The sequence below is a fragment of the Citrus clementina genome, unplaced genomic scaffold (assembly GCF_000493195.1).
Source record: "Citrus clementina cultivar Clemenules unplaced genomic scaffold, Citrus_clementina_v1.0 scaffold_6, whole genome shotgun sequence".
Taxonomy (NCBI): Eukaryota; Viridiplantae; Streptophyta; class Magnoliopsida; order Sapindales; family Rutaceae; genus Citrus; species Citrus x clementina.
Genome location: NW_006262139.1, coordinates 11,937,798 through 12,009,886, shown reverse-complemented (window position 1 = coordinate 12,009,886; position 72,089 = coordinate 11,937,798). Strand labels below are relative to the sequence as shown.

At 33.2% G+C, this 72,089-nt stretch overlaps 5 protein-coding genes across 14 annotated transcripts in view; 2 read left to right on the top strand and 3 right to left on the bottom strand.

The window, feature by feature from the left end:
• The first annotated feature begins 21,914 nt into the window (after window positions 1-21,914).
• LOC18038232 (disease resistance protein At4g27190) lies at window positions 21,915-29,780 on the top strand. Of its 3 annotated transcripts, none has more exons than XM_006428861.2 (8): window positions 21,915-22,129; window positions 22,434-25,096; window positions 25,194-25,267; window positions 25,563-26,036; window positions 26,566-26,925; window positions 27,655-28,146; window positions 28,278-28,793; window positions 29,131-29,780. In XM_006428861.2, exons 2-8 carry the CDS (start codon window positions 22,459-22,461, stop codon window positions 29,761-29,763), a joined length of 5,187 nt encoding a protein of 1,728 aa, XP_006428924.2. In that variant the 5' UTR covers window positions 21,915-22,129; window positions 22,434-22,458; the 3' UTR covers window positions 29,764-29,780. The 3 variants fall into 3 exon arrangements, with proteins under 3 accessions (XP_006428924.2, XP_024037804.1, XP_024037805.1); XM_024182036.1 differs by having other exon boundaries at window positions 22,402-25,096; XM_024182037.1 differs by lacking the exons at window positions 21,915-22,129; window positions 26,566-26,925; window positions 27,655-28,146 and having other exon boundaries at window positions 22,376-25,096.
• A 3,216-nt stretch (window positions 29,781-32,996) lies between these two features.
• On the top strand, window positions 32,997-42,985 carry LOC18038231 (ecotropic viral integration site 5 protein homolog). Of its 2 annotated transcripts, XM_024181615.1 has the most exons (19): window positions 33,166-33,185; window positions 33,559-33,727; window positions 33,896-33,965; window positions 34,271-35,137; window positions 35,225-35,371; window positions 35,496-35,609; window positions 36,792-36,850; window positions 37,087-37,153; window positions 37,271-37,322; window positions 37,426-37,518; window positions 37,675-37,758; window positions 37,851-38,269; window positions 38,851-38,912; window positions 39,528-39,597; window positions 40,438-40,518; window positions 40,626-40,727; window positions 41,358-41,482; window positions 42,340-42,421; window positions 42,692-42,985. In XM_024181615.1, the coding sequence occupies exons 2-19, from the start codon at window positions 33,681-33,683 to the stop codon at window positions 42,740-42,742; spliced, it is 2,592 nt and encodes an 863-aa protein (XP_024037383.1). In that variant the 5' UTR covers window positions 33,166-33,185; window positions 33,559-33,680; the 3' UTR covers window positions 42,743-42,985. The 2 variants fall into 2 exon arrangements, with proteins under 2 accessions (XP_024037382.1, XP_024037383.1); XM_024181614.1 differs by lacking the exon at window positions 33,559-33,727 and having other exon boundaries at window positions 32,997-33,185.
• Window positions 42,986-43,431: 446 nt separating this feature from the next.
• LOC18038011 (probable serine/threonine-protein kinase PBL7) lies at window positions 43,432-46,135 on the bottom strand. Its single transcript, XM_006428857.2, has 6 exons — window positions 46,063-46,135; window positions 45,812-45,950; window positions 44,967-45,157; window positions 44,630-44,819; window positions 44,143-44,534; window positions 43,432-44,029 (listed from the first exon to the last, which is right to left on the bottom strand). Exons 2-6 carry the CDS (start codon window positions 45,912-45,914, stop codon window positions 43,706-43,708), a joined length of 1,200 nt encoding a protein of 399 aa, XP_006428920.1. The 5' UTR covers window positions 45,915-45,950; window positions 46,063-46,135; the 3' UTR covers window positions 43,432-43,705.
• A 3,999-nt stretch (window positions 46,136-50,134) lies between these two features.
• Window positions 50,135-55,993, bottom strand: LOC18038669 (WRKY transcription factor 44). 6 transcript variants are annotated; one of them, XR_002904932.1, is made up of 7 exons: window positions 55,774-55,993; window positions 55,578-55,662; window positions 53,580-54,160; window positions 52,591-53,315; window positions 51,913-52,068; window positions 51,108-51,444; window positions 50,135-50,612 (listed from the first exon to the last, which is right to left on the bottom strand). XR_002904932.1 is itself a non-coding variant. In XM_024182364.1 (6 exons), the coding sequence occupies exons 3-6, from the start codon at window positions 53,916-53,918 to the stop codon at window positions 51,258-51,260; spliced, it is 1,407 nt and encodes a 468-aa protein (XP_024038132.1). In that variant the 5' UTR covers window positions 53,919-54,160; window positions 55,578-55,662; window positions 55,759-55,993; the 3' UTR covers window positions 50,996-51,257. The 6 variants fall into 6 exon arrangements, 4 of the variants coding, with proteins under 4 accessions (XP_024038132.1, XP_006428919.1, XP_024038134.1 ...); XR_002904931.1 differs by having other exon boundaries at window positions 50,592-50,625; XM_024182364.1 differs by lacking the exon at window positions 50,135-50,612 and having other exon boundaries at window positions 50,996-51,444; window positions 55,759-55,993.
• A 13,154-nt stretch (window positions 55,994-69,147) lies between these two features.
• LOC18039991 (two-component response regulator-like APRR7) overlaps window positions 69,148-72,089 on the bottom strand; it is an 8,351-nt gene continuing 5,409 nt past the window's right edge. For both annotated transcript variants that reach the window (XM_006428854.2, XM_024181651.1), the window contains exons 6-9: window positions 71,656-71,839; window positions 71,063-71,516; window positions 70,135-70,933; window positions 69,148-69,579 (exon numbers count right to left, since the gene is read on the bottom strand). In XM_006428854.2, coding sequence (XP_006428917.2) covers window positions 69,469-69,579; window positions 70,135-70,933; window positions 71,063-71,516; window positions 71,656-71,839 — 1,548 coding nt within the window. In that variant the 3' untranslated portion in view covers window positions 69,148-69,468. The remainder of the gene's footprint in view (window positions 69,580-70,134; window positions 70,934-71,062; window positions 71,517-71,655; window positions 71,840-72,089) is intronic.

Genomic DNA, 72,089 nt, shown 5'->3' with positions numbered 1-72,089 from the left:
GCATAATTGCACACAATTATCAATTTTCGGGGACCACAAAAAAAAAAAAAAAAAAAAGAGAAGAGTTAAAACTATTATCACCCTTCAAAATTCTCTTAATACCTCCCTTTTCTTTCTAATCTCAGTTTTTTATTAATTAAGCCACGTCAAGTGCTTGTGCAAAAATTGAAAGGCCTAGCTCCCTTGCTTATACGTATAGTCTCCAAAATCTTGTAGTCGATGGAATCAGTGTTGTGAATCCTAGAATTATGAGGGCTTATGGTTTTATCAAGTAATTAATTAGAGTCTTTGGAAATGGAAGATGTAATACTCTGCTACATGTAATTACTTGGTAATTATTAGTTGGATGTTTTGGTGACGGAAGATGTTGTACTCTGCTACATGTAATAATAATATATTCATTTTGGGTTAATAACTCATTGGTTGCAGATTTGGAAACAATTCTAATTTGAAATATATAAGCGAAGCAAATACCAAAGTGAAGATCACATGGAGTAAGAGAGCAATGGTTAATATTAGTTTAAAATGGTGCGAGTTCATGATTGAGGACAAAGATGGTAGGCAGAGGACGTCAACCTATCAGTTTAGCAGATTGTATTTGGAATTTTGAGGGGAAAAAAGTCACACTTGTGCAAGTGAAAGAAATTGACAAGGTTATAGAAAAAAGAGAAAAAAAATTGAAAAGCGAAAGGAAAAATATAGATTGAGTTAATTCTATTTATATTTGTTTTTAAATGTGATTGTAATAGAATAGAAATTTTAAAAGATCAATGAAGAGGTGCCAGCAGTCTGATTAAAAAAAATGGAAATTGATTTCATTTTACTACACAATTTGCACTTGCATCATTCATTGCATGCAAAGATGCATTTATACTTGGCACCTACCAAAACATAAGTTCCTTTGATTATTTAACAAAAAAAAATGATCTGATTTGATCACTCATCCAACAGGTAAAAAAAATTAAAACAATATAAAAAGTAAATAAATGTAATGGCTAGATTTACAGTCTCGCACGAAGCTCAGCTAAATTGTGACCGTTAAATGAAATATTAAAGTCATAAAAATTTAGATTTATAAAATCATGATATTTATAGTTTTGTTTATTAACCCTTATTCATTAGATAAATTATAAAAATAAAACAATTACAATTTTCTTTTAAACTAAGCACTTAAATGAATTTTAAAAATCTAACCTAATAAAAATATATTAAAATATTCAATTTCAAGTTATTTGTAAAATAATAAAATCTTAAATTTATTTTTATTTGTTATTAATAAATTTTATTTTTGTATATTTTGGCCCGCGGATCACCTACTAGCCCATTAGTTAAAACGTACTTATTGTGAGGTTTTCATGTGTTGTGCTATGGTCTCTCTGTTTGTGCCGTGCTTTTAAGACTCATATGCCTAAACCTCTCGACCTAGCTTAGATCGCATGTGTGTCATGTTGTGCCACATCTCTTACCAAAATATGCTCCTATCGTGTCATATTGTACAGACACATGTTGTGCCTGGTGGCCATCTTAATTTTAATATTTGGTCATTTTCTCATAAATATTTTTCTTTACCAAACTACCCTTATTTTCTATTGTGTAACTAAGATTGATTTATTGCCCTTTAGAAATATTTAAAATATTTAATTCATAATATTACGGCATTGAATTATAATTTATAGTGAAGAAATTTATGTTAGGTTAGGAATTTATTTGGTAAATAAAATAAAAGCACTAATTTCTAGGTAAAAGTTTAAAAGATTTAAGTGAACATTACTAATCGTTTGTCAAAATTATTATTTAAAATTTATATTTACAATATATTATTAATTTTTGTTTCATAGTTATAACTTTTTTTCATAATACTTTTAACTTAAACGTTACAGCACCTCAATCCTAAATAAGACCTAAAGGCTCTTTTGGGATTGCTTTTGGGAGATTCGAAGGTAATTTTGAAAAGATAAAAGTTAATTTTAGTAGTTGGTAAATTTTTTCAAAAAACATTTTTGGCAAAAGTGCCTTATTTTATGACGGTTTTAAAAAGTAGAGAAAGAGTAGCTTTTCAAAATTAGTTTTTATATAGTATAAAAATTTGAAGTTATCCTTATTAATTAGGAAATGAAATCATTAAATATAAAGAGATTATTTTTAATACCAATTATATTGGGATAAAAAAATTAATAATATAAAGTACTTATTTTAGTTATCAATTGTTATATATATAGAGCAAAAAATATTTTATACACATGTTTATAAATGTGTAAATAAATTTGATTCAATATTATGTTTTAATTCAGTCATTTATATTCTTATAGTAGTTTAACAATAAGATTTACTAAATACATACAATTATTTATAGAATTGAATTTTACCAAACATTTAATTAATTCTCTTTACAACTAATTATTTCTATAACATAACTAACAGTAATTATTTTAAAAATTACAGTGTTACCAAATTGGCCCAACGAACAAGAATAGGCATTACTTGTGTTGAAAAGAAAAGACTTGGAGCATGCTTCAAATGTTGTTGTACGAGTGTCAATGTAGGAAACATAGACTTATTAGGGCCATAGTGTAAAACCGGAAAAAGGTCAGGATGTAAATACATATGATTGTAACTACTGCATTTTGGGAGGAGAAGTCTGTTGGGAGTCACTCACACTGACAAACCACTTGGGTTTGTTAGGCTGTTTGTTACACGATCTTTAAGGGTTATTTCTCGGCAAATAGTGTGGATCTAAGAGCGTGTAGCGTATCAACGAAAAACTTATAATATCTATCTTGTATCTTGATTCATCTTTCTAATAAGAAAAGGCGTGAAACTCTATTCTACCACTTGAAAAAGCTGGCTAGTGTCTGTTTATAGTGCTCTGTTTTTTTTTTTTTAGATTTATTCATCTACTGGTTTGATTTTATTTTTTCATTGTTTCATATTTTTTTTCAAGGGATTTGTCCACGACATACCCCAAAAATAGGGTATTTATCTAAATACACTCACATACTCAAAATTCCTAATATATGCCTTTTATTATGTGTAGTTACGAAATTGCCCTAATTAAAAACCTAAATAATCTCAACCACTCACAACCAGTCACGTAACACAACCCCCAATTTTCTCTTACGACCAGCGTACACAACACCCATTTTTGCCTAATTCAAATCTTCCTTAAGATTGAATCCAGTCGATGCAAGTAAAAAGGAGTGAAGAGTTATTTGCCAGGCTCGATTGCAGTCCCTCTGGTGCGCTATTAGATGAGGCTAACGCCAATGACGTTTTGCTGCTGTTACTTCACGTCTTTGTTGCCGTTTCCAGCACCATAAATTTGATGCCTTGAATTAAAATTGGACGAAAGAAAAGTGATTTACCACTCAAAACTTGACTGTAACTCCTTGTTGAGTATGATTCTATCAGAATATATGCTTTGATCATTTGTGTGATTCAAACAAGTAACATTAGAATCTATCTTGAATGACCTGGAAAATTTGGTACAAAAGCTCAAGTATTAGAGTTGTGCTTATATGGAGATATGAGTTACAGTTTTAATGAAAAAAAAAACTGCATTACACATATTTCCTTTCTTATTTTCAACGATTAAAAGATGTCATTTAGGAAACTTGTACGAGATAATTTGATTTTGGACTATCGACATTATATTTACTTAGAAGTGGAAAGAGTGGTTGGATAAATTTATTTTTCAGTAATAGTTGCTCAAGAAGCAAGGGGATTAGTGATTGATGGAGATTTCATGTAAAATTGTAAGGCCATTTGATTGCTGCAGGCATTTTAAATTTTTTGTCTTTATGATTTTCTTATTCAGCACTTTGATTTGACACATGTTTTTGTTGTTTTTAATTTTCAATACATGTGATTTAGTACCATATGATTGAGCCAATTGAATAAAGTAATGAATGGTTACAAAATGGCCAACGATTTTAGCTGCACTGATGTGAAAATATATGGTTTATCTAGTATGCAACTTCATGTCACTACGAGTTACTAAAACTCGTGTATGCAGTGAATAATTGCATTTTGACTGAACCAATGAACCATTATACATACTGAAACTTTTTAACCTAACAATGTTGTTGTACTTGTTTGTATTGCTACCCACCTATGGATTTGTTTTATTATTATCATTATAACTATTATTTTTTTCTTCAGTTTTTGTTTTGGTAACTGAATTTTTGTGATAATTTGGATGTAAGTTGCTGGACAGAGTAGTAGACATTTCTTATTCAGCACTTTGAATACCCACACCTTGATCTGCATTCAATCATCAATAAGCACAAGACAACTTTGAATTCACTCACTCTGAGGTGAGTAAAATGAGAATTTTATTTTATGTTGTACTTCTTGGCTCACTATAATAATTTGAATGAGTATAATTATTCTATGGAAAAGGAAATTGTACATTGGTGGATGATTAGTATAGTTACACGAATCATTTATAGTTCATGTACTCAATTATGGTTGTGTAATGGATATTTTACACGAATGTACACGACTACAGTCGTGCAATGGATACTTTACTCGACTATAATCGTGTAATGGATAAGTTACTGAACTGTAGTGGTGTAATGGATACTTTACTAGACTGTAGTCATGTAAGAGATACTTTACTGGATTGTTGTCGTGTAATGGATACTTAGTATTATTGGTTTGGTTTTTATTGTTAAATAATATTTTGAGTCATGCTGATCCTATAGATACTAGTTGTGAGAAAGTCATGTTGTCTTATATATGGAAAATTTTTAAGTTGCAAAAAAGTTCTCATATCTATTACTTCTATACTGCGTGATCATCTCAACAATTGATAATAAATTACAGTAATGATAATAAATTTGAAGTATTATTTTTATTACAAAATGAAATTGATGATCTAGATACACCTTATAAGTTTAGACTATGTGCTAACTCATGGAACTTCTAAGAAAGATATGGTTTTCGTTATGGCGACAATTTAATTAGAATTCATTATTTTGCATTTTCTCCCAAGGTAAAGAATTATTTATGTTGTGTATACTTGGCTATGGTTGTGTAATGAATTCCAGACTCAAATGCAGTCATGTAAAGAATTCTTTACCCGACTTCTACCCGACTGTAGTCGTGTAAAGAATTCTTTACTTGACAGCAGTTGTGTAACGAATTCTTTACTCGACTGCAGTTGTGTGAAGAATACTTTGTTCGACAGTAGTCGTGTATGAACATCTTACTCCACTATATTCGTATAATTAGTTCTTTACTTGACTGCAGTTTGTAAAGAATTCTTCACTTGACATGCGTCAGGTATAAACACTTTATTTTCAATGTTGCAAAGAATCATCTATATAGTTGACTGTAGTTCAATGAATACTTTACTCGACTGTAGTTGTGCATTGAATGATTTACTCGACTGATATATCTTGTAATTTTTATGATTGGTCTAAAATATATTATTATTCAACTTTTCAATCATTTTATATTATAATTTAAATTTTTTGTATTTATGAAGATGGAACCAAAAATCAAGGAATCTAAATACTTCAAAGAAAATATTTCAAACCGATCATCACTAGATGCAATGGAGGACATTAAAAATAGACTCTCTAAGGAGCAGAAAAATATTTTCAGGGGTTTCTGTTTCGGTCATTTTTTGGATGTGAAAGAGTTGAAGTTTTCTGCTCAGTCACTCCACAGCATATTATTGAGAGAAGTGAAATCATATGAGAAGGCAATGTGGTTTAAGATCGAATGTTAAAATATTCAATTTTCATTGGAAGAGTTTTCTTTAGTGACAGGCTTAGATTGCAGTCCATCCTATGAGCCCAATACTGAAAATAATGACAATGATTACAGAATAATTGATGAGTTCCTAGATGGAAATTGTGCAATCACAATAAAAGAACTTCGTGAAAAGTTCATGCAAGCTGATTCAGATGATGACATGAAAATGGTCAAGTTGGTCATGTTATATTTATTGAGTCGGTGTTACTTGGAAAGGAAAATAGAAATCATATAAATGAAACTAATATACTCCTTTTGGACAATTTTGCCGAATTTAATGAATTTCTCTGGGGACGCATTTCTTTCAAGATGACCATTGATAATTTGAGAAAAGGCATCGTAGACCGTGTAGAGAAGCATAAAAAGAAGTCAACTGCGGATTCTAAATACAAAGGAGCAACGTATAGTGTCCATGGCTTCCCTCATGCCTTTTTTGTAACAAAACTAAACTAATTTATATATCCCTTATTGAGTTGTTGAATAAGTGCTCATTGTTTATTTTTATTTCAATAATTTTTTGCCTAAAAAATTTCTTGTTCCCAAATTGAGAATATTTAAGTAATTTTTCATAGGCTGCTTCAATAAGCCACTCATTTAAGTAATAGATTTGTAAATGATTTTTAGTTGTGTGATACCAATTTTCACCTATTGCTTAAATAATATGTGCTTAATAATTGCTGTTGTAATATATTGTGTTGAATTAATAAGAATTCTTCCCCAATTTCAATCCATGATCTTGACTTTAAAATTTTCATATTATACTGGTGACAGTTGTCAACATCATCTTTCTATTTATAATTGACCATCTTTTTTTTGTTGAAAATAAATTGTGTCATTGATTATACAGGTGTGAGCATATGAAGTTGTTTTTGTCATTAGTGATAAATGTGCAAAGCATTATGGTGATTTATTTTCTAAGATTTTGAGATGGAAATCGACAACACCTAAAGATTTTGAAGGGATTCAAAAGAAGATATTGAATAAAAAAAACTCCATGATGGTTTTCATAGAAATGTTACATGCTTCCGGAGATGTCGAGGCAAATAAGCATTACATTAGGTGTTTTAGTGAAGATGAGTGGCTTAAAGAAATCGGTGAAGAGAATGATAATGGTATTGAGTCAGATAGTCACCAGAGGCAAATCCTTCACATATTGATAATGAATCACATTATAGTGAGTTAAATAGTTTTGATGGTTCTCCTGATGATAGTGAATCAGATGGTGTACCCACCTCCAGTTCTCCACGAACATTGCCTCCATAACATTTAAATGAATCAACATCAATAGCAGCTGAGGTCACAAAAAAAAGGGTAAGTCACTGTTGTATTAAATTGTGCTCTAAATTGTTAAAGTGCTCTAAATTGTTTACCTATGTATGCATATCTGTTATTTTGTGAATAAGTAGAAAAATATTGAGATATTAACTTATTTATTATCCAATAAATTCATTACATTTGCAAATAGGTTGCAGCCTATTTATGAGCATTGACTTTAGAACTTTTGATTTGATTGCTTTGTTTTTGTAAAATTTGTTTCATTTTCTATTGAGGCAAATTATTTTAGTTTATGGTTATTTTTATTTTTATTCTAAGTTCTCAAGCAACGTATATTTGCTTCAATATTTTTGCTACACTACTTCATTTTCTACTGAGACAAAGAATCATTTATGGTTTATATACTCGACTATGGTCATGTAATGGAGACCTTACACGACTGTACATGACTACAGTCGGGTAATGAATACTTCACTCAACTGTGATCGTGTAATAGATACATTACACGACTGTACACGACTACAGCGGGTAATGGATACTTCACTCGACTGTAGTCGTGTAATGAGTACTTTACTAGACTGTAGTATGTCACTGTTGTATTAAATATTTTAATTCATAAGTACTTTTCCGATTCTACATGCAAATCTAATATTTCAAAATTTTTTGTATATACAAGGGTGGTCCATCTCGACATAGCTCCCATGCATTTTATGGTTTAATTGTCGAGAAGAAGATTAATCATCTTGGTTGTCGCATTCAAAACATTGAAGAAAATATCATGAAGATAGAGAATTTGGTGAAGAATACAGGCTCAAAGATTGATAACATTAAGGGGAAAATTGGTCATATTGACTTAATTGACGGTAAATTGAATAAGGTTATTCAGTTACTTAAGGCGTCTTCAGCTACAGAGTCTCAGGAATTTGATTCTAAGGTTTGCTATATAAAATTGTCAATATTTGTTCATTGAGTATGTATGTTTAGTTAATTGTCAAACAATTTGGTTGTTATGTCTGTAGCCTATGAACAATCCTATGGACGTCGCATTTGTCTCACCAATGCAACAACCTTTGGACACACTTGTCGATCTTTGTAATACAGAAGGGGATACACAACCATTGAAGATGTCAAATGATTGTCATTAGTCAATAAGCCTTTACAGCTAGTTCAACGATTGCACCTACCTCAATTTCTTTAAACTTAGCTCGTAGGTTTAGCTTTAAGTGGTGCATACAAATACCATAGCAGCATCTGGGAATGCAATGTTAATATTTTTCTTGATACTTAGGTGTCGGTCAGAATGAAAACTAAATTAGGAACTTCACATATTATTTCCTTTAACTTCATTAAAAACCACCCCTATGATGCATCATTCTCACAGTCACCAATACCAAATGCAACAGGATAAAGTTGATTATTACCATCAAGTGCTATCGCAATGAACAAAGTTCCTTTAAATTTTCCCTTCAAGAACGTGCCATCAATTACAATGACTGACCTTATTAATGAAATAAATCCATGTATACAACCCCCAATCGCCATAAAGAAATATTTAAAATTATTTGCATTGTTGAATTTAAGAAACTTGCGGGTGCTCGGATTTTTCTTCTTTAACATTTCCATGTATGAAGAAAGTAACTTGAATGAATCCTCTGACGTACCTCTAACTTTCTCCATTGCATATTCTCTTACTATTAACGTATAGAATTCGTATAGTATTCGGTTTTGTATATAGAAGTCGTATAGAATTCGGTTTCATAGTTAAGACAATTAGTTTTGCATATATATTATGAATCTGTAATGCTTTTCTACTTAGGATTCTATTCTTTAGGATTGTACATCTATATATATATGTAGCAACGTTAATGCAAGGATATAACAGTTTTATTCATAAACTCTGTTCTTTTATTTTTCATGGTATTAGAGCTTTGCTCACTTATCAAATTATATTCTTCGTTATTTTGCTTTGATTTTTTACTCATGGCAGACGGTCAATCATCAAAACAAGCTGCCATCCTTAATAAACAGGAGGATTATGTCTTCCTTGTCCACCCATCAGATAGTCCAACTGCCGTATTAGTTTCTCCTTTACTCATTGGTGATAACTATGGAACATGGGTAAGGGCAATGACTATGGCCTTACGAGCGAAAAACGAGCTCGATTTTGTTGATGGAACTATATCAAAGCCAGATGAAGATGAAGATAATGGTGGTAGATGGCAACGTTGTAATGATCTTGTTGGATCTTGGGTGTTGAACTCCATATCAAATGAACTTGCGGGAAGTGTGTTGTATGCACAATCTGCTAGAGAAGTATGGCAGGATTTGCAAGAGCGTTTTTAGCAGACCAATGCGCCAAAAATCTATGAACTCAAATAGGCCATCTCTAATTTACGACAAGGAGATGCATCTGTTTCACTTTATTATACTCAAATGAAGGCGCTTTGGGATGAGTTGAATTCTCTACAACAAGTAGGACCATGTACTTGTACGAATGCAAAAACTGTCAATTAATTGCAGCAACTAGATCGAGCTATGGAGTTTCTTCAAGGCTTACATGATAGATATGCAGCAACGAGGAGTTAGATTTTATTGATCGATCATTTTCCTAATGCAAATAAAATTTACTCCCTTGTGAGGCAAGAAGAAAAACAATAAGATCTTCACGCTATAGGGGAATCTCCAGAAGCTGCAGCATTGACAGCACAAAGCCGAAATTCATTTGGAAATAGGAATTGGAATAAAAATTCTGCTGTAGATAACAAAAGAGGAAACTTGAATGCAAATGGTGGCAGACCATCGTGTGAACACTGTGGAAAATTAGGCCACACAAAACAAAAAAGTTTTGAGTTAAATGGATATCCACCAAATTGGAGAAGACGTGGACAAGGTAATAAAAATGAGATTAAAGCTGTCATGGCAACAAATATCAATCAAGACGTCCAAGCACCAATATTTACTCAAGAGCAATATCAAAATCTCCTAGCTATGTTGTCCTCTTTAGGTAGTCTACATACTGCGAATCTTGCAGGTATAGCACTTAATTCCTCTTTATCACATACTTGGATCATAGATACAGGCTCTACTAACCATATGTGTAGTTCGCTAGATTTTTTTCACGCCTATGAACCATGTCATGTTCCTCTTCACGTTCAATTACCAGATGGTACAGTAGCACAAGTTACTCACATCGGGAAAGTCTCCTTTTCACCAGATTTTTTATTAGACAAAGTGTTTTACATTCCAAGTTTTAAGTTTAATTTACTGTCTGTTAGTCAGTTAACCAAATCAAATAGATATATGGTAATTTTTTCTTCCAATTTTTGTGAGTTTCAGGACCTATACACGAAGAAGCATATTGGCAAGGGTAGACTTCGTGAAGGTCTTTTCTACATTCAACTTCCAATTGCATTTTCTTTCACCTCCCAAATAACCTCTACACATGAGATTGATCTTTGGCATTGGAGACTTGGCCACCCTTCTCTTGGACGTTTAGAGCACTTTTCAAAAACTTGTCCTATGGTTAGTTTTAATAAAGAATATGTTTGTGATATTTGTCCTAAAGCAAAACAAACTAGAAAGCCATTTTCCATTAGTAGCATCAAAAGTAAAGTACCTTTTGAATTAATCCATTGTGATGTTTGGGATCCTTTTTCAACTTCAAGTTTTTCAGGGGCTCATTATTTTTTAACCATTGTTGATGATTATACTCGATGCACTTGGTTATATTTAATGAAAACCAAATCTGAAACCCAATTGCATTTATGTTCTTTTTATGCATTGATAAAAACTCAATTTAATGCTAACATTAAAATTGTGCGTTCTAACAATGGGACTGAATTCCTTATTAAAGAATTACAAAAAAAATTTTTAGACAAAGGGATTATTCATCAAAGAAGTTGCGTTCGAACACCACAATAGAATAGTGTGGTTGAGCGTAAACATCGCCATCTTCTCGAAGTTGCGCGAGGTCTACGTTTTCAAGCCAATTTGTCAATTAAATTCTGGGGGGAGTGTGTTCTTACTGCTGTATATTTGAACAATAAATTGCCTAGTGATGTTCTTAATGGAAAAACCCCACATGAAATGCTTTTTGGTATAACACCAGATTTATCACGCCTAAAAGTTTTTGGTTGCTTGTGTTTTGCCAAAAATTTACAAGTTAAAAATAAATTTGATCAGCGGGCGAAAATGGGAATTTTTATTGGTTATCCTTTTAGTCAAAAAGGATATCGGATTTATGATATTGAATCTAAGACAATCTATGTGTCACGTGATGTTCTCTTTTATGAACATATTTTTCCTTTCAAGGATATTAAATCACTATTTTTTTCTACATCTTTTACACATGTCACTGATGAGTTTTTATTTGATGAATTTTTTTTTAGTCAAATACTCTTTTATCACCTTCTCCTAATGAAAACATAAGTTCATCACATGCTCTTCATGAACGTGGCCCACCTCTGCAAGACACAAATCCATCCGTGACCAATTGTCATTCTCCTGACACCACTCATGAACACATCATAACTGAAACATCATCTACCCAACAGCCTAGTTCTGCAACCTTAGATTCATCACTTTCTTTAGGCAACCAAAATATCCAAACTCCCACACGAACCCAACGTGATAGACGCCCACCAACTTACCTTCAAGATTATTGTACCTTGGCTTCTCACAAATCTACCCATGCTGATCTTGTTTCTTCGTCTCCAGGTAAGAAATATCCTCTTCACAATTTTATTTCGTACCATCGTTTTTCTCCAGCACATAAGTCCTTTTTGTCTGCTATTACCTCTACAACTGAACCAAGTTTTTTTCATGAGGCAGTCAAGTTACCTGAGTGCCGTAAAGCCATGGAGGATGAGATAACAGCTCTTGAGAAAAATAATACGTGGACTCTGACTCATTTGCCGGATGGTAAAAAGGCTATTGGTAGCAGATGGGTTTACAAAATTAAATATCAATCCGATGGCACCATTGAGCATTACAAAGCTCGTTTAGTTGCTAAGGGATATACTCAAACAGAAGGCATTGATTATCATGCTACTTTTTCACCGGTTGCAAAGCTTGTCACTGTGAGAGCTTTACTTTCTCTTGCGGCTGTTAAGGGTTGGAGTTTAAAATAATTAGATGTAAGCAATGCTTTTTTACAAGGAGATTTGGAGGACGAACTTTATATACAAGTACCACAAGGTTTTTCTAAGCAGGGGGAGCATCTAGTCTGCAAACTCAACAAATCTATCTACGGATTAAAACAAGCATCTAGAAATTGGTTTTCCAAGTTTTCTGCTACCATTCAACAAGCGGGTTTTCGCTAATCTAAGGTAGACTATTCATTATTTGTGAAAACTAATGCCAATTTTTCAACCTTTGTGTTAGTTTATGTTGATGATACTATCGTAGCAAGGAATGATGCTGCCGAGGTTAGCAGAATTAAAGATTTCCTTGCACAAAAATTTTACATCAAGGCATTAGCGAAGTTGAAGTATTTTTTGGGGATAGAAGTGGCATGGTCATCACGTGGGATTTTCTTGAGTCAATGAAAATATGCCCTGGATATTTTAAAGGATGCTGGTTTACTTGCTGGACGGGTTTCTCATTTTCCAATGGAACAACAACTTCGGCTTTCATCTACGGATGGCGACCTTTTACCAAATCCCTCAAGTTATCGACGTCTTATAGGTTGGTTGATCTATCTCACAGTTGCCAGGCCTGATATCATCTTTGCAGTACATGTTTTAAGTTGATTTATGCATGAACCACGAACCACTCATATGGATGCTGCCATTCGAGTGCTTCGGTATTTAAAAGGCTCACCAGGCAAAGGTATCTTATTATCTTCAATAAGTAACTTACATATCCGGGGTTACTGTGATACGGATTGGGGTAGTTGTCCTACTACACGTCGGTCTGTTACTGGTTATTGTACTTTCCTTAGTGACAGCCCTATATCTTGGAAAATAAAGAAGCAAAATGTGGTCTTTCGATCTACAGCAGAAGCTGAGTATCGCTCCTTGGCTGATATTTCATGTGAATTACAGTGGCTCAAAGCACTTTTTGCTGATTTGGGGCACCTTCAACATGATCCTATGACTGTTATTTGTGATAATCAATTAGCTTTATATATCACCGAGAATCCTGTCTATCATGAGCGAAAAAAGCACATTGAGTTAGATTTTCATTTCATGCGAGAGCGTGTGAAATCCAATTTGTTATTACCACTACATATTCCTACTTCCATGCAAGTAGCTAATGTGTTTACAAAGCCTCTCGGACATGCTCTTTCCATCATCATATACGCAAGTTGGGCGTTGTCGATCTCCACGCTCCACCTTGAGGGGGAGTACTAACGTATAGAATTCGTATAACATTCGGTTTTGTATATAGAAGTCGTATAGAATTCGGTTTCATAGTCAAGACAATTAGTTTTGTATATATATTATGAATCTGTAATGCTTTTCTACTTAGAATTCTATTATTTAGGATTGTATATATATATATATATATATATATGTAGCAACGTTAATGCAAGGATATAACAGTTTTATTCATAAACTCTGTTCTTTTATTTTTCACTTACTTTTCATGCTTTATGGTAACGTATTTCATACCCAAACTGTTTCTGAAAATCTTCTTTGATATCCCCAGGCCTATATGAGGATGAAGCACAATCAAACTTGTGACAAATTTTTTGTCCAATAAGCTTAAATGAATCATGACGATGATCTCTCTTACGGACATCAAGTGCACAACTATGAACACTATAATACTTTGTGATATGAAATATATTTGAACTTCCAAACTTGATAGCACAAAGTCGCCACTTACAAGTATCATTAATACACATAACAACAAGCATATTCTTCCCTAACTTGAAGGTTTTAACTCAAATTTTTTTCTCAAAACTTCCATAGAAAGAACTTCTTGCAACTCCTATTTCGAATTGAACAATTTTTTCCCCATTAACCCATCACTATCACCAACAACTTCCATGAATAGCAAGTTATTAACATCAGAATGTGAGTTGTCATTGTTGAATGAACTGCTGCATGCAGGAAAATTAACTTTAGGTATATATCTATTATTAGGGGGCAGAAAACTTATATTGCAAGGTGCTACATTCCCTACTGTTGGATCACTAACTGTTATTCTATCAAAATCATCATGAACAATAACATTTACACTTTCCTCATTTGGCTCATTACTATCACTGGGTTGTGTTTCAGGAACAAATTTGAATATTGACTGATCTTTAGCAACAAAATGATTTGGGCTTAAACATTCACCTCCAACATATGGTTCAATAGGTTCTTGTGAACAACTATCTGACCTATAGTTAGGGTCAACATTAGTAATAGGGGTCACAAAAATCTATTTTCTCTTGTAGGTAATGCAAAGAGGAATCTTCAACTCAGCTCTACTAATTGTTTTCTCTAGAAAATAATCTACATCATCATCATTCATAATTGGGACGAGCGACATTGGATCGAATGTTTTGAGCTTGAACTTCATTTCAATGTCAAATTCAGAAATGCCAATGCAAATAACCCGAGATACTCTTTCTATCAATTGTTCATACGTTGTAGAACATGGCACCATGATCCTTCTTGTCTCCGCACCATTAAATCTATAATGGTCGTTTTGCTCAATCCATTCACCACAAAACATAATAGGCAATTGTACTGAAGTCATTTCCTACAATGATACAACAGATGATTATACAACAAATAAAAAAAATCAAACAAGGCATATAACGAAGTGTGGAACTGTCTGCCTATTCACACGACTGCTGTCGTGCAATTGCTAATTTACACGACAATAGTTGTGTAACTTGCTAAAATACACAACTATAGTCCAGTAAACAGTCAGAGGATATATTTAGTAAAAAAAATGTAATCTTTATACTAACATAATGGTAGGTGTCATAACAGCTATTATATCTTGTAATTTTGCACGACTGTTGTTGTGTAAATTCACACAAACGCGACTGTTGTCGTGTAAATTCACACATACACGACTGTTGTCATGTAAATTCACACATACATGACAAAAGTCGTGTAAGTTGCAAAATTACATGACTCAGTAAATAGTCAGATGATATATTTCTTCTCTAAAAAATATTTTTCTTGCACTGATAAAATGCTAGGATCTCATAACAGTTGAACTATTTTACATATATGCACAATTATAGCATGTAAGTTCATACGTACACGATAATAATCGTGTAACTTATTAAAACACATGACTATAGTCCAGTAATAGTAAAATGATATATTTAGTGAAAAAAAATATATTTTTTGTACCAATAGAATGCCAGGGTGTCATAATAATTGGAATATTTTGCACATTTGCACGACTACAGTTGTGTAAATCCATACATATATGACTGTTGTTGTGTATGTCGAGTGCAGAATAAAATTTTGGCAACAAATTCAAGTTTTAACGAATGTAGTTATAAAATACATCAAATAACAGTCATAAGATGCAAATATAATGAAAATGTGAGTTTCTTTATTTTTTTATCACAAACCAAACAAAACCTAAAAATAATATAATGTCAACAAAATGAATAAACAACATAAAATATAAAAAAAATAATTCAAATACCTTATTCATGAAATGAATAACTCACCTAGCTGCAAATCAAAATCTCAGTGCATTGGCTGTTCATGAGTGATTTTGAGAGTGTGGAGTGAGATTTTGTTGTGTGGAGTTAAAAAGAGTGAGAAGTGAAGAATGATGAAAGTGAGTTGTGTGTGTTTATATTTTTCTTTAAGGATATTTTAGACAATGGACCACATACAAAGGTATATCTAGATAATTTTCAAACATGGGGTATATTTAACTAAATACCCTATTTTTATGGCATCTTTAATTAAAAACCCCCTTTTTTTCTACTGTATCTTCGCACAAGATCATACACTGGTCATTTCTTGATCGATCTTGATTGGTCCTAGGTTTTAATTGGATCCAATAAACATTAGACTGCTCTTACTACATGATCCAATATCATGTAAAAATTTCTCTAATCAACACAATAAAATAATCGGATTTTATCAAATCTCTAACTAATTTTTCTTGACATATCTTTTCATCACTTAAAAATTCAGATAATTATTTTTTCCACTTAATTTTTTTATCAATTACTTCCAATTAAAAGTAACAGAATATTTTTTTCAAAAAAAATGTAACAAAATATTTAACCAAATTAATGTTAAAATTCTATTTTACCTATGATGTAGAAGAGCGATTTTGCCCTCTAAAATGAAAAATAAATTTCCAAAACAAATATTTGGAAAATCCAATATTTTTAATGTTGAAAATTTTGGAAAAATTAATTATATTAAGAAATTAATGTTGTCTCAATTGTCATTTTAATATTTGAATTTTATAAATTTTAATAAATACATGTCAATTAAAATATTAAATTAAAAAATAAATTATTTATTTAAAGAAGTTATTTTTTATATTAATTATTTTTTTAACATTTTATTTATGTCAATTTAATAAATGCACATCAATTACAATTTGGGTCCCTCTATGATGCTGTAATTTTTTTACAGTATCAATAGTGTAAGCAATATGAACCATTGGATTTAATCAAAGTGCAAATTATATTTATTAATAAAAAATTATAATGATTTTAAAATAATATAACCGTTAATAAAGTGGCAAAAATGTTGGGAATTCTTAGAAAACTGTTTGGATCGTGGAGTTGGCTGAAGTATGGGAAATTTCAATGACCACTCCTATAGTTTCAAATATTCTCACATTTTCACTTGAATAACATATTTTGTTTAATAAAACAAAATTCAATAAAATATATGATTTCAATGAAATATATGAACATATATTCGTAGGAATATTTCATTAGACTTTTAAAGTTTATCTTATCTATGTATCCTAAAACATTCATTATCAACTTTTCATAATTTTATTAAATTTTAATTTCAAGCTAAACAAGAAAGAGTGACAATATTTAATTAATTTGAAGATTCAATGTGAAACTTAAAATTACTAAAATAGTACTTAAAAATTATATCATTGATGTTATAAGATAATTTGATTATCATGTAATCAAACTAATTTCAAATTTTATTTTGAAAGCATGCAAAACTAATTTCAAAATCTATTTTAAGAGCATACAAACGGATGCAGTCTTTGCTATGAGATTTTTTTATTCTAAGGTATGGCCATGGAAGAGTATTGGAAGATATATATTTGTCCAATAGTGAAATATAAATAATAGCCCTTCAATTTTTCAAGTGGTAAATTCCATTGGCGTACTAGCTTACAAAACTATATGCAAGTGTTAAAATTGGACTACTGTATGAAATATTATACGATATATTTTATTTGAACTTAGATTAATGTACCAAATACCTATAAAATATGGTTTAATTCATTAGTCTACAAGTTAATTTTCACTAATATTTATATTTCATATATCAATTCATAATACATCGGGGTAATTACAACTTTAATTTCCCTTCTATTAATAAATAAGGGTAGATAGAAGTACTCAACGTATATGTGCGTGTGTGTGTGTGCGCGTGGGCGTATGTATATATATCAATTCATATGTTTTAATAACTATAAGAAAAATAATCTCTACTAACTTTTTCCCACACCATTTCTATTACATGTTTAGGGATGGCAATGGGCACCGCCCGCAGCGGGTTTGCCATTACCAAACCCAAACCCGCATAAAATTTAAATTACCAAACCCACCCGCAACCCGCAGCGGGTTTTAATTTTTTTACAAAAACCCACCCGCAGCGGATTTTAACAATTACTAAACCCGCAATGGTATCCGGCGGATTTTTTGCGGGTTTCCGTATTTAAAATCATAAATGTTTAATATATAAATTTATAATAATAACCTTAAATTCCATATAACATACTCAATTTTATATTTAAATAATGTAAATGAAAAATTAAAATTTCCACATCAATTCAACACAAATTCTCAAATTTAAGTATAAATTACACAAATCCATTTAAAAAACACAAACTAGTATCTAAAAATAATAATTACATTTCATATTATCATTTAAAACAAGCTCCAAGAGAAGATATTCATTTCATTCACCACCATAAGCACCCATCCAACACAATGCTTATAATAATAATTAAGATTAATATTTTCAAATACTAATTCGAAGGAAAATGTCTTTAGTTTTCTTTAGATTATGACTTTAGAATAGGATATAGGCCACATACACACATACACAACTTTGAGTCTTTGGCTATTTGGTAATTTAATTAATGACATTATTTTCTTTATACATTTTTAGATTAAAATTAAATTAAAAATATTTGAAAAAAATATTGCGGGTTTGGTGGATATCCATGCGGGTATCCACTGGATATAAGGTTAATACCAAACCCACCCGCATCCATGTGCGGGTTTTAATTTATAATACTAAACCCGCCCGCAACGGGTAAAATTACCCGCAACGAGCGGGTTTTGGCGGGTGGGTTTGGGCGGGTTTGCGGGTTTGCGGGTACAATTGCCATCCCTATACATGTTACCAATTGTCTTTCTATAATAGTATTTTGTAAAAGAAAACTACAATTGCTACTCAAAAATGTCTTTATATTTTTTATTACATTTTAATTAAAGTTGTAGCACATTATAAATGCAAAGTTTAATGTTTAATAACATAACACTTCAACAAAATCAACATCTTAATTACAATGTATGATATAGAATATTGAAATAATTAGACCCAACACTCACAATAATTTATAAAAATTTATAATGTTTTATTTACAATACTTTTCAAATTATGTCTATATTAATATCTATCTTAGAGTCAATTTTTGGATTAGTAGATTTTAATAAATCCATTGGTATAGATTAATAATAACTTAAAATTAAAAAGATTTTCATTACACATGTTATTTTATTAATTATACTTATTGTAATATTCTATTTGTATCATATGATATTGATTATTATTTTTATCCTATTACTATATTTATATTTATTTAGGTTGTTTAAATCAAAAGGTATAATAGTCATTTATGAAAGTTAAGGGTTTATGTTACCATTTATGAAGGGATCTGTATGACTACTTAATTGAACCTTAGGGGGGGTTTTTAATTAAATACCCTTTAATAGTTTCAAAATTATTTAAATACCCCCTCCCTTTTTGGTTTTCATGGATACCCTAACAAATGTGAGCAAAGTCGGGAATACCCTTAATGAATGCACCAAATGCACTTAATGAATTCTCTTCATATTTTTTTTCCTCATTTCTTTCACCTAAATCTATTTTTGCTGCCGATTCTTTCAAAATCTCTTAGAATCTCTCAAAATCTCTCATAACTTCTTACACAAATACAATTATGTATTCATTTCTTTAACACCCACTCTTTCTTTAAAGGTGCATTGCTTATTAAACAACCCAATAAGATATGTTAATGTTGTTGGGTTTTAAATTTTTTAATTTTTAGGAAAATTTAGAAATTTTCCTCACATTACAATGTTTTATTTTCACCATTTTTTCTTATACGTAGAAATATATGCAATGTAGGTTGTTTAATTATTTTTTTCAGCAATATAACTTATTTATGGCAAAAATATTTCGAGTCGTGCATTCTTTTGATACCGTGTACGTCATATAGTTAGTCATGTAGGTCGTGTAAGTAATATAGTCGTGTAAGTCGTGTAGGTCATGTAAGAAATATAGTCGTGTAAGTCGTGTAAGAAATATAGTCGTGTAGGTCATGTAGGTCGTGTAGTTACTTGTATATGAAATTTAATATTATTATTTTTATTGTATCATCAGATATGGTTTTGGTACGTGTGTCTATTCTCTTCAATGGTGAATGGATTGAGCAAAATGACGAGTATAAGTTCAAAGGTTCAAAGGCTAAAGGGATAATGATACCACGATCGACAACATATGCCGCATTGGTGGAGAAGATAACTGAAGTTATTGATATAGATACTTCGGAATTCGAAATCACAATAAAGTTCAAACTTAAGACATATGATCCTATGCCACTAGTTACAATTCAAACCAATGATGATGTGGAATTTTTTTAGATTCCAATTTAATTTCACTTCTTTTTTTAATAATTTTCATTGACATTTTCTGCATAGCAGCAAATATAAATTCTTAGCACAAATTAAGTCTTTAAAGAACTAAATTAATCTAATGATTAATGGAAAAATTCGTGTAATTTTAAAGTCGCAATTAAACATATTACAGCCATTTAAAAAGTTTTTTTCTTTTTTTTTTTATCTTCAAAGTGCTTCCTTCCTCTGGCCAAGCATACAAGCATACATGAGGAATGTCTGCATATAATTAATCTATGAAATCAATTAAGAAAAAAAATATCAGCTATAGGAAATTAATGTAATGTTATACACATAAGAACACTATTCGCAGTGATAAAATATTTTCACTCATAACTAGACATATCATGACTTACCATGACTTATAATTGGAAATTAAGAATCTCTCTAACTAATGACATTTCACAAGGTAAAGGTATATGCACAATTCCAATTTATTGTGAGCCTAATTAAACTAAATGTAATGTGCAGATTCTATTGACAAGAAACAAAATGTGGAATTGAAGGTCGTGTAATTGTGCAATACAAGAAGATCGTATAATTGTATAATACATGAAGGTCGTATAAACATGCAATACATGAAGGTCGTGTAATCATGCAATACAGAAGGTCATGTAATCGTGCAATACATGAAGGTCATGTAATCGTGCAATATATGAAGGTCGTGTAAAACACAACCTTGAATCTTACATAACCTTACACGATTAAATCTTGTGTTACATAACAAAATTATAATCAGCACAATCCATTAATTTTCACAATTTGCAGGCAGCAAAACAACTAAAAATTTGTTTTCGAACATGTTATGAGAGACCCACAACTAATTAATTTATTTTTTCAATATAAAACCCTAACTTTTTGTTTTTTTCCCTTGAATATTAACAAGAAAACTAATTACATAGAATTATTTGTCTCAACTAGTTTCATTCTGACAATTTTGCAGCAAATGATCAACTCTCTCCGGCGATTATGTAGTGATGAACTATGCTTCACTTTCTCAGTTGTGGCAGCTTCCCCTTCTCAGGCTTAGTTTGCTCGTGTTGAAGTTCGATTTACCATGTATGGAGAATGAATGTTTGTTTCGGTAGAGGTGATGCCGGTGAGGGAATTGCAGTGTTTGTTTGTTTGAGTTTGATAATGGAGGGGATTGCAGCAGATGAATGTTTGTTTGCTTCAGTAGAGAAGGGAGAGGTGCTGTCCGTTGAGTTGAAATGTTTTAAAATAAGGATAGCTTAGTAATTTCCTATCAGTTTTTAAAGGGTATCGATGAAAATTTTGGCAAAAATAGATTTTAGGGTATTGAGATAATTTTTGAAGTATGGAGGTGTACCCGGCGCAATTGGCACACCTTAGGGTGTGTAGCTTTTTTTCAAATTAATATTAATTTAAAATTAAAAAATAAATATGTACCGACAACTTATAAATTACCTACTACCTTTTCATTAATTATTTAATTATTCATTATATTAAATAAACGATTGAATTTAAGACACTTAAAACTAATGGTCTACATTAATTCTACTATTCATATTGTAAAAATACATACAGCATCGTAAAGAAATCCTTGCAAAATTTTACATTAATTGTTTTATGAACTGCATGTGATTGATCGAGAAAGACTTAAAAGTGTTGACTCAAGTCTACGTTAACTTTTTATTGCTTTAGAATTTTTAGTGCAAAGTGTTGCCAAGTAGTACAAAGTGTTGACTTGGCATTCGCCTCTGAGGTCTTCGTATTCAAAAAATAAAAAATAAATAAAAATCTACGTTAGTCTTCAACATGTACATGTACGCCAAGTAGCAGTGACACTTTCTCCTCAATGAATTAATGGTTGGTTTGGCTCCCCTTGACTAATTTTTTTCGAGTTATCTACTCGAAAAAAAAAAAAAGAATAGAAGAAATAGAAGCAAAAAGATAGGGGGAAAAAATAAACTCTTTCATCTTCTCCTGATGATTCTCTAAAAATCTGCAGTCAATTTGCTGGTTTTTGCAATCAATCAGGTGCACTTGCTCTATTAACTTTTCTGAACTACTTTCGTTTAATTAATTACTTTATTGTCATCATTTCCTTTTTGTTATTTTTTTTTTTTTGGTTTGCTTAATTATCCAGTGTAATTCTAGTTTCTATATTTGCTTCTAATCGTAATATGTTGTTAAAATGCTTTACTTAAATCTTTGCTTAATTAGTCATTGACAACATTTACAAGTTGTTTTTCTTTTCCTTTTTTTTTTCTCATTACAGTTGGTTGTTGTTTGGCTTCATTTCTTTGTAGATTAATTTTTTTTAATTTTTGGAAAAATTAAGAAGGTATATTCACTAGAAGCAGGCAATGGAAATACTTTCTGCTGTTGTTTCCGGCTTTGCATCCAAATTTGCTGAGGTATTTTTGGGTCCTATTCGACGGGAGATATCTTATGTGTTCAACTACCAGAGTAATGTCGAGGAGCTGAGGACACTAGACAAGGAACTTGCATATAAAAGAGAAATGGTGGAACAACCCGTTATCCAAGCTAGAAGACAAGGGGACGAGATTTATAAGGGTGTTGAAGACTGGCTAAACAATGTTGATGATTTTACCGAAGATGTTGTGAAATCCATCACTGGTGGTGAAGATGAGGCAAAGAAACGCTGTTTCAAAGGGTTGTGCCCGAATTTGATCAAGCGTTACAGTCTCGGCAAGAAAGCGGTGACGGCAGCAAAAGAAGGTGCTGATCTCTTGGGGATGGGCAACTTTGGTACGGTCTCCTTTCGTCCTACGGTAGAGAGGACAACACCCGTGTCTTATACAGCTTACGAGCAGTTTGATTCTAGAATGAAAATTTTCCAGAATATTATGGAGGTGCTAAAGGATACTAATGTTGGTATGATTGGGGTTTACGGGGTTAATGGTGTAGGAAAAACCACGCTGGTCAAACAAATAGCAATGCAAGTGATAGAAGACAAATTATTTGATAAGGTGGTTTTTGTTGAGGTAACACAGACCCCAGACCTGCAAACAATTCAAAATAAACTTTCTTCTGATTTAGAACTTGAATTTAAACAGAATGAGAATGTATTTCAGAGGGCTGAGAAATTGCGTCAAAGGTTGAAGAATGTAAAGCGAGTCCTGGTAATTTTGGATAATATATGGAAACTACTTAACTTGGATGCTGTGGGAATTCCTTTCGGGGATGTTAAGAAAGAAAGAAATGATGATCGGTCACGATGCACAGTTTTACTGACATCAAGAAACCGAGATGTATTGTGTAATGACATGAATTCTCAGAAAATTTTCTTGATTGAGGTTTTATCTTATGAAGAAGCATGGTGTTTATTTGAGAAGATTGTAGGTGATTCAGCAAAGGCATCTGATTTTCGAGTAATAGCAGATGAGATTGTTAGAAGATGTGGAGGTTTACCAGTTGCTATTAAAACAATTGCAAATGCATTGAAAAATAAAAGGCTTTATGTTTGGAATGATTCATTGGAGAGGCTAAGGAATTCCACTTCAAGACAAATCCATGGTATGGAAGAAAATGTGTACTCTTCCATAGAATTGAGTTACAGTTTTTTGAAAAGTGAGGAGGAAAAGTCTATGTTTCGACTCTGTGCCCTACGAAAAGATGGTAGTCCCATACCTATTGATGACTTGATGAGGTATGGTATTGGATTGGGTTTATTTTCAAATGTCAGAACATCAGAAGCGGCAAGGAATAGGGTGTATACATTGGTTGACAATCTTAAAGCTTCATCTTTATTATTGGATGGTGACAAAGATGAGGTTAAGTTGCATGACATCATTTATGCAGTTGCTGTATCGATTGCTAGAGATGAGTTTATGTTCAATATTCAAAGTAAGGATGAGCTAAAAGATAAAACACAAAAAGATTCAATTGCTATTTCTCTACCTAATAGAGATATTGATGAGCTTCCTGAAAGGCTGGAATGCCCAAAACTCAGTTTATTTTTGTTGTTCGCGAAGTATGATAGCTCTTTGAAAATCCCCGACCTCTTTTTTGAAGGGATGAACGAACTGAGAGTTGTACATTTTACTAGAACTTGTTTCCTTTCATTACCTTCATCACTTGTTTGCCTCATTAACCTTCGAACATTGTCTTTGGAAGGGTGTCAAGTAGGAGATGTAGCTATAGTTGGACAGCTAAAGAAATTGGAGATTCTCAGCTTTCGTAATTCCGATATTCAGCAATTGCCTAGAGAAATTGGACAGTTGGTGCAATTAAGGCAGCTAGATTTGAGAAATTGTCGAAGACTTCAAGCAATAGCACCGAATGTCATATCAAAGTTATCTCGATTAGAAGAACTATATATGGGTGATAGCTTTTCTCAGTGGGAGAAAGTTGAAGGAGGAAGTAACGCCAGTCTCGTTGAATTGAAGGGATTGTCAAAGTTAACCACTTTAGAGATACATATTCGAGATGCTCGAATTATGCCGCAGGATTTGATCTCTATGAAATTGGAAATATTTAGAATGTTTATAGGAAATGTGGTCGACTGGTACCATAAATTTGAAAGATCAAGATTGGTGAAACTTGACAAGCTAGAAAAAAACATTCTTTTGGGGCAAGGAATGAAAATGTTCTTGAAGAGAACTGAAGATCTTTACCTACATGATCTGAAGGGTTTTCAGAATGTTGTTCATGAGTTAGATGATGGGGAAGTCTTTTCAGAATTGAAGCATCTTCATGTAGAGCATAGTTATGAGATTTTACATATTGTCAGTTCAATTGGACAAGTTTGTTGCAAGGTCTTTCTGTTGTTAGAGTCATTGTCTCTTTGTAGATTGTTCAACTTGGAGAAGATATGTCACAACCGACTCCATGAAGATGAATCTTTCAGCAATTTAAGAATTATAAAAGTAGGAGAATGTGACAAACTAAGGCACCTCTTCTCATTCTCCATGGCCAAAAACCTTTTGCAGCTTCAAAAAATAAGTGTGTTTGATTGCAAGAGCCTGGAAATAATTGTTGGTAAGTGTTGAAAGTATGAGATTTATTGACTTCGTTCAGTTATTAACAACTGCTTAATTAATTAATCAATTATTTATTTATTTATTTATTTTTATAGGTCTGGACATGGAGAAACAAAGAACTACTTTGGGATTCAATGGAATCACTACAAAGGATGATCCTGATGAGAAGGTGATAACTTTATGTTTCAAAATATATTATCAATTATTAATTTAAAATAAATGCTCAGGTGCGTATGTTTGCACAAAAATTCATGCAGACTTGAGCATGACTCCATTTTTGAAAAAGGTGTAGGTGATTTTTAGCTTTGTAAATTAAAAGAGTTTACTATAGCATTGTAAAAGCCTTTTATAATGCTGTAAAAGTGTACAGAACTTCATGTGGACTTAAGCATGACTGTATTTTCAAATCATCAAAAGAATACTAGACAGTTGTTAAAGAAATAAAAAGGGTTTTGCCTTTGCAGGTTATTTTTCCAAGCTTGGAGGAGCTGGATCTTTATTCATTGATTACCATTGAAAAACTATGGCCAAAGCAGTTTCAGGGAATGTCTTCTTGTCAGAATTTAACAAAAGTAACAGTGGCATTTTGTGATCGTTTGAAATATCTGTTTTCATATTCAATGGTTAATAGTCTTGTGCAACTTCAGCATCTTGAGATATGCTACTGTTGGTCAATGGAAGGGGTAGTCGAAACCGACTCCACAGAGTCAAGAAGAGATGAAGGAAGATTGATTGAAATTGTATTTCCTAAACTGCTCTACCTAAGGCTCATAGATCTTCCAAAACTGATGGGATTTTCCATGGGCATTCATTCGGTTGAGTTCCCCTCTTTGCTTGAACTTCAAATTGATGATTGTCCTAATATGAAAAGATTCATCTCCATTAGCTCATCACAAGACAACATTCACACCAATCCTCAACCTCTCTTTGATGAAAAGGTATCTCATTTTTCTTTTTTTCAAAAAATTGCTTGCTTAGCTAAATTAAACACCTTTTTCCTCTTTCTTTGTGTCTTCTTGTCCTTAAATTTAATTAAAATATCTCTAATTGAATGTTGTTAGTTACTAATTAATGAGTGATAATAATGCAATTAGTTAATTAATTAATTGAATTCTTCACTTCTTAGCCCCTGCATATAAAAGCTTTTGGTTTCATTTTTTAAAAACAGGAATATATATGAAATTGAAAAATTATGTTCAAAATTTTAAAACTAGCCTTGTGATGAAAAATGAATCTAAAATATTCAAAAAAATACGTAAAATTCTTCTTCTACTTTCCCAAAGACTAAATGCAAAATTGCATTCTCATTATCTTTGTTTTCTAGATTTTTTTTCATATGAAAAAAAACTAGTCCCTTCATGGTTTACTATTTTCACACAACAATTGCATGATTTGAACCTACTTCGAACCTAGTTGAATATTGTTACATTTTTTTTTCATTGATATATTACCGTGATTGATTTTCAGGTTGGAACTCCTAATCTAATGACTTTGAGAGTATCATATTGTCATAACATAGAAGAAATCATTCGACATGTTGGAGAAGATGTAAAGGAGAATCGTATTACTTTTAACCAATTAAAAAATTTGGAACTTGATGATTTGCCAAGCCTTACGAGCTTTTGTTTGGGGAATTGCACCCTTGAATTTCCATCCTTGGAACGAGTTTTTGTGAGAAATTGCCGGAATATGAAGACTTTTTCTGAGGGAGTCGTATGTGCACCAAAGTTAAAGAAAGTGCAAGTGACTAAAAAAGAACAAGAAGAGGATGAGTGGTGCAGCTGTTGGGAAGGCAACCTTAATTCCACTATACAAAAGTTGTTTGTGGTATGTGTTAATCAATTCATCAAATTTGCTCAAGCATCTCCCTAGTTAGAGCTAGCACTTACACACAGCACACTTATATTTCTCTTCTTACCGTTAAAATAGACTGAAAAACTTCTCTGATACATATCTCTATCCCCGAATTTTCTTGATGATCTTTTGTTTGAATGTTGATGGTGCAAACAAACTCTCCACATCATGCTTTGTCAAGAGTTCAATATATATATGGCCTATTATACGAGCAAAATCATCCAAACAACCTTCCAAAATCTTGTTTTAATGACCCTCCCCTAATAGAGAATGCATAATATAGTACTAATTAAGAATCAAAAGATAAATCAAAAAGATCAACTATCAACCACAAGTCCACAACTCATGTAAAGCTAGTTATTTTTTTCACAAAATTGCCTACATTTGCATTTCGAGAACTAGATTGCTTGAACAGTTTTAGTTAGACCATGTAGTGAAGCTACTCCTTCTATGTATGTGTGTTTGTAAAGAAAACTTGAATATATGGTATTGGTTTGATCCAGCTCAAGGCCATCTGCAACAATTTTATGTTCATAATTTATTCCCTGTAGCTTCGAAGGACAGGCCTGTAACATAAACCATTCTATGGTCCTTGCTGCAGTAATCTTGTTTCCTACCATTTATATTCTTAAAACAAAAAAACACTAAGTGTAAGTTGCATATCTTCATATTTTAATTGGTGCAACTCTTTTGTTTGGTTAGGTTGGATTTCATGACATAAAGGATTTGAAACTCTCACAATTTCCACATTTGAAAGAAATATGGCATGGCCAAGCACTTAATGTCAGCATCTTCAGCAATTTAAGATCCCTTGGTGTGGATAATTGCACAAATATGTCGAGTGCTATTCCAGCCAATCTGCTACGCTGTTTGAACAATTTGGAAAGACTGAAAGTAAGAAATTGTGATTCATTAGAAGAGGTGTTTCATTTGGAAGACGTAAATGCTGATGAACATTTTGGGCCACTATTTCCTAAACTTTATGAGCTAGAGCTCATAGATCTTCCAAAACTCAAAAGATTCTGCAACTTCAAGTGGAATATAATTGAACTGCTCTCCTTGTCCAGTCTATGGATTGAAAATTGCCCTAATATGGAAACATTTATATCCAATTCTACATCTATAAACTTGGCAGAAAGCATGGAACCTCAAGAAATGACCTCAGCTGATGTACAACCTCTCTTTGATGAAAAGGTGATTCTTTCCTTGACTGTTTCTTTCTTTTTTCTCATTTTTTAAAATATAAAACAAAATTTTGCCCGTTTCATTCCTTCTTAGTTTACTCAATAGTATTGTTTAATGCAATTATTTATTGACTTCCTTAGGTAGCACTTCCTATTTTGCGGCAGTTGACAATCATATGCATGGATAACTTAAAGATATGGCAAGAAAAACTCACACTGGATTCATTTTGCAATCTATATTACTTGAGAATAGAAAATTGTAACAAATTGTCGAATATTTTCCCCTGGAGTATGCTTGAAAGATTGCAGAATTTAGATGATTTGAGGGTAGTTTGTTGTGATTCAGTACAAGAAATATTTGAACTCCGAGCACTTAATGGCTGGGACACACACAATAGAACAACCACTCAACTGCCAGAAACTATCCCTAGTTTTGTATTTCCTCAATTAACTTTTCTAATACTACGAGGTCTACCAAGACTCAAAAGTTTCTATCCAGGAGTACATATTTCAGAATGGCCGGTGTTAAAGAAGTTGGTTGTCTGGGAATGTGCTGAAGTGGAGTTATTAGCTTCAGAATTTTTTGGCCTCCAAGAGACTCCTGCCAATAGCCAACACGATATCAATGTTCCCCAACCTTTGTTCTCTATTTACAAGGTATGATATTCTCTACAATGTGTACATGTTAGTGCTCTTTTTCTTTCCCATTAATATTGCCCCCTGCATCGTGATGGTGTTAATAAATTTACCAATATGAATTAAAAAAAAAAATTATCTAATTAGATGATTGGAACATGTATTTTTTGCATCCTAATTTTTATATCAGATTTGGTTGATACTTGAGTAATTGATTTGATTTATATTTTAGGTTCTTTCTGCGAAGTAAATCACTGGGAAATAGAGCACTAACAATTAAATAAATAAACCTAGCTTGGAAGATTGCGGAGATTACACATTTGAATTTAATTAATGTACTAAATTTGGTTATTTCCAGATTGGATTTCGCTGTCTCGAAGACTTAGAGCTGTCTACACTACCCAAGTTGTTGCATCTTTGGAAGGGAAAATCAAAACTTAGCCAAGTTTTCCAAAATCTGACAACTCTAGATGTATCAATATGCGATGGGTTGATAAATTTGGTGACACTCGCAGCAGCTGAAAGTCTGGTGAAACTTGCAAGAATGAAGATAGCGGCTTGCGGAAAGATGGAAAAAGTAATTCAACAGGTTGGGGCAGAAGTAGTGGAGGAGGATTCTATAGCAACTTTCAACCAATTGCAATATTTGGGAATTGATTGTTTGCCTAGCCTTACATGCTTTTGTTTTGGGCGTAGCAAAAACAAACTTGAATTCCCATCTTTGGAACAAGTAGTGGTGCGTGAGTGCCCAAATATGGAGATGTTTTCTCAGGGAATCTTAGAAACACCAACGCTACATAAACTGCTAATTGGAGTACCAGAAGAACAAGATGATAGTGATGATAATGACGACGACCAAAAAGAGACCGAAGACAATTTTTCAAGAAAAAGAGTCTTAAAAACACCTAAGCTAAGTAAAGTGCTACATTGGGAAGGAAACCTTAATTCCATCCCTCAACAATTTTTCAAAGATATTGTCCGTATTAATTGAATATATGTTTTCCAAGATTTCCCAAATGCATCTCGATTTTGCACTTGTGTAGTTTAGTTTTTATCATATGAATTCAAAATTCTGTTATGCTATTGCTATGCATGCTCATATATATATTATACATGGGCACCCATTAGCTTTCTGAATGCGCAGAATTCTGAAGAAGATTTAGCTGATCCTGCATATTCAAGCCTACCCATTGAAAAAGTTTCATGAAATATGCCTTATTTTCATAAAACATAGAATTTTCAAATGTCGTAGCTATAGGTGGATTATATATATATATCACTAACAAACAAAAAGTCTCTAATATGTTGAAAAATGTGTTTTTTGTTTGTTAGTAGGATGCCTTTACTAGAAAAAAAATATGCGGATTAGCTATTATACTATATGTTAATAGTGAATCCGCATTTTCTCATCCACATAAGAGAATGACTATAAATATAGTTCTTTTCTAGTGAAAATATCCTCACTTTATTACAATGAGGATATTCTCATTAGAGAACTATATATAGTCCTTCTTGCAGGGGCTTTCATTTTTTTTTATGCAAACACGTTATTAAACTATATAATTTAATAGAGTCAATGTTTGATTAACTATAAAGCTATATAACTTAGTAGCACGTTCGCATGAGAAAAAAATGAGGGTATCCACATGAGATAAGGACTATATATATATAATTATTCTCTAGTGAGGGCATTCTCATTTTATTAAAGTGAGGATGCCAATAAATAAATAAAAAAACATAGATTTCAATACACTAATAGATAAAAAAAATATAGCTTTCAACGTATTGAAACCTATATTTTGTTGTATTTGAGTGACACTCTCACTTTAATAAAGTGAGAATGTTCTTACTAGAAAAGAACTATATATATATATATATATATATATAGTCGTTCTTTAGTGCGTATTCCCTCATCTTTTAAAATTCAAATTTACTTTATATGCCATATAGATTATTAGTTTATTGAACCAAAAAAATGACAAAAAAACTAATATACAATATGGTGCACAATGAATCCACATTTTAAATACGCAAGCATTCGCACTAGAAAAAGACTATATACGTACATACACACATATATGTGCGTGTATTAGAAATCATCAGACTTTAACAAAGTCTACGATTTTGGATTCTATCAATCCTATATATATATAATTCCTCTATAACTTATTTAGACTTCTCAAAAAAGAAAATTATAATTTTTTTTCAAAACTCCTCCAAGGAATTTGTCTTTAATTTTTTTCAAAGGAGTTTTTTATTATTATTATTATTATTATTATTATTATTACTACTACTACTACTTTTTTCAAGTGGTGTTTATATTTTGGATTGAGGTGGAAATCATAAGATTGGGAGTGTGGAGTGAGAGTGAGAGTGTGTTGTTCACTTACTTTTATTTTGGATTGGGAATAAATAGCTTTAAATTACAGTTTTACCCTTATTTAAAGAATTATATTTTTTAATTACAAAAATTAATAAAAATATATTTTATTATATCGTAAATTAATAATAATTATTAATATTCTTAATTATGTAAATCATAATTTTTTATTAATTTTAATATTAATTATGTAAATTAAAAATTATTGATAAGAGCAACACAAATGAAACTTTATTATTAATAATATATTGCAAAATTAATATTTTCTTAGAATAAAATAGTTATTATTATTAATTATTAATATTAAATAAATATAATACTAAAGGGGTGTTCACGGATCGGATTTTGCGGATTGGACATCAATCCATATCCGATCCACAATTTTGCGGATTATAAATTTTGAATCCAATCTAATCCACGGATTGGTAAAATTCAATCCAAATCCAATCCATACATTTGCGGATCGAATGCGAATTTGACCCAATCCATATCCAATCCACCATTTTATCGATTAGTTTGTAGACTAAAAATTTTTAATTCTATCAAATCCACGAACTAACTAAATAAAAAAATTTTATATAAAAATAATTTTACTACTGATCAAATTTAAAATTAAATAAGATTTAAATAAATTAATTTTTTAAATAAAGCCAGAAAATACATTTGAAGTTTTAAAATATAACGCACCAAAAAAAAATCATTTGTTTAGACCAGTACATGAAAATTAACTATTTAGGAAGCTATATTTGTTTATTTAATTATTTTTTATTTTATATATTATCGGATAAGATATAATATAGTGTTAATGTAACTATATTTTAACTTATTTAATTACTAGTAAGTACTAATGCCATATTTACAAGTTTTATTTTTTTAAGTAAATAAATAGCTTTTATTTTCTTGTGGATTCGCGGATTTTTACGAAGTTTACAGAAGTACATCCATATTCAATCCACCGATTGCGGATTATCAAATTTTCAACCAATTCAATCCATCAATCCATGGATCGAATTTTTACGAATCAAATTTCTACGGATCAGACGGATTGGATTTTGAACACTCCTATATAATACTATTATTTTAAAATAATTTTAACTTAAAATCAATATAAATTATTATTTTTAACTAAATATAATAATATTATATTTAAATAAGTTTAATATTATTATTTTTAATAAAAGTAATTTATAAAATAATATAATAATATTATTTTAATAAATATGATATTATTTATTTTATTTTATTAAATATAATTATATTAAATTTAATACAAAAATAGTAAAAAAAGAAGAAGTAGAAATAATATTATATTATTTATTTAAAAAAAATTTCACTCCCTACTTAAAAAATGTATGGAGTAAGATTTTCGCTATTTCCTAAAAATATATAAATAAGAATAATCTGTACTTCTCAGTTCGCACCCTCGCTCCAATAAATAAAGAATAATGATACAGCCACAAACTCTTGTACAAACTGACGTGGTATGATAAGATTGGTTGAATTAAATATCACTTGGCCCACATAATTTGTTTTTATTAATTTATATTTTCATTCAACCAATGAATTAATACCACATCAGTTTGTACAAAATAAATTTATACAAAAATTTGTGATTGTATCATTACTCATTAATAAAACATAACATCAGTAAAAGCCCACGCAGTTGTATCTAAGATCTAACGGTCAAACACAGACCATTCTCTAACACGTGGCATTCCTAAAATTATTTGCACCTGTAGCCTCAGCCAATCCCAGGAAAGCCCGCTCATTAAAAGTTACACGTGACACTATTATAACGACCCCGGGCAAAGCTTTCGAAACTGGCAGAGAGAACGAACGAACGAACGAGCTCACGAAATAGACTGATCAAAGACATTACAACAATAGTAATAATAAGTCAATAACTAATCAGTCAGCACAAATCAAGGAACAGCATTTTTATTCGATCATAAAAAAGAAAAATAAAAAATAAACCCGAAAATGTCGAGAAACAGATTCAATTTCCTCCACAACTCAGAACTTGAACTCAGGAGGTACACTTTTTACATCATTTTTTTTAAATTTTTTTTGGTGCACAAATTATATTTCTTGTCGACGTTTCGACGTGTACCTAAACCCTAATTTTTCTCTGATATATTGAACAAAGAAAATTGACGAGTTCCGTGTGTCGAATTTGTATTTATTAATTTTTTTTCTCTTTTGCTCATTTGTTCGGATAAAATGGCGCCGTAGTGTGTGACGTGTCAAGTTCATTGAATTGTTAGCTAACAATATAGAGATAGTTCAGATGATGATGAAGTTAAAAAAATAAATAAAATAAAATTAATGTGCTTTTTTTCTTTTTCTTGTATTGCAAATGAATCGACGATGTTAATTTTTTTAGCATTGGTGTTTTGTTGTTTGAAGTAATAATTTTTTGCTGGAAGGCAGTTAGGGTTAGTTGATATGTAGTAGGTTTAAATTTTTCAATCTGGTGCAAAGAAAAAAAGAGCTATGGGCAGCAGTCGAACTGAAGCTCTTTGTGAATCATGTTGTTGTCCTTGTTGAGTGGGCGCTCATTGGAAGTTGATTCCAGGTAACATGTAATTAGATGCAGTTTATTGTTTTGACATTTTCCATTTTATCAATGTGCTGTTTGGAAATTTACTTGTTCGGAACTGATGCCGTTTATGATGTAAGAGTAAGAAATAGAAGTAGTCTTCCCATTTTGTGACTGAGAGTCATACTAAATTAATAATGACAGGGATGCCTATGGATTCGCTCTGAGACCTCAACACATACAAGGATATAGAGAATACGCTGGTATCTACAAGGTATCTTTGTCGCTAAAGCGTCTTCTTTAACTCTCTCTGGCATGACATAATGGTGAGCTATGTAGATCGATAATTTTTCATTTGTGACGTGGAATCTAAGGAGACATGTAGTACATATAGCAAATTTAAGAGACGTGATAAAATTAATCATGTTTTAGCATCCACACCTAATTGATTGAATTCTCAAATAGATAGCATTTTCTGCCTTTTTTTTTTTAAGTTCTTTTTATTGAAACTAATAGAAAGAGCAACAGAAGTAAAACCGGTGTTTTCTTTCCAGCTTACTGATACATTTATGGTATCAGGAAGAGGAAGAGGAAAGGGCACAAAAGTGGAAGAACTTCCTTGAGAATCAAGAACTTGCTCAAGTAAGATCTACCAAGGAGAAATATAAGGAAACATTGCAGGCCAACTCTACTGAATTTGAAGAGGAAACTGTTCGAGACAAGAATAGTGAAGGGAACAAGGCTGAAGCTTCTGAATTGAAAAGGACAACTTTTTCTGAGAAGGGCAGTGAAGGGAACGAGGCTGAAGCTTCTGAGTTGAAAGAAGAGACTGTTTCAGTTAGTGGAAGTCAAGTTGAGGAGGCCCAAGATACTAGGTGGAAAGCAGAGCTATCAGAGAGAAGTGGCAGAAGCAATGTGCCTGAATGTACAAGGGAGACTGTTCCAGAGAGAGGCAGGGAAGGGGAAAAGGCTGAAGTTACTGAATTGAAAGAAGAGACTCTTTCTGAGAGGGGTAAAAAAGGGGATGATTCAAGCAGGAAGTCTGACTCCGATGGTTCAAAAGAACTTAGTCCCCAGAAAGAGCAGCTTTCAGAAGAAACAAAGACCGAAAAGGTACAACCATGGGCTCAGATTAGACCATCCCTCGGTACCATTGAACATATGATGAATTTTCGTGTTAAGAAGAGAAAGGTCATGAAAGGTGAGCAGATAACTAAAAGTGGAGACCATCTTCCATCAATAGATGAAGCACGATCTTCAGGAGGGGAATCTGATGAGGATATTAAGGAAAAAGTCTGTGTTAATGTGACTTCATATGGGAGTGTGAATGGCTTAGATGACAAAGGTTCTCAGGAAGATGAAGTTTCTCCAGAGCCTTATTTTCCTTGGAAAGAGGAGCTGGAGAGCCTTGTTCATGGGGGAGTTCCAAAGGATCTGAGGGGAGAGGTTAGTTTATAGTGTTTCGTTTGTGAATTCTCATCAAATTTTATGTTCCTATGTTAGTGAAAGTTCGTAATAAATTCTCTATTACAGCTATGGCAGGCATTTGTTGGTGTTAAGGCACGGCGAACGGAGAGATATTACCAGGATTTGCTGGCTCAAGAAATCAATGCCGATGAAAGCAAGGAGCATGATAATTCATTTGGTGTACCCAGGAAATGGAAAAAACAGATTGAGAAGGTCAATAGATGCAATGCGCTTTGGACTTTATCGTTCAATCTTTTCAATTTGTAGGTGCTACTGCTTTTGCTTTGTGTTACAAACCTGATCTCTCAGAAGACTAACTTGTTAATGTAATTTGCAGGATATACCACGAACGTTCCCAGCACATCCTGCTCTGAACGAGGATGGCAGAGACTCCTTGAGGCGTTTACTCTTAGCATACGCTCTACATAACCCTTCTGTTGGATACTGTCAGGTAACTAGAAATGTCACCACAATTTATATGACCAGAATGAAGCACTAATCTTTATCAAATTTCAGTCGCCAAATCTTGTGTAATTTTTTCTAATTTTCCCTCTTCTGCTTCAATTTGTTATTATCCAAGACTTCTTTTGTTTTCGTCTTATTATCATCGGCATCATCATCATTCCCAGGTATAGAACGGATTTTTTTTTGCTTGCAAAGTGCCAGCATCTCACATGTAAATGCTCAGGTTTTAACAACTTGGATGCTTGGTTCATGTAACATTGAAGTCTTCAGATATACCATAAGTAACTGAGATGTCATGCTTAAACTTGGCTTCTTTTTTCAAATCCTATTTGGTGTTTGGCATGGTGTAAGTACTTGACCTTTCCAGTGTCAATATAACTTCAGTTCTTTATACTTTTTGTTGTCCTAGCATGTTTGAATAAATGTTGGCTTGATTTTCCTCTTTTACTTTTTCTTTTCATTAGGTTGATCAAGGGGCATGACAAAAGTCTTGAATTTCCTTCTCAATCAAAATTGTGCCATGAGCATTAGAAGCAAAGTTAGCATCTATAGAATTGCTTTATTCTTTTTGAACTTTCTATCTTGAACCAATATAAAAGTTAACAATTCTATAAAGCAATTCTATTTCGAGTTTAACATCTTTAAAATAATCTCGTGAATGTATGGTTCCTAGGCTGAATCAGTCTTCCTGTATTGAGGCAAGATCATATCAAGAATCCTGTATTAGTACTCCTTCCTGCATATTTGGAACAGAGCAATAATGCCTTGAAGAATGTAAAGCATTAAGACTAGAAGTATGCATCCTATTGAAGAGGAAAAAAAAAATAAAAAAAGGTTGTGATACGTCCAAAAATTGGAAAATTTTCCTTTTTGAGAAAACTAATAATAAGGTTCTGAGAACTGGTTATCACCTTGTAAGTCAAGAATTTCTTCTATTCCAACTGTGTTCGTCCACAGTATAAGGTCCATATTCTGTCAAGCTGACTGTCGCCCCCCCCCCCCCCCTAGGACCCACCATGTTCATGATCTCACACAGCGTGTATCATTGTTTTTCTGTTATCATTATATTTATCGCTCTCTTTGTTTTGTTCAATTAATTTTAGTAACATCTCTCAACGCAAGTAATCTTTTAATAGTCCTGTTTGCTATGGTGTCAAAACACATGCAGGCAATGAATTTCTTTGCTGGCTTATTGCTGCTTCTGATGCCAGAGGAAAATGCCTTTTGGTAGGTTATGGATGCTTTTCTCTGGCATCACTCCCCCCACGCTCCTCCCACTTCCCTTCTTCTGCCAAGTGCATGCGTGCACACACACAGATAATGGCACATTATTTAAATCTTCGAATCTACTATTCCTTTCCCTTTTCTCTACCCCTTTGTTGTAGAAAATTGTGGGCTCACACAGATATCTGCTTTTTATCCCCAAATTAGCTAATTCCCCTCATCTTGATGTAATTTTTCAGGACCTTTGTGGGTATTATTGATGATTATTTTGACGGGTACTATACAGAGGAGATGATTGAAGCTCAGGTGTAGTGCAATCATTGAGAGTTCCTTTAGCAAGATTTATCCTAAGTATTCCATTTTGCTCTGGTTAACAGACTTTGCTCAGTTAATGCATTTTCATGCATTCTTTTATGCTATTAGGTGGACCAACTTGTGTTTGAGGAGTTGATCCGCGAAAGATTTCCTAAATTGGGTTTGTTTGTCTATTATTACGCCCTCGTACATGCCTCATTTTTTTTTTTCCAACACATGAAGCAATGTGAGTAATACTTTGTATTTCAATTCCTTTGGTGCAGTTCATCATCTGGATTACTTGGGAGTGCAGGTGACATGGATCTCTGGACCTTGGTTCCTTTCCATTTTTGTGAATATTCTTCCTTGGGAAAGTGGTGAGGTCTATGTAATGTAATGCAGCATTTGAAAATAATATTCAAATAAAGTTGGAGACATAGGTTTTCTGATATTGTTTCATTAGTTGTTCTTTACACAAGTGCTTCAAATTGACTTCTCATCACAGTCTCATGGGTGGGTTCCTTTGTCTTCAGTTCTTCGAGTTTGGGATGTGCTTCTATACGAAGGAAATCGTGTTATGCTATTTCGAACAGCCCTTGCATTGATGGAGTTATATGGTAACTAGATAACATATTTATTTATTATGTTTGTGCATGATACTTTCTGTTTCCTAAAAGCAGCACATCTTTTGACATCAATTATCCTGTAGGACCTGCGTTAGTTACCACTAAAGATGCTGGGGATGCTATCACTTTGTTGCAATCCCTTGCTGGCTCAACATTTGATAGCAGCCAACTTGTTTTTACTGCTTGCATGGGTTATTTGACTGTAACTGAAGCCAGATTGCAAGAGTTGAGAGAAAAGCACAGACCTGCTGTGCTACTGGTAGTCGAGGAAAGATCAAAAGGGGGCCGAGTTTGGAAGGATCCAAACGGGCTTGCTACTAAGTTGTATAGTTTTAAGCATGATCCTGAATTGCTCATAGAAGAAAACAAGGGAACTGAAGGATCGGATGATGCACTTGCAGATGGAGACTTATCTTATAAGGAGCCTGCTGCAAATCTGGACGAAATGCTTAGTGGCCTAAGTGTCAATTCAGAATTAGAAGGAAGAGATCTTCAAGAACAGGTAGCTCCCTCTTTTTTGCTTTGACCCAACCCCTCAAACACCAAACTTGAAGTCTCTTTGTTGCATAACTTTGTCAGCTTGACTGAGTTTCAATTTTCATTTGGAAGTATCATTGTCTTTTATATTTGAACTAATAAGCCTTCTTATAGTGCTTAATACTACTGTTTGTATCCTTAGCCACTAGCTGAAGTTTTTAGGTCAAGCGACAACTAAAATGGTATCAAAGCGAATTTTAACCTAGGAGATTGTGTTGGAACCTCAACAGGTAGTTGCATTTGTATTTGTTGAATTGTTTCTATCTTGTCTTTGCCCTAGTCTTTTATCTCTTTTTGGGCTTGGCCTTTGTGGCAAGACCGATTGGGGTGGTCTGCACATGTGAATCCCATGGCTTAATACCAATGTTTAGGTCGTTACCTGCTAGCTTAATCTTTTAGGTCAAGTGGTAACCTAACAAGCCAGACGAAAGTTTCTTGTTGCATAAACCAGTGAAATAATCTAGTTATTCACTTGTGAAAGATAAACGAACATGACTGATTCTAGGCATCTCCTTTAAATTTCAACCATTCATAGTTTTTGTGCAGGTTGTCTGGTTGAAGGTGGAATTATGCAGCTTGCTGGAGGACAAAAGATCCGCTGTGCTCAGGTTAGTACAATCTACAATGTCTAGTTTCTGCATCCATCTTTCCCTATCTGGTGGATCAACCACATATGTATCTCACTGAGAAAATAATAGCTCGCACTTCTCAGTTTTATTAAGCCCCAAGTGGTTTCTGTAAAAATCCTACTATTTATTGTTAATTTACCTCATCTGGTCTGCAGAATCTACGAATCATCCATATGGATTACTTTAATTTTTCATTCCTCGAAACAACCACTGTATTCAGCATTCTTGTTGCTACTATAGCCTCTGAGTGTTCTCTCTGTATACACTTCCACTCTGAAGTAATCATTAATTAAAGAAGCTTGAAGAGGAAGGCTTTTGCTATCTTGTAGTAGTGCTTTCTCTTAATCCTCTGAAAATGAAACTTCATGGAATCATAAATCTGTTGTTATTTCTCTACGTACTTAAGCATTTGCTTTCACCAAGGTCTACTGATTCTATGAGTGGGGGCTGCTGAGTAATATAGGTGTCATCAATTTTGAAACATGAATGACTATTATAAAGACAATTTCAGCTCTCTTCATCCTGAATTATTTTGATTAAATTATGCCTGTGAGAGCCATCACTGTACCTTTATGTGTTCTTGTTCTTTTCCAGAGCTGAGGAGCTAGAGACAGCACTTATGGAGATGGTCAAACAAGACAATCGACGGCAATTGAGTGCAAGGGTATGTCCAACAAAACACGCAACATGCCTCTCATTACTTACATACACACACCCCACTGGATTTTGAAATGGTCGTCTTATTTTCAAAATCTATGGGATTCTTTGTCCAAATTTTGTATTTTGCTGTAGTAGTCTATTAGATGTTGATGGATACCACTGGAAAGAGTATTTTACATCCCATACCTTTACTTTTGTTTGTCTGTTCTGTATAGACTCAATGTTATGACTTAACCAATTCCTCTCTGAGAATTGCATAACTTGTAAATTTCAGCATCTGATCGAAAACAATAATGATACCACCACAAGCAGTTGTATAAACACTCTTGTACAAATTGAGTTGGCCGCTTACGTGGCATGAAGGGATTGGTTGGATGAAATATCACAGGGCCCAAAGTAAAAGTAGTTAATGAAAATATTATGTGGGCTCTGTGATGTTTTCATCCAACCAATCCGTTCATGCCACGTAACTTGCCAACTTAACTTGTACAAGGGTGTTTGTACAACTATTTGTAGCTGCATCGTTATTCGAAAATAAAAAACATATCTTGAAGCTGTGAAGTGTAACAGTCTTTTTGTGGATTGAATTACATTTATCACTAAAATATTATGTCCTAAGCTTCAATAATAATTAGTTGATATGCCAATCAAGAAATGTTGATTTGAAAGAGTTACTCAAGTTTGAACTATTTAACAGCATGCCAAAACCAGAGATTCCTTTACATTTTCTCGTTCAGCTACAGGCTGCATGGGTCTCCAAGAACAATAATTCTATGCTTCCATTGTAAGCTACAAATCAATCAACTCGTTTGGGAGATTTAAAAATTCATTTAAAATGGTGCAGATTGAGCAGTTGGAGCAAGAGGTAGCTGAGCTACAGCAATCCCTTGCTGACAAGAGAGAACAAGAATCTGCAATGATTCAGGTTTGAATTTGATTTGTGCTCTCTCATGTCTGCTTTCAGAAGACTATTCATGTTTGTTCCTATTATGAAACCTGTAGTTATCTGTAGATTAATCATATACTCTGCAGGTCCTTATGAAGGTAGAGCAGGAGCAAAGGATAACCGAAGACGCTCGTAGAAATGCAGAGCAAGATGCTCGCGCTCAGAGATATGCAGTTAATGTGCTCGAGGTCTTCTTATCCTTTCTCTCTGTACTACTGTTTTCATTTCACAAAAGAAGAAAGGTTCTAGATGATATTAAGTTTTGTGCTCATGAATGCATTTCCATATTTTTACTTTCTTTTATCGCTTTCTTTCAGTTGACTACAGATTGGCACTCATTTTTAATGTAACGTAGACTCTATCAAGAGACAGAACTGTTTAGTCTGTCTTAGTGACATTTTTTTGGTTATGCTCTTTTCACACAGATCAACAGTCAGTGTGATTTTATCTAGTGTCATATGAAGTGGTCCATTTAGAATCAACAGTTTGAATGAATTGGCTTTGTGGAACTTCTTCGGTAGAAATCCTTAAAGTAGATCCTGAGGTATAATGTAGAAATCTTTATCAACCTGCAGTTTGGACTCCTGCGAAGAACTCCTTTATATCCATGAAAATCATGTAGTATGCATTCTCTCCTAATTTGATTTAAACCCAATATGCCACAGCTGAAGCATGACTTCAGAAAATTAAAAAAATGTGTGATTTTGATGACACTCATTGACTCCTTAACTGACAGTTATTTTTTTTTCAAATACCATATTATGTCCAGTCTTTATTGTCTCACATGTAATCACTTCTCAACACAAGTATATATTCAGGAAAAATATGAGAAGGCTATGGCTTCTGTTGCTCAGATGGAGAAGAGGGCGGTTATGGCAGAATCAATGTTGGAGGCTACTTTGCAGTATGAAACTGGCCAAGCTAAAGCAGTATCTTCTCCAAGGTTTATTAGAAATTCTTGAGATATCATAGCTGTGTTCTATGTTCCATTTTATGAGTTCGATAAATAATATTGATTTATGGAGCTATATAAAATCTAATGTGATTAATTCTCTGTAATTTTTCCTCTGATAATCTGGTGAACTATCAAACAAAAGTAGAAATTGAACATAAAGTTACTCTATAAGTGCCTTTAAAACAGTTTGGACAACCTTCCATGTTTCACACGTAAATAGGACGTGGTCAGCCTTTTCATACCAGTTGAAATGCTGAATGTACAATGTATACGGTAATTGTTTCCTTTTTGTTAAGGTGTCCAAGTTTTCAACTGACATGCCCACAGACTCACTATTAAAATGTGACATTACCATACTTCATGTGAGAGAAGTAACTGATAGTCAGTAAAAAAGTTTGATCCAATATTCTGATCTGCCTTTTCCATATGATTTCATATCATTTCTGCAAAACATTCATTGAAAAACCAGCCCCCCTTTTCAGTATATGCATATGGTAGATAGTAAGTTTAGGAGAAAGAACTGTGGTTTTGAATCACAAAGAAAGAACATTGTAGCCCCTTTTAGTGGAATTCCCAATTCCCCTGCTATATCTAAGTCTCTACCATTTCATTTGTAGTCATTTTTAGCGGAATTCCCAATTCCCTGCACCATTTAAACCTCTACCACTGTTCCACCATTTACCCTCATGAATTTACATCGAACTCTTCTGTTGCATCATTTGCATTTCTCTCTTGACCTCATGAGAACATGGTGTGTTCTGTTGTAAAATGACTCAGTACTGATGCTTTGCTAGCCTATGCTTAAGTATGAAATTGGTGACTCACAATTTTAGTGTTCTTTCTAGGGCTGTGCATAACCAAAGCTCAGTTGACAGCCCCAAAAGAAGGATAGGTCTATTTGGACTTGCCTGGCGTGACAGAAACAAGGTAAATTTCACCTAGTTCTTGGTCACTGTTATATGAAAAAATTTGTGCAATTGAGTACAGCATAGAGATTTCGTCCTATACAAACAAAAAATTTTCCTTTAATCAGAAGTATTGAGGACTGTCAGTCATTTTCTGAGAGATGTATTAGCTACTAGCGAACTTTCCATAATTGAGTTAATTTCATTTTTATATTAGACTTATATTTGCTATGCAAATTACACTGTTGTTCAGTTTTGAAGCTTTATCAGTTGATATAATTGCATTTAATAGGGCAAACCATCCAATCTCGAGGAGTCCAGTGACAGGAAATCCACCAATTAGTAGATAGACTAATTCTACTGCCTGAGAACAGGACCTGTAGTGGGGATTCGGAGGGAAGCTTCAGTGCCATGAAACGAGGCATGTTTTCCTACTGCGAAATCATTTCTTGGAGTTCTTCGTGGTTAGTCACTTCCCCAATCCCTTTGTATTTATTACTCTAGAGGTTGTGTAAGGGAGACATCTATTTGTATAATTGTAGTCAACTCTTGTAGTCACTTATTCTCCGATTCTTCCCCCACACCCCCCCCCCCCCTCAAACAAAAAAAAAATCCTCTAGACAATTAGTTGTAAATTATCGTCATTTGGAGCTGTAGAAAGGGAAAGGAAGAAATATATTCATTTGATTTCTTTCATGGATCTCTTTTGTTGCCCTAATAGTTGAGTGAATTAGTTAATTCCAACTTACACTGCAACCATTACTATTAGCCTCCATAATTCATAGGCGCTCTAAATAATGTAATTCTTTTCAATCACAGAAACGCTTCATACCATAGGAAACAGAAAAATATAAGCCAAATACATACCACTGAAGGCATACTTCATTACAGACATTATTTATACTGCAATATCTACTTTTATTTCAATCATTGAAGCAATTTTACAGAGGTTTATCATGTTTTAAGCATGGAAAATCATACAGGACCAATTTTACAATAAGTTTGTAACAATCGAGAATAATCAAAATGTAGGATTTAAGGAATCAAGTAAAACCACCAAAGGATCTATCTAATTGAATACATCAAGCTGGGGTTACATGTACATTATGAAAATGGAGGCAGAATATTCTCTATTAATTACTCCAACCGCTCATACTTACATTTACGTTCAAGAAGACCACAATCGTAATGTTGGCATCAGAGCATTTTCCCAATCTTCACTAAGCAGTTTCTATGGCTGGCTTGCATGAGAGAAGCCTGATCCATACCAGAAGTGCAAGCAACTTGTAGCAAACACTGGGTAATTTCATTTTAGTTTTCTGGTTCGCTCTCTTTCAGATCCACGACCACCGTTGAGCTTCCTTTCTTTGTCCCCCTTCGTTCTAGTCGGAGTACCAGGGTCCAGGCAAGGGCTTTGGACCTTCTCTGCGTCAGATTCATACTTTTGAGAAGCAAGGTAAGCCAAGGCAGTGACCACATCAGCAATGACCGGTCGCATATCAGGCTGCTCATGGACACACATTGCTGCAACAGCAAGAGCTTGATAGAAGCCCCTAGGAGGATATTGACCTTGAAGCTCTGGATCAGCAATGAGTGAGTGTCTTGTTCGGTCTTGGAACAGTGGTCTTGCCTGCCATGAAGTCAAGATTAATGTAACATTTGCATAAGTTATATAAACTCAGTACTCTTTTCAAAATATCTTCTTAGTTCCGAGTCAACAGGTGCTTTATTTCTGCTGCTTACCCATGCAACCAGACTCTGCTCTGCTGCAGCTTTTGAAGTGTCAACTGCTTTCCTGCCTGAAAGGATTTCCAGAAGAACAACCCCAAAGCTATACACATCTGATTTTAAAGTCAGTTGGCCTGTCTTTGCATACTCTGGAGCACAGTATCCATAAGTTCCCATAACCCTTGTAGATACATGGGTGTTATCACCAACAGGACCAAGTTTGGCCAAGCCAAAATCAGATAGCTTGGGATGATAACCTCTGTCAAGCAAAATGTTTGAGCATTTTAAATCTCGGTATATAACTGGTGGTTTAGCTTTGTCATGTAAATACTCTAATCCCCTTGCTGCCCCAGCTGCTATTTTCATTCTTGTATTCCAATCAAGTGGTTTCTTGCCAGGAGAGAGGTCTGCAAAACGACAAGAGACCTGACATCAAGTCAGAGCAAATAAGATAATACATTGAACAAATAAACATCAGGAGGTAAAGCTAAAATTTTTATACCATGTAAATGGTCTTCCACAGATCCTAAAGGCATATATTCGTAAACCAAAAGCCTTTGATCGCCATCAGCACAATAACCGATTAGATTAACCAGGTTAGGGTGGTGAAGTAGACTTAACATCAATACTTCAACAAGAAATTCCCGGTTGCCCTGCACCCCATTGCGATCAAGTTGCTTGATAGCTACATCCTGCAACAAACACAGAATAACTTGCATCATACCCTATAGTGAAACCCCAAAAGATCAGATCACATGAAAAGTATAACATGCGAAGCTCATTTAATCCATGCTCTCACTGCCTTTATAGTGAGATACGATATTTAAGAGTCGACTAACCTGATTAATACTTTCTAAATAACCTTTATACACTCTACCAAAACCTCCCTCGCCCAAAAGACACCCTGATCTGAAATTTTTAGTCGCAGCTGCCAACTCACGGAAAGTTAGTGTCTGAGCTGTAATCTGGTCGGAGGCTCCATCTTCAGATGCCTCCTTGACCCGCAAGGAGGAATTCATCTTTAATTTATCTGAAACACATTTCAGAGATAAAAGACTTAACAACGAATGGAAACAATACTAGAATCATCAACTAACAGACAAACAAAGGAATGTAAAAGACAAACATAAAGAAGCGGTTGAGAGTTGAACTTTAGCAAAATAAGCAAGCAACATTTCTGTAGCATTATTTGATTGAATCTTACAGGAAATCAGGCATCATAAATTCAAAAAATGATGCACCTTCATAATTCAAGCCCTATACAACACATATAAGATAAGCAGTAATTAAAATCTAAGCCATGTAGGATTCTTGCTATGTGAGTTCACAGTTCACCATATATCCTAAGATAAAATTAACATGAATTTTATTAGCTAGGAATTAACAAATGGATAATTGACAAATCAGGCGATTATAAATTCCAAAAAAAAAAAAAAAACACCTTTTGCCATGCATGACTCATAACACATCCGAATTGTCAATTTGTGATCAATCCACAACGAACCCAGATGAATATATAATCAAAACTACCCAAAGAAAGAAAAAAAATTCAAGCACAATCATAAAGAAACCAATATAGATACTCAATCAAGGCCTATATATACGAAAAAGGTCACTCTGTCTGAAGCTCTTTTCATTCTTTATACAAATGTTCATGAACCATACAAATTTGTTTTATACTTACCTGGAATGGAATTGATCCGATCAAGAGTCTTCTGTTGCATCTTCATTTTCTTCTTGCTCTTGGCCTTTCTGAATGAATCACCAGAGCATGGAAACCACCCCATGTTCTATTTATTTTCTTCTTGAGTTTCTAAAGATACCTGCAGCAGTAGTGTACTGTTCTGTATTAGCACATTAAAACTATAAGAGAGAATGAGAAAGAAAATGAAGAGTTACTAGAAAGACTAAAAGCAGAAATTTTAAAGACTCAACTGATGGAGAAGGTGCAATGGAAAAAGCAGGAGCAGGCCAAGTCCAACGAGCTTCGTCTTGCTAGTTTGCACATATTTCGTCTACATTTTATGTCCATGTATTTGTGCCGTTTACTTTTTTATTCAATATTTCTTTCACTCTCCCGTCTTAGCAATTCGTGATTGGCACAAACGTCTCTTTCTTCGGACCATCTTTGTAACGGTGTCGTTTCTTGGGGATAAAAGAATCATACCTGCCTGTCAACAACAGTGGGCAATGACATTTGGATTTGGGTCCATAATTCCGTATATTTTCTTAAATGAGGCCATTGTTTGTCCGTTTATGTAAAGTAGGGCCCCCACCCCGTCGCCCTATTCAAATAGTCAAATGCCTGTTATAACATTGAATCTTAAGCCGCCATGATGATGTAGGGTAGCGCTTATGGTTTGATCTTAAATATGATGCACTTATGTCTGGCTAGACAGCCATGAACCATGGGGTGGACACTTTTTGGTTTGATTTGGTTCAGGTTCAAAATCCAACCAATCGATTAATCAAACCAAATTAGCATAGATTGGTTCATAATTTTGTAAACTAAATACAAACTAAATGCTAGAATCAAACCAAACTAAACTAAAATAATTTAATTTAGTTTCGTTTGGTTCTATAGTTTAGTTTGATTTAGTTTAATTCGAGTGATTTTACCTTATATATTGTACCCAAAAAAATTAGTCACATAATACTTTTCAAAGCTATCTCCTCCTCCTGCCTTTTTTGCGCTACATACCAAAAATTTTCTTGAGTGCATAAATCTTCAAATAAAAAAAAAACATAATAAAGTCTAATAATAATTTAAAAATCCACAACAAATTAAAAAAGAAATTTCACTTCAAAATTCTATTGCCACTGAGTATTATGCTAATCACCACTTCTTGATCTTTCAACTTCCGCACCCACAATACCTTAATTATCTCTCTAAATGAGCCATTAGCCACGCACCCAACAAATAAACAAAATAAAATAGAGTGTATATATAATTTCACATTGATAATCACAATATATAATATCACATTGATGATTACATTCTTTAACTAACAAATAAAAGTATCAATTTTATTAACTAAATATTCTTCATTTTGAACCATATGAATGAAAGTTAAACAAATCAAAGTTATCCAATTACTTAAAATAAACTTAAATTTAAATTTTACAAAATATACATTTTGAAAGTTAATCCATAAATTCATTTTATTGAGCTAGTTGATTAAAGTTTGTTGTTGTTTCCAAGAAAAGAGGAGACTACCACTAAGTTTGTGTTAATATCAATGCTTCAACCATGTTAGGAGTTAAAGATCTTTCTATATTGATCTAGTTTTGACTAAAACTTTTATATTTTTTTTTTGTGAACCATTTGGTTTGGTGGTTCAATTTGTTTTTAAACCGAACCTAACAAGAACCAATTGATTCAAAAACTTTTGAACTATTTAGTTTTTGTTGCCCAAACCAATCTGAACTGAACTGCCACCATTATACAGTTCGGTTCGAATGGAATTGAACCAAATGCTTGCCGGATAGGCTATGGAGTCTTGCCTTAGGATTGTTTTAGATGCCTATGGTGGCTTGCTTTAGGATTGTTTTAGATGAAATTATGGTTTTCAAACAACTTATTATGGAAAATTGCTGAAATTTAGAAAAGGATGGCAGAAGTTATGGTTGGAAAATGATTATTCAATTGTCAGTATTTTACTCAATAATTCGATCTAGAATCCTTCTCAACCCCTCCAAAATCTTTGGCTCAATTACTGACTTCAATTGATTGAAACTTAATTTCACTTCATTTATGCTTTCATAGAAAAAAGAAAAGAAAAGAAAAATCAGAGCAGTTGATGCCCTGTCTAATGCTGGCCTTCTTTGCCACTCTTTGATTTGTGAGATCATTCTCTTGGAAATATTAGCAAATTTCTTTCCAAATATATAAGTGGCTTCTTAAACCACAAATTACCACAAATTAAATATTAGTTACTATTTGTTTGTTTTTTTAAAGATGTGTCTCCCTTCTTCCACCACCACCACCAATTCCAAAATCCCTTTTCAATATCCCCTTAGCTTGATTTTTTTTTTTTTTTTACTTCGATACCTTGAACTTCATTGAGGTTTACTGTAGAAGGGGAAAAGAAAAAACTCTAATGCATTTTCTTTTGATTCATAGCATTTGAAAATTAATTTATGACATTTTATTCCATTTGAAATATGCTTTAATAAGACAATTAGATATGAATAAATGGAAAAAAATTTTGGTATTCTTAGAAATTATTGTTAAATAAACTAATTTATACTAATTGTTTATCAAATTTTTACTTAATTTGAGTAGTTCACTAGTGCTAGCTAGGTGACGCCGTGGAGGGTAGTGATAAATTTGTAAATTCATTTGAAATTAATAAAAACTAGGGATCCTGACGATATTATCCCTTGCCGCCAATTGCTGTCAGACTGCCAGGTGGGAATATCATTAATATTCTGTTCTGCCCCTTCGGTTTCTGTTAGCCAACAAATCCAGCTGGACGGCTCCGATGAGTTTATATCACCGAGTCGGTAAGTGTGAAAAGGTGGAGCCCATGTGATTGATTGTGTTTGACTGAAACATGCGTGCATCTCATGGTGTGTATCATTGCGTACTGTAGTATTCCCCTCTTGGTAAATATTTGTCATCTCAAACAGAAACAGCTCACCTGAGGATTCCTAAATAGCCCGCCATTCATTTTGGTCCAATTGTCTTAGTATAGCCATGGGAACTTGAACCTTGTACGTAGATAGTCATTCCGGCTTTAGTCTAGTAGTGAACCATTATCTAAGTTAAATATGATTATAAGAGTAATGATTTGAGTTTATATGAATTTAATCTCTCTTAATTAAATATAATTGTGTAAAAATTATTTATAAAATTTTTTCCTCAATTAAACATAATTGTGCGGAGATTATTTGTAAAATTTTTCTCTTTTATAAAATATGAATGGAGTAGAAACACTTATTTTCCGTGAGAATTATTTAATTGGGCATGCATTTTATATAATTAAAAATATAATAATATAAGTTTTAATTATATATCTGATTATAAATATCAGTGTAATGATATGTTATCATAGTGGTTGTAAATACTTATATAATACAGTAACATAATCCTTAATCCGTTCAAAAAAACTTAACGTAGATATATTGTTGAAGCGACAATTTATTAACAAAAATTATATTTTTTATCATTAATTTGGAATAAGAGGATGGACAATGTTTTAATTAATTAATTTTTTTAAAATTCGAACTCTAATAATCAATGGAATAAAATAGTTTAAAATTTTCTCAATCAAATTCTCGAGAATTTTTTTTCCAAACATTTGTCTTAATCAAATAAGTTATTAATAAGACTGGGTCAAGATTCTCCCAAATTCTACGTGTTGATGATGCGGATAAAAATAACGCAAGAGGTCAAATCAAGGGGCGACAAATCGAGAGATGTAGAAGATCATCCATGAAACGACATTTGGCATTTAACTAGTGCACTTGAAAGCAACATTGATAACTTTATTTGAGAGAGCCCTTATGTTACATTTCATGTAACGTTACATTTGCCTTCTTATAATATTCATAAAGAAAATGGTCTCCAATACTAGTCCTTTTCTTTTTGTTTTAATTGTTTAAGTAACCACAAAGATTCCACATCCACGTGTATAAAAGCCAAAAAACCCTTTCGATACATCCAAAATATCACATTAGTGGAACAATATTAGGCAGTTGTTATCTTATATATAATGTAAGATACATCTTTCTACATAAATAGTATATGTGTAAAATTCACATACTATTTATATGTGAAGATGTGTCTTATATTAAATGTAAGATAAGAGGATACACAATATCATATTGCGTGTTTATTTATGTCGAAATAATATTACTAGACAGATTGGTAATTACATCAAATAAAATTATATTTGTCACGTTATTATTGTCTTTAGTCAATTTATTGTCTTCAAATATTAATATTAGCCTCTCACCAAAAAGACTAAAACTTTTAGGTAGCGAACCAGCATACTTTTTTAGCTTTCCTAATAAATACATATCACATGGAATAAAGGTATCCTGAAAAGTGAAAAGTGAAAAGTGAAAAGGGTCGGCTGTTTGACAATCAAATTCCAAATCCAGCTACAAGAAATTCTCAGAACTGCCCTCTTCAAATATGACAGAATCATTGAACTTTCCACCACCATTCCTTTAGAAATCACTCAACAAACCTTCGAAGTAGATGCAACAAGAAGCTTGTCGCATTGCTTTACATGGTCACTTCAAAACATGATTATTAGATGCCTAGAAGAGAGTTGTAAGATGGTGTCGACATTTACCAGCGCAAGGGCATCGACACACCTCAAGTGATGAGGCACCTCAGGTGGTTTTAACCAGCAACAGTACAGATTGTAGCCAAACAATTAGATTCATTCATCTTTGTTGTAGGCGCTGAAGTTCGACACGTCTATTAAGACTTGTCTTTAGTACTGTTGTTGGGCCAATTGGCTGCATTACATCTGCGAATGTCAACTGCCAAAGTGTTTTAAGTTGTGTATCACATACAAATTTTGGTAGAATTATTCTTAACAAACAGAATCATCATGCTCCAAAAACTCATAGAACTAGATTGAAGGCAATGAATATGATGATGATTCATACAAGAATTTTATGCAAGTGAATGATGAAGAGATACAGATTATGCAGCGTAATTTTCAAAATTGCATGGTCAGCAGGAGGAAAATGGGAAAGAAATTAACATTAATTCCTGGCACAGCAACTAGTAAAAAGTATCAGCCACTTCAAAGCTGCCGGCAAATTTATGACCCCTCCGGAAAATAGGAAGAAGCATTTACATATTTAGATGAGGCAAGACTGGTTATTGTATGAAGGGGAAAGCAAATAAAAGATGAATAAATCTTTTATTAAAGGACGACTATATCAGCCGTTTAATATTTTGAGTTACCTACATATTGAACTGCCTTTATCAATAACTCATGACAGCTGAAACTTACAGGATAACTATATGGTAATGAACTGGATCAACCAAGGAAGGAAGACTTCAGAATTGCTCCACGAAAGGTTCGCTGTTGCCATTGTAATCTTCCAACATAATTTGTCAGGTAATATGTTGGCTCGATAACAATCTCCTTCCACAGTTGAATTCATAGCTTATCTGTACTAGTTGGAGCCAGTGAATCTTGCACAGATGTCACTGGAGTTGTGCTCCTTAAAGGCATCTCATGGTTGTGTTTTCCCTCATATGTTGTAATAAAAGCTCTTGGATCATCCGATGCTCGTTCCACGTGCTTGCGCACTTTGCATTTAGGATTTGTACATCTATAGTAACTTCTGCAAGATAGATCAAAACAAGCTAAGGGAAAATCTGAGAAAAAAGAGGGAACCATATAAATATATATACTAGACCAATTCTGGGTCTCAAACGATACTAAATCTCCAATTCCATTGAAGATTAATCAACTGTCGAATCCTAAAGAGAGGTCAACAGTAACATTCATAGACCTTGGGCAGGAATTTGCACTTTAAGAAAGGGAAAGGAGATGGGGAACCATGAGAAAGAAAAATACAGTAATCTTCAAAAATTCATGTATCAAAAACAATCAAAACCTCGTAATATTACTTAAGTTACAACTCACGAGGTTGAGAAGTTTTAAGAGATTAAGATCACTCAAATGTGGAAACGGCCGAAAAACATACTGCAACTGGATCAGAAAAGGTCATATTAAACCTTAACTATATTTAGAACAGGAGGGATATCAAGAAGTAATATTACTCATTAAATTGTTATCAAGTCTCAACCTGGGATAAGGATTTCCCTTCACAACCTTCTGGCCATATTTTCTCCATCGGAAGCCATCACTAAGAATCTCAGAATCTGTAGAACTTTGCACCACAATACGTGGCTCTAGTATGCTGTCCTCCGACAGGCCGGCTCCATTAGATTGATGCTCACTTCTTCCAAAAATAAAATAAGATAAAAATAACAATTCAACATATATAACACCAATCAACTTCAATGATAGGAACAATCACATTAGTAAAGTGTGTAATAAAATGAAAACAATAAAAAATCTACAAAAGCTCTACCGGGCATTGATATTTTCAGAGACTGCAATTGCAGAACAGAAAAGGCATAAATGAGCTTAAAACAAACTTCAATAATATTGAAAATATTTCCTATTATGCAACTTCAATTATATGAACAATCACATTGGTAATGTGTGTTATTAAAAGAAAACAATCAAAGATCTATCAGAGATCCATGGCAATGATATTTTCAGAGACTGCAACTTCAGATAGAAAAGACAGAAATGAGCTTAAAACTAACGTCTCCTAATTTTGTAAAAAGCAATAATTTCTCATTTCAATAATATGGTAAATCCATCCTTTTGAAGATATTTACAGCTTTTGCCAATCTAAAGAGCATGGACAGGACCATAAACTTAATTTATGGTTCTATAAAACACAATTGCCTACCTTCTCCTTTTTCTGGGTTGTTCATCCTCTCCCTCCAATGCCTTCCTCCCTTCATCAAATTCCCCACTAATACCACAGGAATTATCAGATGTTCCACCATCAGTATTATTTGCTCCAGTTGAAACGGGAATGAACGGTGGCAGAGGTTTCGCTTGACAAGTTGAATCTGCTAACACTCCTAAGTCATTTTGATTCACTACTCTTCCATCTGAACCTTCATTTATTTCACTAAGATGAGTATTCCATACTGTGTTGTTGGTATCTTGACCAGTCCCATCTGATCCTAATCCTAGCCCCTGTGTCACTGATGAGCTCCTTTTAGGAGGTTGAGGCTTTGGGTGGTTGTGTTCACCTTTGTAGACAATTTCTGCAATCTGGCCATCGAATGATCTTTCAACCTTCTTTTTCACAGGACAATTGGGGTGTGTGCACTTGTAATAGCTTCGTGGGTACTCACTTCCTTTGACTTGCTTTTGCCCGTATTTCCTCCAATTATATCCGTCATAAGAAGGTCGATCCCCAGCCACAGGTGGGAAATATTTTGGATCCTCCAGGTTTTGAGATGCCTCCTTGAAGGATTCAATTGTCTGATCTTTTTCCTTGAGTGGTGGCAAAACCTGGTTACTATTTGAGCTAATTTGGGATATAAAATTCTGTTTATCTTGGCTAGGATGTTGAGCCTCAACTGACTGCTGAGTATGTTGATGACTAATATCAAAGTTGCCCTGAATAAAGTAAAAGAACAAGAAAAAAGTCATATTGATACTTAAGCATCAGAGAAGAAAAAAATATATGTTCAAAATTTATCTTCATCTCTTCAACACATTATATAGCACAAGTTCATATTCTGCGGTAGAAAAAACAGAGATGGTAGAATCAGAATAGAAAACCATTACCAGCTTTTACTAATCCAGGAAGAAAGAAAGAAAGAAAGAAAGAAAAATAGGAAGTCCATCCAATTGACAAGCATGTGGAGTTTAGCTACTGACCATATTTTCCAAGAGGGAAACAGTTGTCTTTGAAACAAGCCTTGCCAGGGGTTTATATATAACAGTAGGTTTGTTATCGGATTTTGAAACATCATCAGATGAGTTACAAACTGCTGTTCTTGCCAGCTCAGTCTGATTTGGCGGAGCACAATTCACCAATGGCTTAAACCTCACTGTCTTTGGTCTAATTGCCATAACTGCAGTTTCAGAGCACACATTAGGAGGTGAGGCATGAATGGGACCCTCAAGGAGCTCTGAGAAGGACCCAAAAGTGGAACGAGTAGGTCTTGAAGGCACTGGTTTAGCTACAACAATTCTTTCTGCTTCTTTGATCTTCATATTCTTTAAGCATGAAATGCCGATCACATTTCAGTGGTAAAATAAATGCTAAAGTAAGAAGAAGCTAAACTTCGAACTTTGATCATCTTTCCACATGGGAGAAGCCAGTTATTTAGGCAACAGAACAGAATTACAGAATTGTTAATAGCAGAACTGAATTTAGATGGATGATCAACCAAAAATTGGTTTGCACTGTAGGTTGTCGAAGCCAGCTGCACGGCTCAAAATTAACTGCTTCAAACCTGCATCATTTGCTAGGGTTTATTAATTACTCGTATAAAGCAGAAGAGAAGCAAACAGTTTGATTCTAACTTAAATACAGGTCATTCAACACAGAGATACTTTGTCTTCAGCATCCTTTAATAGTATAAACAAATAAAGCCTTTGCCCATTTGGCACTACAGAAAATCCAGAAATCACAGAATAGACTGAGAAGAATTTCTCTGTTGTCAGGTTTTAGATAATATGCAGAGAAGAAAAGGAAACAAAAAATCATCCAGACAACATTCCCCTTTAGCTGTAAGTCCACTTCAGACAATACTAGAATTATTTTCTCAACAAAAGCTATTGAACTCCTATCCCACACACGAAATAACACATCAATACCAGAATCATTTCCTAGACGCCTAATTCCATCTATGAATTAGCAACTGTAAAAATCAAAATAGCTAAGTAAAAGAAATAACCAAGAAAATCCAGTCCATTGTCAGTCAGGTTATATAAGCCATAAAACAAACAGCAATTGTGGAACTCACATCAATTAAGCAGAAAAAAAAAAGAAAAAAAAAAGGAAAAGACCAATAATAGACATATAAACATAATTCCTGAAAACATTTCTTAATATTCTTCGTAACTTCCACTGCATTCTCAGCCACACACAATCTTCTTTTTAGCACAAGCCATTTCGAAATGGATATTTTGCAGTAGCTTCCCAATTTTTGTTGTGCTATAAATTAACCGGCTAGCGTCTAACCTTTCTTGATGCCAACAGGAATAATGATTTTCTGCTGCCAATTGATGTGATCACTACTAGTTCACCATAACCTCTATCTTGATTTTAAAACCGATCAGCTCATGACTTTCCATTTTGAATTCATATATACTAGAGCCTCTCTTATGATCAAAATTTACAACGTTAAATCCCGCAAAAGCTTAACAGCATACAACAACCAGTACAAGCTATCTTCATCTGCATATGGATCAGTTACAATCTCTGAATTCTGAAATTCACCACACTTCTAATCCAATTCCCCACCCCCTCCTAATCGAAAAGAAAAATGGGAATAACTGAGTCCAAACACATGAAAAGGTCCGAACACTAAAATTCCTTAAAAAAAAAAAAAGAAATCCTGCCGTCAGTCATTTGATAGACATCTGGTAATACCAGAAAATCAACCTATATAATGAATTTTTTCTTAGAAACACCCCATTTTATCTTCAGTTATCCAATTCTCTTTTCAAAGGAGAACTCAAAGAAACAAAATTAAAAATATACATACATACATAAATACACACACACACACACACACACACACCCATATATATATAAACCCTAAAAAGATCAACATCTGTAAGAACACAAACCATATGAAAGTACAAATTCAGACAGCACTTAACTTCAAGAAGTTAAGAAAAGAGCAAAAGGAAATAGAAACTAACCAGAAAGTGAACCACTAAGAAACTAATAAGCTGAATTGCTTCTGTAAATTCTCATAACGCTTCTCATTGTATGCCTCACTTTCACCTGCATTTAATAGAACCAAAAATTTAGTAAGATAATAAAAGTAAAAGTGAAAAATAAAAATATCTAATACACTCCCAGTATCAAAAGACGACGCACGTAGAAGAACTTGACCTTGGTTGCAGAGAAACCTTAAACAGTTGACCCAGTGTAGTTACACTGAGTCGCTGACTAACCACTCATTCAGTACCTGTAAATGGGCTTGTCTTTTCCCAATTAATTTTTTTTTTAAATAACTAAAAATTAAACTTGTGACTGAATTTTTCAGTATATGAGTTTATTAAACAGTTTCCCATTTTGTAACAGCTAAAAACATGCAGAGATTTAAAAAAAAAAAATAGTATACATTTCTAAGCAAATGTATATAAGAAATCAAATCAAACCCCAAAAACTGGTTTTGATATTTTAAATTTTTATATAATGTATTAAACGAAAAAACGGGAAAATCTTTTTTTTTTAATCTATTTTTAACTTGTATTGTCTCTACTCTGTATTCTCCCAAGAATGTGATGGGTGGCATAGCTATAGCCCTGCTGGTCTTTTTGATATAGAATAGCCAACTAACTGTCTCTGTTTCTTGTTTGACAATCTTGGCGCGTGTAAGACTAAATTATTTTTAAGTTTTTATTTTAATAAACTTCTAGGTTAAAAATATAAAGAACCATTTAAGTCAATAAAAGAAAAAAAAGAAAAAAAAAAACATTCATCGTTTATTTTCCCATAGCTCGACTGATCTTGGATACATCTACTTCATAAAATACACGAGTTTGGGTAATAATATGAGGAAAAAGTTTGTAATTTCACACACTAATATATGAAGGGTCAATAGTGCTAAGTAATGAGATTATTTTCACCATTTTTTCTTTTCCTGTTTATTAAGGTCATGAACTCAAATGGGAAAAATTGTCAATCTGAGTGATTTTAAAGTTATGATATATATATTTGAGATTTTGGAGTTCAGATCTCTTTATCCAACAATGTCTATGAGAAGTTTGAGCACTAATTTCAAAATTTCAGCCATTTTTATCTCAATATAATTAGTTCATTTAAAGTGGATATATATGCGACAAAAACTTATTCAATAGTCCAATAAATAATATAGTTTAAATATCGAGAAAATTATAAATGAGACAGTCTAATAAAATTATGTCATGTGTTGTAATACATTTTGTCCCTTAAAATTTTTCTCATATATATATATATACACACACACACACGTCCACAGATATAAAATCTTTTACTAGATGAAAATGAATGCAAATTCAAAAATTACAAGGTTTTTTTAAATTTCAAAAATTAACTAGAAGTCACATTTTTCATTTTTTTCCTCTCAATTTTTTTACCAGTTTCTCTCTTTAATGATAAATATTTGGTAGGATTGAGCTCTTCAATTTAGAATGGGAAATGAACAATATTTCCAAAAAAAACTTCATTGTAGCCTTGTGGGGGTAAAGCTAAATGCATGGTTGTGAGTTTTTTGCCCTCTCCTCAATTCATTCTAGCTATACGTGAAAATTTAAAAACCAAGACAAACAAACAAACGGACGAAGCAAATGTATTTTTGTCAACGAGGAATTTAAGTGCTTATCTACATTCTCATGCGTAATGACATGCTTGTTTTGGATCCATAATGTGATGATATGCCGTGAGAGGAATCAGAGGATTAGTAGTTGGGGCGTGGAAATTCAGAACGTTAGTTGGGGCCGGCAGATGTGGACACGTGCCAGCAATTTCAAAACCCGAATTCCTCTGATTGTGATTGGTTGCTGTGCCTGTGCGTTATGCTCCGCACGCGCCAATGGGAATCGCTTGAACACAATTTATTTATTTTTGTTTTTCTAAATTTCTTCACTTTCAAGGTCCATTTACACACAGGTAGCCGCACAGCTGATAATACAGGTCACGATATCATATCAATATAATATGAAACACATATAAACTGATATGATCAGTAATTATGATTTCGTATCATATTCGTATTACATAACTTTAACACATTTATCTAATAATGATACGAATACATAATTATGTAATGATTTTGTATGTTTATCAATTTATCATATTTATAATTAGATATATCTCGTCTAAACAAAGCATATATCCTTGAATACCTTTTATTATGTTTTGTTATTTCTTAGTAAATTCTATCATGGCACAACTCAAGTTGTTTATCTTCATCTCCTTAATAATTATCTAATGATTAATTATCAACTCAATTCATTGGTCATTATCCACATACAAAATCATTGAAAAATTTGCAAACGCCAAATTAAGGCCACGGTTACCTTGAAGTGGCTCCAAGGTAGATCCAAGTAATATCAACCGTGCGATTACAGTCATATTAATTAACCATCACGATGACATGTGCTCGCAACGCATAGAATGCATTTGATTAAGAGTTACCGGTACATGGGGTAATTATAAGCGAATACACGAGCAATACTTCACTTGAATAAGAGCCAATATAGATGTATGTATAAGAGATGTATATAATAGATCCCATGTGATACTTCGAGTGGAGTAATTCCCTTTAAAGAAATGAAGACAAAAGAACCCTAATTCTCATTCTCCCACCAAGTTTGCAACTCCCATCATGTTCAAATATATTTATGAAAATAGTTGATGATCATTTTTGGACTTGTGGCAGGTTACACCAGTAATAAAGAGTGCTGCCGAAGGCTTTTGAGCACAAGAGACCATTGGGAGTTTCAATATTATCTTGTCCATCTGTGTTTATGAAATGGTGCAGAGTTTGAACAATAAGACCATTGAATGGGGAGATTAATTAGTTATCGGCTAGTGACAGCTACCTTGATGGTTATTGTAGTAATTTCTAATGTCGTAGATTCATAGTTAATGACCTAAGGTTCTGTTCATCGTGTATTCCAAGTATGACTTGGTTAATTTGCTACTCTCAAGGATATTGTTGATTTCGTATTTATGTCTGTTGTAGTTGTTATGGTGCACTATTGTAAATAATTAATATTTATAATATGGGTGTTGTATGATCTTGTTATAATTGTTCTTGTGGATTTAAAGATTAATTGGAGAATTCAAACCTGTGTATCAAAGAAAATAACACAACTTGTGACCACTAGTGGGTGTAATGCTCTGAGTTGTGGGTTATGATTAATTTTGGAATGAGAATATGGAATTACAGATGGATTATTTGATGAGTGAGTGGTTAAAATAGAACTACGAGTACCATGCAAAAGTCCAATATGAATCGAAAGTGGTAGATGAATAAATTGATACGAAGGTAATACCTGCAAAAAGGTGGATTAATATGATTCAAAACATTCAAGTTAAAATTTATAGGAATAACATTACATGTAGTCAACATTCAACTGGTATTACAGCTAAATGATTTTAAATGGGTTATCTAAAAATAAACTACACATATTGAAATTTTATAACAACATTCCCCATAAACTGATACGAAGGTAATACCTGCAAAAAGGTGGATTAATATGATTCAAAACATTCAAGTTAAAATTTATAGGAATAACATTACATGTAGTCAACATTTGACTGGTATTACAGCTAAATGATTTTAAATGGGTTATCTAAAAATAAACTACACATATTGAAGTTTTATAACAAAATTCCCCATAAACTGATTTACATTACAGTGATACTTTTATAACACTGTTCCCTATAATAATGAACCACCCACATTACCAACATTTTTACATTTAACAAAATAACAACACAACTCAATATTGACAAACAAACAAGAGCAAACAATCTCTAATAAAATAAACAACTAACAAATTCGTAACAATAACCTAATGCTAGAATAAGAAATCATTAACAATACTACAAATATTTTAAATAAATATGGTTACACGTAACATGACATGAACAAACTGTGGTACCTTATAGGTTGTTACTCGACTGCAAAAATAATCATGTTCGTGTCATGTTATATTAAGGCTGCCTTAAATTCGACACACATAATAATCTTGTCAAATTATTAAAACCTGGACTCAACACAATAAATAAGGAGTTACCTAGTACGACCCACTTAATAATCATGTAATTTTGTCATCTAAAACCACACAACTAACTACCCAACTTAATACCCATTAACACAAATTATATAAAACATTTGCACACCCATTTCCCATGAACTAAACTAATTTAATACATATATGATATTATGTTTCAAATTTATTATATATACACATCTACCAATTTATTGTACGTTTGCACCATTCAAAATTTACGCCTACCTACAAATTTACAAAAATTCAACACCATGTAAATGTTAATCCTCTAAAATAAAGAAAAAAACCATAAGCATATCCATGATTTTCAACTTCATGATAGGAAATTGTAGATAAATTTATAATACAAAAATGGATGCATTTAACTAATACAACTATGAATTTGTTTTTATTACCATTTAATAATCGTGTCACTCACTAATAAATGGGTGAATATATTCAATCCTAATAGGATGCATAAAAGAAATCATTTCAAACTAAATATGACCCATTCATTAATCCTATGAATTCTCACGTCCCAATCCCATTTATTCCTATGCTACTTAAGTAGTTGGAAATTTTTTTCAACTCTAACAGTAGCAATATAATGTCCACGATATTATCTACAATTATACTCTTTAACTTTTGCCACTAAATAAAATATCATAATACATTCTCTTTCGTTATGCCCCTCTAATGCTCAAAGCACTTCGTAAACCTTTTAATCTCATTTGAATTCTAAATCGCAGCTGGACAATTCATCGATCTTTGGGTATCTTTGAGCAGGCAATTGTGTTGATATATAGTATCCGAAATGAACAAAAATAAAATTCTCATACACATTACTATAAATATTTACATTCTACTATAATTATTTGTTTTCAATCTGCCCAATTTTTTTCCTAAACAATTAATGCGTCCTTTGACTGATAGGAAAGAAACTACGTCTTAATTATTATTAGCTCATTCACAGTTTATATCCACCCGGCCTAATGACCATTGAATCATACTTCAAGAAAAAACAAACAACCACCAATATATGCAACTTTCTCTTCCTTATACCTTGTTATCCCTTCAATTAATTAGCCAACACAAAAAGTAGCCCAATTTCTTGATCTAATAAAGTTAACATCTATAGCAGAAAAAAAAATATGGGAACTCATGTGCACACCCTCTGTCGGACAAAGTAGTGATGAAAGTGCAAACAGGGTAAATGTTACTCTGAATTCATCATTCGTTTTCTTCGACTTTCTCAGCGTCTGAGATAATGTCTTGATATTTATACCTCGCAATGTTCCATCATACTTGTCTAAGTACTCTGCCAAATCTGCCATATCACCATTTAGTTCTATCGAAAGTCATCCGTCCTCAATACCCATTACATATGCAAAACTCTCTGCACTAATGTCAACTTTATTCCATTAATAAGTAAAGCAGACTTCGAAATGTCCACCATATCAACCAACCATCCATAAAGTTTCTTTTGCAACCTTCAAAGTTCATATCCATTAGCTTACTAAAACCCAATTCTCTTGCAACCATTATTTGTTCGTTGCTCATTTTTGCTACTATTGTAGCAAAACAATTAGGCGTACACCTAGACATAGGGGTGGCAATATGGGTCAGGATTCATTTATTCGATTCGTTCGATGCGAATTAAATGGGCTTGGGTTTGAAAAAATTGATTCGTTTAATAAATGGGTGAATTCGATTCGATTCGTTAATTAAACGAATCGAATGCGGGTTTGAAAATTTTAATTTGTTTATTCATTTAGAATTCGTTTAATAAATGGGTCATAAATCGAATAGGAGTCGATTCGTTTAAAATTCGTTTAATTAAATTACTTTTTTATCCTTAAATTTATTTGAAAGCTTTTTAAAATTTGAAGGCTAATATTATAATTTTAAGCAAATAACTACTATATGACAATAAAAAAATAAATAACAAACACATTACACACTTACATTCGCATTTGACATTTCACACTCACACACGATTGCACAAGGCCACAAACACAAAAACCCTAACGCGTAGGGAAAGAGAAGCCGTCACCGCAGCCATCAAAGCCGTTGGCTGCTGCTGCAACTCCTAGCCGCCACCGCCAATTTGTCCACATGGCACACCCCAACCCTCACCGATGTAGCCACTAGTGGCACAAACTCACACCACAACAGCCGCGCCACCGCCACAACAGCCGCGCACAAGATAGGCTTTCATCCCCAGCACCACTTCCCGCCGTGCTAACTACCCACCATCATGGTACACCACTGAAATTTTGCCTTTTATTGTTGTTTTACTGTTGTTTTGTTACTGTTTTACTGCTATTTTACTGATGTTTTGTTGTTGTTTTACTACTATTTTGCTGCAGTTTTATTGCTATTTTACTATTGTTTTGTTATTGTTTGGCTGTTGTTTCGCTGTCGCTATTATTTTACTGGCATTGCTGCTGTGTTTGTTGTTGTTTTACTGCTATTTTTTTGTTGTTTTGCTATTAATCAGTGCCCTTAAAATAATTTTGAATTATTTTATTTTTAGGAGAATGGACACAAGCCAAAGTAATTCAGCCTACACAATTAACGATTCTAGTGTTGGAGATGATGATGTAAATGACATAATCGAACTGGAAGAAGAGATTGAAAAAGATTTAAGGCCAGTGGAACAAAAGGCACCACGGCAAAGGAAACTAACTTTACAAATTTAGTCGTTGTTCCGTAAGGTTCCAGGGGAGAAGTATCCGGACAACAAGCCAAGAACGGTGTGTAAAAAATGTAGCATTGAGTATGTGGCTATGCGCAATTCTAGTACAGGTAATCTAAGAAGACATTATGAAACTTGTGCAAAATTTAAAAAGTGTGATCCTGTACAAATGATGTTAGATTGTAGTCATGGACTGTCAACTCGTGTTCCCAAGTTTGAAGCTCATGTGTTTCGTGAATTATTGTCTTATGCCATTGTTATGCATGATTTGCCATTTCAATTTGTTGAATATGAGGGAATTAGAAGAATTTGGAATTATTTGTGTGATGAATTGCCCAACATCTGTAGGAACACTGCGAAAGCCGATGTGTTAAAAATGCATAATAGGGAAAAGACAAATTTTAGAGTGTGTTAAGTAAGTATCTCTAGATGACAAGAAATGATTAAGACAAGATGTTCCTACAAGATGGAATTCAAATTTTCTCATGCTTGATAGTATTCTATATTACAAAAATGCTTTCCGTCATTTACAATTGAGTGATTCTAATTACAAGAATTGTCCTTCTCAAGAAGAATGAGGGAAAATAGAAAAGAAAACTAAATTCTTGTCTATGTTTTATGAGATCACGTGCATTTTTCTGGTTCAAAATATCCCATTTCAAATTAGTATTTTCCGAAAGTGTTTGCGGCTAAAGTTGCTTTGGATCAATTATTGTGTAGTGAGGATGTGTACATGAAAACTATGGCACAAAAAATGATCGAAAAATTTGAAAAGTATTGGTCTGATTTTTGTACCATTTTGGCCATAGCGGTCATCTTGGATCCTAGATACAAGATGGCATTTATTGAGTTTGCTTATAGCAAGGCTTATGGTCAAAATTCGGAGGAGTTGAAACATGTTCGAGATAAGTTGTTTTCAATTTTTGGTGAGTATAATTTGATCACACCATCTTCCTCCACTACATCCGTACTCACTCAAATGAGTGATGTTGGTTCAAGTGCGGGACGTAATGACAATAGTCAAAGTAAACTTAACCAAAGGACTATGGATATGTTCAAGGTATATTTACAATTTTCTTATTTGTTCATTGTAAGACTTATTATTTCCATGCTTGTTTTGAATTTTGACTGTTCTTATTTCTTAATTATTTTATAGGAGTTTGATGATTTTGATAACATGGATTGTAGTGCTTATGTTAGAAAATATGAATTGGAGCTTTATTTAGATGAGCCAAGAATCTATAGAAAGATTGATTTGGACATTCTAAGTTTTTGGAAAGGAAATGGATTTCGTTATCCTAACCTTTCTTCCATGGCTCATGATATCTTGAGCATTCCTATATCTACTGTTGCATCTGAATCAACTTTCAGTGTTGACGGTCGAGTTCTTGATCAATTTCGAAGTGTATTGAAGCCAGAGACAGTCCAAGCAATTATTACTACTAGAGATTGGAAGTTTAGAGAGATTGGTAAAACTTGCTCATAAAATTTATTTACTTTTCTTTTATAATATTATGTGCAGTTGTTTCTAATTAAGATTTATTTTTATAAAATTATTGTAGAAAATTTGGATGTCACTGTGGACCAACTTACTCAAAACATTATGAACATGAGCACTAATTGTGTTCCATCTGCAGAGAGTGCCAATGATCCAAATGACAGTGTGTGAGTGTGGTAGGTAAAGTTTTTATCTTGTTTAATTATTATTTCCTTGAAAATGCTTCAAATTTGCTATATATTTGATTTTTGAAATTTTACAATGACTATTATCAATATTGCAGCATGTTAATAACATTTTATTTACTTTTTAGTTTAGGATTTTTGTTTTCAAGGTGACAAAGACAAATGAAGAGAATTAAAGAAATTACATTTCTTTATAATTTGAATTTGAATTATTGTTATTTGTAATATTAAGGATTTGGTATTTGGTATTTGGATGACTGTATAATATGATTTGCATTATTTGTATTTCGTTGTGAGATATTAAATTTGTGTTTTTTTTGCTTAATTTTGTTTATTAATTATATTTTTCTAAACGAATTGTAAACGAATCCTGACGCAATTTAATTCGTTATGGATTCGTAAAGGATAAACGAATAATAAACGAATCCGGATTCGATTCGATTCGTTTATCAATTCTATTAAACGAATTAAACGAATTGAACTGAATATTCGTTTAATAAACGAATCGAATCCGAATCCATAGAATTTTGACCTAATTTGTTAACGATTCGATTCAAATTCGATTTGTTTATTCTTTTTGCCACCCCTACGGCTAGACATGAAATTTTCCTTCTCTCTAATAATTTTTTTTTCACATTTCTTGCCCCAATTACAATACTGTAGTTTTTGTTCTAGATGAAGGTTTTTTAATGCAATCCCTATTTCCTTCCTCATCTGCAAAATATTTGTTTACAACTTTTGTTGTATCAAAAACCATACATTTACTAAAAAATATTATGCTTTATACACATTGCCATGCTATCCTTATATTATTTCAAAGTTATATAATATATGAACTGTCAATTGACGTCTATGACAAATTATTTTTTGGTTCAACAATGTACCTTTTTAGTATTGCATGTCCTTCGATCATTCGCTTTAATAGGATCGCTTTAATGTCTCGAATAGCCTCTCACAAAGGATAAAATTTTGATAACAAATCATGCAAAATAACACTTTCATTGACAGTTTTCTCATAATATCATACAAATAGCATGCCAACCAAAATCAAAGGATTTTATAACTAATAGTTTTTTATTTTCCTTTGACTTCCTCTACTGGTTCAACAACGTTATAGGTCATATACTTCCAAGTCCTTTATAACATGAATCGATAAATACATTCCAAACAAAAATTAAAATTATTTGTAGAGTACATATTCCTATTGCCAATATTATGTTACATTTCTATAATTAGTAGAAGCTGCATGAATGTAATATATTATTGAATTAAATTGTCTCCCACAAGCTTTCAAACCTACAAGTAAGAAATATGTTTTTCCTTTTGAATTTTGAATCTGACCCTGATTGCCCGACTACTTTGTCATTCTTTTTACCACATGACTTGCGTTTACGAATCTAGGGATCCATGCCTCTGCTTTTCCAATGTGCAATGCTTCATTCACTTCCCACCACAGTCAATTTCGAATGCAATCGATTATAGCTGCCGCTTATTATCGATCTTTACATGATTCTTGATTCATGCTCGAATGTTGTCTCTGCTTTACAACACTCATCCATGAATTAATACTCCCAACACACTCGAAGTTGAAAATGTGATCAATTATGGAAAGATGTTATTCGTAGATCTAAATCCCTTAAGTGATGATGAAGTGTAAACTATCTTTATTATACTCAATCATAATTACCCTCTCAACAAGTAACCCATAATCCTGTACGGTTCATTATTTTGAGTACGTGTAATTATGACAGTCATATCAACTTAATATAATCGCACAACTTAGATCAATTGGCGTTATGTTGTAGCTGATCTAATGTAACTGGACCCTTAAATTGATTTGCAGTTTAATCAGATGAATGAACGTACATTGGTGATAGAATAAAGTTGAGACATGATATTAATTATTACACCTAAACTTTAGCAACAAATATTTCGACGCATTTATTTAATTGATGTTTCTTGTCGTTGAGTTGAGTTGAGTTGGTGAATCCATGCAAGCATGCACACACATGCATGTGTTTAAGCCATCTATATTTCTACAATCTAACAGTTTTTTTAATTTATAATGTGATAGAGCCATCCCTATGAATTGTGCCTAAAAAAGGTTAATTGAATTATCCACAGCACGTTTTCTTTCGTCTATAAATATGGTAGACCCATATTTAATCTTTCAATTAGGAATGGCAAAAAAGCTCAACCCGACCTAGCTGACTTAGGCGTGGGCCTCCACATGGTCCTAAACAAGAGCTTAAGAGAAAAAAGCTCCGGCTAGGCTCAAGCCCTCTATATTTTAACAAAAAAAATTATAAATTAAAAATTAAAATGTAAAATATAAAAAAAGCTTAAATCCCTAATTTATATATCAATAATGAATCACAAAAAAAAAAAAACCTAAAACTATAATATTAAACCCTCTTTTAAGTGTTCATTAATTAAGAATGTGATTGAACTAGAGAATCTCTAAACTTTTGTTTGCTTCATTTTTATTTATTTATTATTTTATTTTAAAATATTCATTTTCTTTAATTAATTGTTGATTATAATAATTTGTTGATTATTAACTCATGTCAAGTTTACAATAATTTTAAAAAAAATAAAAAGTAAGTGAAAGTCAAACCCGGCCCTTATACTATCACTCCAATGGACTTGCATCTGGGGTTGAAAAAGCTTGGTCCAAACCCTCCATTTTACCATCTCTGCTTTGAATGTATTATTAGAAGAGAAAATCAAGATAACGCCCATGCATTGCCATGGCTATTTCTTGTACACAGATTTCCAAATGATGTCTGTAATATATGTTCCTTTTTTTTAAAACCTGTTAAGGGATGATATGATAACTAATCTAATACTAATTTTTTTAACTCTCAAAGTACATTCATCGTCATTTATTTTTCTTTTATTTTATGGGATCTGTCATATTTCGATTTAAATAATTATAAAATTGTAGTTTAGAGTCAGATTTACTGTACATCGAATACATATCATGCAAAAACTTTTCATTACATTTTCTAAGTTCTTTTAACATATCCTAGTGTTCCATTTGTCCCAACTTTTCATTACAAAATTTAAATTTTAAGAAATTTGAGAAATGAAAGCGTTAACTTGTGACATATAATGACACGCTTGAAAAATAAAATAAAAAAGTTGGTGTGATGCATTGAAGGCTTATCCGCCGTTCCTTTGTCCCCATTTCATAATTTATTCTGTGGTATTTTTTAGTTCTGCTATTTGTCCCGGGTCAAACCCCGAAAACTAAATTAAAACGACGCCGTTTCCTCTTCTTCATGAAACGCTACCGTTTCACCCTAGCAAAAGCAAATGTTCCTCTCCTCTTCGTCTTCCCCTTTTCGTTCTGTATGAAGTGGTGGGTGATGACTTTCTCACATCTTAGTCTGACTTGCCTATAAATACTAAACTCAATCCGGCTTCCGAAAAACACTCCATCAACCTCTCTCTTCACAACTTATTTCCATCTCAAAAGCTAAAATATTTTCTCTCTTTGTTTCTCCTTGTTTACAATATATTCAAATACACCATATATTCATGGATCGTTTTGGTGCTTTTGCAATCATTTTCTTTGTCGTGTTTGCTTCGTCTATGCCATCTTTAGAAGCAAGAAAGCTCTTAAACACAGAGAAGATCGACAGCAGTAGCAAGAAAGTTTCATCTTTGTTTGCGAATTTGGTTCTGAGTGCTCTTCCAAAGGGAAAAGAAATTCGAAAAGAAAATTTAATACAAACTTGACAACAAAAATGAGACAGAAATTCGTAATCAAAACTGAAACTTCAAAAATTTGAAGATTCATACCTTAGCTTGTGCAAATGCCGAAACTTAGTTTTATGTCAGAAAATTTTAACAGCTACTGAAAAATCGAAGAGGAAGAGCTTAAACAACTGTTGAAAAATCGAAGAGGAAGAGCTTAAACAGCTGCGCTGAAAAATCGAAGAGGAAGAGCTAAGAGTAGCTGTTTCTCTGCATAGAGTAGCTGTTTCTCTGCGTTTTTTTCTACTTTAGTTGGTTTTGTTTTTACTAGGCTGAAATGACTACGTTTCATGGAAGCAAAAAAAAAAAAAAAACCAAAACGACGCCGTTTTGAAATAATTCGGGGTTTGACCCGGGTTCCGATATTTTTATGTTCATGATGTAAACATTATAAATTCATATCTTTATAAAAAATTGATATTAATTCGTATACTGGCATTTCTCAGTCAATATTACAAGCCCAGGCCCAACGCATATTTGGGCTCTTGCTTTGAGCACGAGTGAGAAAGATAATAGACTACTGCTACTTCCACCCGTCAAACCTCTTATAAAACCCCTTTTCCATGTGATTTACAAAAAATATTCGAACAGTTTATCTCTAAAATAACCCGCCATTTCTCTCTCTGAAATATCTTAACCTTCTCTGTCTAAGAACTTTCTCTCAACTTAAAAAAATTTGTTTCTGTTCGGATTTTCTCTCATAATATAAATTATTTGAGCACTTTCGTTTTAACATATTACTAACAACTTTGTTTCACATCATTTCCTTCATTTTTACTTCTCAACAAAATCCTATAGGATCTTGACTCTCTTTCTAAAAATAATTTACAAAACCAATTTTTTTCAAACTCAATACACTTTTTTATGTGAAGTGATATAGCATGCGTTTCAGGCAGCTACGCTGCCGCAGCGCAGTTGCTCCCCGCCCTATATTCATAATTTTTATTTTAATTAAAATTATTTCGCTTAATGTAGAATCATTAGCACTTTATATGAAAAATGAAGGTGGGGATGGGTTTGGCAAGATTACTTCCTCTGTTATAAAACAATTTTTAAGGTCAAAACTGGAAACATAAAATATACAGTTTTACAAGATATTTAAAGGGATGTTAAAAGCTGAACTCAAATAGGTACTCGAAAGTTGGGATTTAGCATTCTAACGTGACATTTAACGTCAATTGATAGATATCAACAAAGGAATAAATCCTTGTGAGTTCCACGTTAGTTGGAAATATCAATATTCTAACTTCCTATGTGTAACATTAGTCTTTCAAAATACATCAACCAAAGTTATGAATTTCCATCAAAATTTATAAGGGTAGATTCATATTTTGAACTACCATATAAAACCAAATAGATTCACTTACCATGTAACTGTGGTATAAATCTTCAGGAAAGAGCTTAGAACAAAAGTGCAAAACAATTTAAAATGCAAGTTACTACAGACACAATATTGTTTAAAAAAGGTTCATGAAATCGCCAATCAAAATGAAAATAATCTCAAACTGAGGGCTGCCCTTTTCAAGAGGGGCCGCCTTCACAGGCACGTAGCAATAAACAGTTCAAAAAGTTTTTAACTAGTGTTGTCAAACAAACCTACCAAGTCCTTAAACATTCTTGGAAGCCTAGATGCGGATATTTAGATCAGAACAGGTAAACACAGAGCTTTTTCTCAGTTCAAGAACATTCTGGTTCCCTGCTTGTGTTTTCATTTGCAGTCTGTCGCACAAATTGTCCCCGGACGCGAGGCCGTTGTTCTGCTAGCCTCTTCCTGCTTTGGTACCGAACCTAAAAATATAGTTAAGAAAAAAAAAACATAAGGTCGATCCATCAGAGGAAAAACAAGGATGTGAAATTATGACCAGTAAACAAATGATTGTTTGGAAAGGTTGTGATGAAGCAAAATATGCAGCACCTTTAATACTTGCTAGAGGTTTGCAGGACATAAATAGACTAATTACCCCAGTCAATCACAAAGCCTATGTGCAAAGCCAGACATAAGAGCAACTGCATGCACATAGTGAACAGTGACATCTTTGATATCTAAGATATCTGCTTGAATGCTTCCCATTAAATCATGGTTAACAATGATAAGACCACCAGACTACTAAAGCAGAAAGCCATCCGACATACTTCACAGTTTAAGGAATTCATCCATGCACCAGCATAGCCAATCAAAATGGTGAAAAGAAACATGCTGATAACTTAATTCTCCTAGTCAGACAGAAAAAGATAAAAGAGAGTAGAAATGGATTAAAGTACGGAAATTAAGATAGTTTTCCCCCTACATAGAACCAAGAAGTATAAAATCTGAGAATAAACTAAAACAGTCAAATCTGTTACCTTTTTCCGGAAGCATCTTTCCGTTTTCTTCTGGCGATACTTGGTCACTGCAGCTTCCCTATCGGCAAACTTGTTTTTATCTATTCTGTTTCCACTTCCACTGCCACTCCCACTAGCTCCCCCACTTCCACTTTTCCCAGCAATACCATTATCGCTTTCTACATTCATCCCTCCAGCATTCACTGCAGTGCTGCTTCCATTTTGCCCATTGCTTCCATGGTTACTGCCTGAGGCACTTCCGTTTACACTGTAGTTTCCAGCATTACCTTCAACAAAACCACCCAACATATTTGATGACCCACATTGCGGAACAGCTTCAGCCATCTTTTTCAGTGATAATTGATCATGGTCATGTGGCAGATGTTGCTGTTGCATGTTGTGAACAAGATGGTGGCAGTTATCATAATGTTGTGTGAGCTGCTCTTGTGTGCTCCTAGGTTGGGCCAGCACTGGTGAGGCCACCAAATCATCCCTCTTATCTAACAGAACTTCCCGAGGACTGCATAAAAGGTCATTTTTTGTAGGCTGGAAAGAAGATGAGTGCAAGCGATTGATGGTAGATGACACTTCTGACTTGTTCTTCAAACCTGCTGGCTTGATAAAAGCATTATTGGTGGTAGAACCCATATCCATGTTGTTGCTTCCCCCATTTGAGGACTGATTGAGAGGGTCACCATTTGAATGAGATTGAATGCCACAATCTGATCCTTTCTTTATGATTTCTAAGCTATTAACAACTTGAGAAGCACTTTCAATGTTCCCACCAGGACCCTTATTTACATTTGAGGCTGTGTTATACCTGCATAGTGACAGACAAACAATTATTGAACGAAACCACTCAGGATTCACATGATGCCGATGACAACTGTTTCAGCCTGTCAGCAGAAAGAATATCAAAATATCAAAAGTAATTATCACTTCCTTATACCTTGAGAAGGCTGAAGAGTCGGAACGTCTCAACACATTGCGGTCATCCTGAATTGTTGTCCCAATGTCTTTAACTCCTCTAAGTCTCTTTAAACTGAGTTCCAGGGATGGTAATTCTTTGGAATCCTTAATGGATTTACTGTTTATATCTAAGATCTTGGAAGGTTTGTTTGAAGCCTCATACTCTGTATCCTCCTTATCAGAATCAATAATCTTGGTTATGGCCCCTGCAAGTTTAGCAGCTTCATACTTCAGTTTGCTAGATGGACTCTCACTATTGAGGTCCAGCTGTCCTCTATCAATTTGCTCACTCAATTTAGAGGAGCCCAGATCAAGCCGGTTAGTTTTTTTTGTTCCTACAAGTTTGATGGGAGACTCAGTTTGGTACTCAAGTTGCAAATCTAGACTTCTTTGGCCACCTACATCCAGGTCTCTGCTGCGTTTTGCAAAATTTTCTGAAAGATAGAAATGCAAATATGTTTAAGCTTAGAAACAACATGAAACAAAAAATGGATAAACAACAAAAAAGGGACACAACAACAAAAATGTTAAGCCCATCTTGTACAAAGCCATGCAGATCCAAATATCTCATACCACATCGTTCCTCATGGTCTTGACACTCTTTTGCTGCAGTCACAGGAACCCTTCTGCTACCAGTTATCTCAGCATTTGAGTGGATAACCTGGGCACAAGTGCTATCAGGGCACTCGGCTAGTTGATCAGAAGGAGACATATGCCTGGGGCTATCAACTTCCACGGCTTTTTTTGTCCAAGAGCTCTAGGAAATGTAAAAATAGTTTAATGGTGCATATATACTTATATAGTCCAACTTGTATATATTCCTAATTCATTTTATGAACTTTGAAATCAATATAAGATTTCCACACAGTTAGAAAACTTTTATTGAAGAAATCACTATATTAAACCAAGCAAAATGATACCTAATTGATAAGAAGATGGAGAAGCAACTAAGATGTTAGCCTAATGGACCCTTACCATTTGTAAGAAATACCATAGACAGCACAACA

Coding starts and splice junctions, on each gene's coding strand:
- LOC18038232 (XM_006428861.2), top strand. CDS start 22,459: ATGGAAATACTTTCTGCTGTTGTTTCCGGCTTTGCATCCAAATTTGCT. Junction 25,097..25,193: donor GAGCCTGGAAATAATTGTTG/GTAAGTGTTGAA, acceptor TTATTTTTATAG/GTCTGGACATGGAGAAACAA. Junction 28,147..28,277: donor AACCTCTCTTTGATGAAAAG/GTGATTCTTTCC, acceptor TGACTTCCTTAG/GTAGCACTTCCTATTTTGCG.
- LOC18038231 (XM_024181614.1), top strand. CDS start 33,133: ATGTCGAGAAACAGATTCAATTTCCTCCACAACTCAGAACTTGAACTC. Junction 35,372..35,495: donor GGAAAAAACAGATTGAGAAG/GTCAATAGATGC, acceptor TGTAATTTGCAG/GATATACCACGAACGTTCCC. Junction 37,323..37,425: donor CGAAAGATTTCCTAAATTGG/GTTTGTTTGTCT, acceptor CCTTTGGTGCAG/TTCATCATCTGGATTACTTG.
- LOC18038011 (XM_006428857.2), bottom strand. CDS start 45,914: ATGGGGTGGTTTCCATGCTCTGGTGATTCATTCAGAAAGGCCAAGAGC. Junction 45,158..45,811: donor TCGGATCAATTCCATTCCAG/GTAAGTATAAAA, acceptor AATGTGTTTCAG/ATAAATTAAAGATGAATTCC. Junction 44,030..44,142: donor AGCAGAGTCTGGTTGCATGG/GTAAGCAGCAGA, acceptor ACTTCATGGCAG/GCAAGACCACTGTTCCAAGA.
- LOC18038669 (XM_024182364.1), bottom strand. CDS start 53,918: ATGAAGATCAAAGAAGCAGAAAGAATTGTTGTAGCTAAACCAGTGCCT. Junction 53,316..53,579: donor TTTCCCTCTTGGAAAATATG/GTCAGTAGCTAA, acceptor TACTTTATTCAG/GGCAACTTTGATATTAGTCA. Junction 52,069..52,590: donor CAACCCAGAAAAAGGAGAAG/GTAGGCAATTGT, acceptor TATTTTTGGAAG/AAGTGAGCATCAATCTAATG.